The 50,510-nt window shown below is 41.9% G+C and overlaps 6 protein-coding genes across 7 annotated transcripts; 2 read left to right on the plus strand and 4 right to left on the minus strand.

Annotated features, from left to right (window-relative positions):
* The first annotated feature begins 769 nt into the window (after positions 1-769).
* LOC111066546 lies at positions 770-1,187 on the plus strand. Its single transcript, XM_022355261.2, has 2 exons — positions 770-939; positions 1,007-1,187. The coding sequence occupies exons 1-2, from the start codon at positions 887-889 to the stop codon at positions 1,101-1,103; spliced, it is 150 nt and encodes a 49-aa protein (XP_022210953.1). The 5' UTR covers positions 770-886; the 3' UTR covers positions 1,104-1,187.
* Positions 1,188-1,654: 467 nt separating this feature from the next.
* LOC111066503 lies at positions 1,655-2,382 on the plus strand. Its single transcript, XM_022355192.2, has 2 exons — positions 1,655-1,884; positions 1,946-2,382. Exons 1-2 carry the CDS (start codon positions 1,770-1,772, stop codon positions 2,341-2,343), a joined length of 513 nt encoding a protein of 170 aa, XP_022210884.2. The 5' UTR covers positions 1,655-1,769; the 3' UTR covers positions 2,344-2,382.
* Positions 2,383-12,729: 10,347 nt separating this feature from the next.
* LOC111065742 (GPI ethanolamine phosphate transferase 1-like) lies at positions 12,730-15,668 on the minus strand. Its single transcript, XM_022354126.2, has 2 exons — positions 14,792-15,668; positions 12,730-14,730 (listed from the first exon to the last, which is right to left on the minus strand). Exons 1-2 carry the CDS (start codon positions 15,561-15,563, stop codon positions 12,794-12,796), a joined length of 2,709 nt encoding a protein of 902 aa, XP_022209818.2. The 5' UTR covers positions 15,564-15,668; the 3' UTR covers positions 12,730-12,793.
* Positions 15,669-16,298: 630 nt separating this feature from the next.
* Positions 16,299-20,327, minus strand: LOC111065602 (glucose dehydrogenase [FAD, quinone]). Its single transcript, XM_022353845.2, has 4 exons — positions 20,204-20,327; positions 17,250-18,468; positions 16,902-17,188; positions 16,299-16,837 (listed from the first exon to the last, which is right to left on the minus strand). The coding sequence occupies exons 2-4, from the start codon at positions 18,448-18,450 to the stop codon at positions 16,481-16,483; spliced, it is 1,845 nt and encodes a 614-aa protein (XP_022209537.2). The 5' UTR covers positions 18,451-18,468; positions 20,204-20,327; the 3' UTR covers positions 16,299-16,480.
* Positions 20,328-23,505: 3,178 nt separating this feature from the next.
* Positions 23,506-40,658, minus strand: LOC111066519 (uncharacterized protein DDB_G0271670). 2 transcript variants are annotated; one of them, XM_022355226.2, is made up of 4 exons: positions 40,103-40,658; positions 30,326-30,546; positions 24,771-25,402; positions 23,506-24,676 (listed from the first exon to the last, which is right to left on the minus strand). In XM_022355226.2, the coding sequence occupies exons 2-4, from the start codon at positions 30,525-30,527 to the stop codon at positions 24,650-24,652; spliced, it is 861 nt and encodes a 286-aa protein (XP_022210918.1). In that variant the 5' UTR covers positions 30,528-30,546; positions 40,103-40,658; the 3' UTR covers positions 23,506-24,649. The 2 variants fall into 2 exon arrangements, with proteins under 2 accessions (XP_022210918.1, XP_022210909.1); XM_022355217.2 differs by having other exon boundaries at positions 23,506-25,402.
* On the minus strand, positions 26,178-27,353 carry LOC111066513 (WEB family protein At4g27595, chloroplastic). The gene has a single exon (XM_022355204.2). It carries the CDS (start codon positions 27,251-27,253, stop codon positions 26,219-26,221), a length of 1,035 nt encoding a protein of 344 aa, XP_022210896.2. The 5' UTR covers positions 27,254-27,353; the 3' UTR covers positions 26,178-26,218.
* Positions 40,659-50,510: the final 9,852 nt, after the last annotated feature.

The raw sequence follows: 50,510 nt of genomic DNA on the forward strand, positions 1-50,510 counted from the left end.
GATATATGGATTAGCTGTGCTGAATAATATTGTTTGGCACATAAGGCAGGAGATTTATTCGCACTCGTACTCAGATATGAAGCCTCCAAGTAGGTGCTTGACGGAAGGAGTCACAAAGAACCATCGATTTTCTGTGTGTGGAACAGACATATGGGCATGCTGTGAAAATTTTAAAGCCTTTTCTGGCTAGCATGGATTACAACTTTCCTGGCCACCGAGACGTGCACCGGAAGATATGAAAATAGTTGTAGTACATGTACACATCTGCCGTCTCTACTGACGTCGAACCATTTTAATATTTAAAATATCAGTTAAAGGAGACGCGAACAAGCGTACAGGAGAGCAGTGTCTGTTGAATAATTTAGCAAGCCACGACAATAATACAAGGGATATATGTATGTAGGAGTATTCATGCCTGAGGTATCTTCTTAGCTTAACTGCCTTCATAGGATCCACTCATGTTCTAAGAGCAAGGGATATCGACATAAGACAGCAAACAAAAAACAGCTTAGGGCAACGCAATATACGAGTATACATATTTGAAAACACTTTCGTCAAACGAGAAACTTGAAGGACAACGAGTGCAGAGATGGGGGGAGAGACATGCATTTAATTTTCCCAGCGAATATTCAAAAAATAATCAACCAATGCATGTTTGGAAATGATTCTGGACTGAACATCCAATTAATTCTGCGTTATGGCTTTATCACCTTTTATCACCGATATCCATAGCAAACTGCGTCAGGTGTAAACTGTCTAAATTTAGTGAGAAAGTTTTGCAGCTGAAATCCAAATAAACTTTGAATTTTCATCACACATTCGTTGGGCAAAATCTAGCAACGAATTTAAAAAAAATTTAAATTTGGAATTAAACCATTTTCTGAAAATGGTGAAACCAATTAAATTAGTACGCAGCATTTACAAGAACCATTTTCTATGGTAAGTGCCAGAGGCCACAGGCAATCCGCGTCGCAAGACTTTACATAATCGGAATCTCTTTTGGCAGGAGTCTGATCAAAAGCTGCGCCCTCTTCTCTGTGGGTGTCTTCGTGGCCAAGGAGTTGAAAGGCCTAGAACTGATGCCAACCGTGGGACCAGCTTAGACCAGCATGCAAACACGAAACAAGTTAACTAGTTAATGTCAACGTTAATAAGTTCAATAAAAACGAGGGGAAAATGACAATGTATTTACACGAGTGTCGAGCTGTGATTTGGCTTCTGCTCACTGCGTTGATCTCGTGTGTGTTCTCCAGTCAGTAGTCCGTACATATGTGTAGCCAAGCAGACCCTCGCTAGGGCACCACGGTTAGCTTGTAGATGTCACTGGCTCCATCTCGCTGTTGTCCAGCCGAACACCGCACAATTGACAGAACTCTGGGAGCTGTCGCAGAAAATTTTTTGGTAGACTGAAGACAAGACATACATTCCATTTAGACAGGAAATACCGACCAAAATTTACATTTTGCTCACTGTGCTACGTGCAATCGTTGCTAATTGTAGTTTTCGTATTGATATTTGGAAAACAGGCCTGCCTTTTGTTGTTGTTTGGAGTCCCTCTCTAAGTGTGACCAGGTTTAGTCAGCAATTGTTTTTGTGGTGTTTAGCTTCCCCAAATTTCAGCGATGATTTCCTATCGATAGCTGCACTTCGAAGCATACCTGATTTGTGGGCTTAAAACGTCAAAAACAATTTGCTCGCTAATAATTACAAGTGATTTCGTTGTGCTGCAGTGAAAATTTCGTGCAAATTCGCAAACTTAAATTTTTCCCATGAAGAAAATGGATGTGCCCAACGATACAAAGGGCATTGAAAATCTACTGAAGTCGGAGGGCATCACGGACTATGATCCGGGACTAGTAAAAGTGCTGCTTAACAAGGGATACTGTGAGAAATGGCGCTAAGTGAATGGCAGAAACTAGGCAGATATTTAATCTTTGTGTTCCAGCTCTAATTAAGGAAGAATTGCTGCAACGCAAGAAGCGTGCAGATATAGCGAAGGCTGTCGGAAATATTGACCAGTCTTCGGCTTCAGCCAAGGCTACGGATGCCCATAGGGATAATGGTGGGCCGGGTACAAGCTCTTCGGCCATGACTTATGCACAGAACTGGAGCACACCAATGGACATCGAAGATAGCTATGGTCCCAGCTGTTCGGCCTGGAATTCTGCAGAGCCCATGGACATCGATGTTTACGTCGATAATTCGGATACTCCAGGTCCCAGCTGTTCGGACTTGAATTCTGACAAACCTTTGAACTCGCAGGAAATGGAGATCGAAGTGCCAACCTCTTCGGCCTTGAAAGGGTCAACAGGAACAATTCTTGACTCATCGGACTCCGATTGAAATACTTATTACATATATAATATACTAATCTAGTATTAATATACTTATCTAGTATTAATATACTAATCTAGTCCTTATGAGAACGTGTGTCTCTGTCTGGATGATCTGTGCGTGGGTTGTTGCTTGTTTGCACGAACAAAAGGAATGCAGAATGTTCGCCTCAATTGCTGCTCATTCCGAGCCTTTTTGGTGGCGTATGGGGGAGTACGCCATTCGCCCATACAGTTCCAGTTTCTGTCAAACCTCGATCACTGCCAATTAACTCTTCTTAAATACAATTGAAGGTTCTATCCATCCAGTTTGACATAAACCTTGTTTGCCAAGTGAAATTGAAGGTAATCAATAGATTGGTAAGAAATGAAACAGCTCCACAACCTGTTGGGGGCCCTTCCAATTTCCATCTGCTTAACATTATATCAATAAACTCGTATATAAATACATTTGCAAATACGAGTACATTCATATGAGAAATGCTCAAAAGATAAAGGCAAACAATCTCAAACTCATCAAAGCAATTCAATTTGTTATATGGCAGCCACGAAAGGTTTTTCTTATTCAATCTGACACCCATCAATGATGTCAATTTCCCACCTGAGCAGCGTCAACAAGGTGGAAACATGCAAATCCAATTGCTGTCAGGAAATAAACTCAAATATTCAGCATGAAAATCCTTTTTAAGACCTCAGAGGAAGAGAAAGACGCTGCTGCTGTTGCTGCTGCTTACCTTTCAATTGCCTTTGGGTTATTTTCTCTTAGTTTTTCATTTCAATTTCGAAATCGGTTTTTCTTTCTCCTTTGAGGGTAGAAAAACCTTTGTAAATCGTTTCACACTTTGAGACGTTTCCTATCAATTCTGAAATTGCTGGCTGTTAAAATGATAAACGGCTCCTTGGTGGTAGTCAGTCTATTATACCTTCAAAGCCCATTGTTCCTGTGGCAATGGGATTGAAAATGGGGAATGGCTTCTGTGGTTTTCCGATTTGTTTAGAGTTGGCAGCGACGCAATCTGCACAGAAGTTCCTAAGCTTGGTACTTAAATGACTGGACAATTAAATATGCAACCAAGGCAGAATAGGCGCTGACTGACCTGACTGACAGCATAGCGCCTATAATAGGAAATGTTGATTGAAAGGCAAGCAAAGTTCAGGAATACAATTACTATCCAGCACAGACACGTTTTCGAAAGTTAACGTAACCTGAAAAGCAGTTGGGAATTTTCCTAAAAGTTCGCACGTAATTAAATTTAAGATGCAAGATATATATAATATAAATATAAATAATAACAAGCAAGCTTTGCTGAAAAGGGGCTAGAATATGCAAGCGTCGCGCTGCCTGAACATAAAATATCCCCAAAAATAAAACGTTCACAGAGGTCCGGCCTTTTTGTAGATGTGTGTGTGTATGTGACTTTGTAAGAGCAATAGTATAGTTAATTTAAATAAACCCAAAATCTGCCCTTTTCTTTCGTTAATTTCCCGCCACTGCTTATTTTTATTTGTAATTGTTATTCAGCTTCCTTGTTGTTCTATCAAAAGCACGTGTAACGTTACGTCTTTCAGTACGTAGCTCAGGCACATGGAATTACGTGCTCCTCCGTTTCGTTGCGTTAAACGGAGAGAGCAATAATGGCCGTCAGCTGAGGCAGCAACTGAGGCAGAGGCGGCGCTGCTGACGGCGACGCAGGCGGTTGGAGTCGGCGCAGGAAAACATATGAAAAGGAAAACAAATTTAACACTCCAATGGTGCCTGGATACCATTCTGCTAAATAAAAAGAAATACATGAACCCATTTAAGAGTAAACATTTGGAACCAACTTTCAAATTCCTATACCTCCTTCTAATACCATTTTGTATGTAAAATTGCATATGCATTACTATGGATACGCATGCAAGCGACCCCTCGGCAAGCACCTGTCACCCTCTACGTATCCGTGACCACATGTCACCCCAACTCTGCAGTCCCTCAAACTTGCGACTGACATGTGTCAGGTGGTGATGCGACCACAGACCAAACGAACACTGAAAGCGTCAAGTGAATGGTGACAGGAACACAAACAACTGTCGCTGTCATTAGCATTAACGACAAGGTTTCACTTCATTTCACTGGTGGTATTTGGCCCGAGGCCCCTCAACACCTTAGTTGGAAGTTAAATGGAAGTTGCAAAGTTCCAAAAGGAAAGCGTCTGTTCCCATGATGATGAAGTTGCTGCTGCTTATGAATGTCCGTGCTTCTTAGCCCAACACTATGACACATTTCATTTACAAAAGTTGCCAATTGTCTGCTGGTTTCTGTGTCTGTCATTTTTAAGGTTCTGGCCTGATATTTATGTTTTGCTTGCCAAATTTCTGCTTTCCTGTACTGTACTAGAAGTTAAACAAGTTGAATTCATGTGTAAAATGTGGGCCATGCATCTGTTTGGATTTATCTGGGAAATATGGGCAATAAAAACTACTTTTGATTACATTGTGGAACTTAATCAAGTTCCTGCTCGTTCTTTGTTTGGTTTTTAATTTGTTTTTATTGTGTTTTTTTTTTTGTTTTCTGCTATTTTTAAATTTTACTATTTACATGTGCTCCGCAATGTTTCAAGAACAACTACATACTAATAAAATAAATACTGTGTAGTTAAATAATGTCTTGTAGAATATCATTAAATTAAATTTAACTGACTAATAATTTGTAGCTTGGAGCATCTGTGGCCTATGTGTATTTTAATTGAGGGCTTCATGGAGCTGCCAATTAAAAGCATAGAAGACCCAAATTTCCCACTGCACCTGCTCCACTTTCATCGCCTTTGGGTGCTTAAAATAGTAGTAAATACACGCTTGAATTTATCATTTTAACAGCCACAATTTTGTGGATTGATGTCGACTGCCAGAAAGCAAGTCTGCAAGTTATTTCGCTTCAACAAGCAGACATGGGAAATTCGTATATCCAATTCATTTCCGTTTTGTGGGGTGTCGGTGTAGGAGTTGCCTCTCAGGTGATAAATCGGCATCATTGATCAGTGTCTGATTGAAGATGAAAACCTTTATGGGCTGCCACATAACTAATTGTGTTCCTCCCATGCTCCACCTACAGTGAATGAACTTAGACTGTAAGGTTGCAGATTACATTACATTACTGAGGATTTGTTGCCTTGCCAGATTATATACAATTAAAAGGCTCAGCTTAATATTTGAATAAATGTACATAAGGGTGGATTGCTTCATTAAATTGCCATCGCCAAGCAATGTACAAGCAGAGGGGACAGTGCAAAGGAATGGACTGTCCTCCTCCTTTGTGTCTTTCTCTTGTGTCATCAATGTGGGGGCTAATGCTGTCCTAACGAGCACGTTCGTGGCTCCTTGAGGTCAAGCACCCAAATCTGCTTTGTGATTTTTGGCATTCTCAAATTTATTTATCTTACGAGCAGACTAACAATGTGACAATTTATTTATCTTATTTTCAAGTTTTTTTTGTTTGAAAACTCTCTTGCCTAAAATTAGCGAATTAATTTATATTTTTTGTTGAGTACATAAATTCAATGAATTATTCATTTATGTTATTTAAATTGTATCTCTCTTCTGAAAGGGAAAATCAGGAGAGAATAATTAAATTTCTGCTCAAATTCTGTAGCATTTTAAGCTGATTATTTTCCAGTTCAATCGCTTTATTTTGAATATCTAATGCCGCTTAAGAACCGCTCCTTTTGGGTTTCATGAAGTCGAGCTTCACTGCCTCAAAATCCTTCTAAAGCTTTACCATTTTTTATGTTTGGGGCTTAAGCTCAGAGAAGGGTTTCCATCGTCTCCTTATTTATTCAGATGCTCTGTCCTATTCTATTTCCGAATGGTAAACGATATATAAAATATTAAAATAGTTCGACGTGATGGCTTTAAACTAAGCAAAACTATTTGCATTCGTCCAGCTGGCTCGAATCCATTTCTCATTTTCCATCCATCTATTTCCAACACAATTGCAGACGAATTGTGGTCTTTGCTGTGCCAGATGCTGCCACAATCATGACTCGTAGTCAAATTTCAATCCAGACTGTGTTTGGGACCATCCTTGGCATAATGAGACATCACAACGGTTTTTGTTTTTTGGGAGGAGAGGTCTTTATTGACTGCTAACAAGACAATTGCTGGAGGTTATTTTTTGATGCTTCATTTGTATTCCAGGCAGCAGGAAGATTGACAATTGTGCATCTATCTGATTTAAATTTTTTTCTGAGTGGAAACGTTGACCTGCTGAAAAATATCAGAAAGAAAAGTCCATAAGCAATTGTGGCTTGATTTATATATAAATAAAAAAAGAACATTTTACTAGTCCAAAATACTTTCCTTCTATTAGTTCCTATGTCATATGCTGCACAATTGGAATAATCCGATCGTTTTGCTGAACTTATTTAATGAACCTGTAATGAAAATACCATAAGCAACAAAAAATTCTCTGGTGGCTTGCTGTGTGGTTTTCTGAGTCCTTTTTCCCTGGCGTCTGGCATATGGCGTGGCCAAGGCCGCCACAAAAAAAAAAAGGAAAATTCGCTTCAAGGCTGCCACCATCCGACAGATATCCTTACGTTATTTTTTGTTCTTTTTCTTTCGCTGCGGCAACCTGTAAATCCGATTCTTAAAATAATAATGAAAAATTATTGGCGCACTGCGGACTGGGAGTCTCTAGATATCCACCACCTCCTGTATACCTCAGTAACGTTTACATACATATATTAAGAGATTTGTCTTATTATTACTTTTGAAAAGAAATTTTGGCAGCAGAAAATGAAGCAAACATCGACCATAGAATATTTCATGTAGCAACCTATAAGACTTTTGATTATCTTATCAGTCGTACAAAGTATTTGTCGAAGGACATCAATCTCATATCAACACTTTTTATATTACCTCTGCCAGGCAATGTGTAAAAAATTTTCACAATGAAAATGTAGTCTCGGGGAAATAGTCAGCCCAAAGTCTGTCGTCGTACCCTTGCATCCCCCCAGCAGACACAAGACTAACTTTCTTTGAGCAACCACAATACGCCACACAAAACAGCCGCATAAAGTTTCGGTGTCGGCCCTTTCCGCTGGGGACTTAAACACCTTCTTAAGTGCTTAGACATAATTCAGGAAAATTCGTTGAAAATTTAATTTCCTGACGCACATCGTGTTTTATGGCAGAAACCTTTGAAGCAGGCGCATTAATTAGCTTAAGGTTTTCTCGCTGCCATTTGAAAATCCCCAGGAAATCCACATGTGGGGAGCATATAAAACTAATTGCTTTTTATGTTGGTTGTTACAAAATATCCTTCTCCCTCTTTAAGGTTTTCTCTTTAAGCATTTTGCTTTTAATATCACACCTGTGTACAGGGTAAATTAGTAATAATTTTAATTGGGTGTTACAAGAATTGGGTCATTCAGCGTGTCCTCAAAATGAATCCTCAGATTGTCTCAGTTTCCCAAGCTCAAGCCATTGTGGATTATTAGATGTGGATAATCTTTGCATATAATACTCGTGTGTCGTATCTCGATATCTCTGCTGCTCTTGTGCGCTGTCCAAATAAGGCGAATGACATGAACAAACAGACCCTCATTATCTAATACAAACACTGATAGAGCTGGCGCTGCTCTCCCCAAACCTAGTGCTTGTTGCCGGAGGCAATACAAAATTGTCAGACAAACAAGACGAGGAGTAGCACTGGAAGCCTAATTAATTGGCTGAGGTGATAATTAATTTGCTGATGACATCCAAGTAAACATTTTTTCAGATATGCAACAATTGAGAAGAGTAAAATCATAATTTCAAGTCAGCTGAAATCATTTAAAAGCAACTGATTATATAATGGTAATCAATGGCCAGCGCCTACACCCAATCCTATGGAAAAAGCCGATGGCATGCCAAGAAGTCAGTGTGAAAGATATGAAGCGATAAGCATGAATTAAAATTGGGCAAATGGCGTGCAAAAGTTTTTTCACGTAACGTAATGACGCGCCTGCAAGAAAATATAATTTTGCGAGCACTACTGTTGCATGTGCGAGTACGGCTCGAAGGATTAGATATTGGATTACATTCAGTACAGCTGGTGAATGCTTTCGCGTGACTAAATTGAGTGCATTGCGCCAACAGGGGTCTAAGCAATATCGTTGGACAGTCACCAAAATTCGTAGCACGTTCCTGCAAAGCACTCAACTGAGCGATTCCTGTTAGCCATTTCCAAAGCGAAAATGGCCAAGCATACTACTGTCTGTCTATCGGTCCATTTACCCGCTTTTCTGTTTTGTCGGTTTCCCTCTATTGCAATTTCCTCATCCACATCCGCTGTGTCTGTGTGCCCGTTGAGTTGATGCGCCTTTTACCCGCGTAATTGTGCGTACCAGCACAACAAACACAGCTGAAACCCAAAACAGGCACTGAACGCAGTCAATGGAAGCCCTTCCTTTACGCACATCGTGAAATTGATTGTTTCCTTTGCAAAGAGTTTGACGGAGAAATCGTCATGCAAATTGTAATTGGCTTTTGTTCAACTGGTTCTTTGCTGGCATTTGTGCATTCAATTCCCCTTTGTAATTGTATCTTTTTGGAACATTTGGAACGATGCACACGTGACTCCACAGTCAACTACTGGAATTCACAAGAAAATCTCCCGCTTATTATCATTAAATAATTAATAATCAACAGAAAATTCAGAGTCGCATTACTCGTATTTATTTGAGTTTATAAATTCAGCCGCTAAAGGCTTCGAATGATTTAAGTACTTTGAATTATTATTTGAATTATTATTTTTATTAAGGCCTCCATTTATGTATTTAGCAGAGAAGAATGTTATCCTCATGGGAATCGCCAGCTTAGCTCCGTTCAACAATAATACAAGTATATTCCTGGGATTTGCATATTTCTGCACTTTGATTTATGGGTTAAGCTTCGTTTCCGCCATTAGCAGACCCTTTTTGTATTTTGGGCCAAAGAGATAAAAATTTGTATCATAAAAGCCCTGAGGGCTGGGGACAATGCGTACCAGAAGGATTTATTTATCTTTCATAAATTCTTTGCTCTGCTTTCATTTTCAAATAATAATTAGCTAATTGCGACGACTATGTGTTGTACCTCAGGTAAATTGACGGAACTGGAGGGTGATTAGGAACTGTTAAGAGAATACCGGATAAAATATAATTTAATTTGTATCTGTCTTATGGAAGTGGTATTGGAATTTCCCAAAATAAAACGAGTATGCCTTATTATCTGCATCTGCAACCGAACTCGAGCCAATGGCCATTCAATTTGAATGACTCTAGATAAGAAGCAAGTGCCAGAGAAGGAATTCGAGCACCCTTATCTTGTTTGAATCCTGCTGAAGAAATTTCTCCCGCTACTTGCAGAAGCTTAGCTGCATTCAAAGGGAAAGCCTCCTTCTTTTTGTGCGCTGTGTCGCTAATTGGTTGTTGGAAATATTCAATGACAGTTGCTCTCTTCTCAATGCTTAATGGTCAGGAAAAAAAGGACTGGAATCGGACTGCATTTTTTTTCATGCATATTGCTTTGTTGGCTGTGTTCTGCTACTGGAATTTTTTTTTAAGTTGAACTGAGTGTTTTTTTTGCTAGACAGCTGCACATACTGAAAAAAAAAGTGAGGCTCTGCCCTGGACTTTAAAAAATTAAAATTTGGTATGCCACAAAAACGGACAAAAGACCCAGTCTGACCAGCAAGGCAATACATTTCGTGTATGTACCCACCACAGGGGGCCTTCCACCGCAGGGACTACGAAATACCTACGTGTTAAGTTGAGTTAATTAATGCGTCTCTCTCAACGGAACACGTTTTTATTTACGCTTTGGGGCTTGGTTATTTTATTTTGTGGTCCGAAAGTTAAAGCATTAAATATTCTTCTAGGTTTTTCATTAAAAGCAAAAAGTTAAAATTATAAAATGATGCCATAGAAAAATGATTTAGAAAGAATTAAATCAAATTTATCTAAAAAGTTATCAACAAATTAACAAACAACATTAATGATGAGCAAATACAGATGACACTCGGAAAATAAAGCCGAATGCCAGAAAAATTATTGAAGCAGAAGCCAATGATGCAAGATGCATCTGGCAGGATCTATGAAAGAAGAAAGCGTTATAATTTATGACACATTTGTCTATATTTGTTAAATTCAACAAGCACAATATTGTGAGTCTAAGGCAAAAGCCGCTGCAGTGCAGAGAGCTTGCGGTTGCTGCAACTTTGACCGAGATTGTGAGAGCCACAAAAAAATGCGTCGACGAGATTTTCAATTCTCTCTTCATCCGCTTAACCATTTGCTAAGTACAAAAGTACATTTCTCTTACTTTTTGCCACAATTTGTCTCCATTTGCCTAGTGCCCTTTTTTTAATCTTCACTAGACACGCCGCAAGGCTTACAAAAGAATTTTCTTAGTTTTTTATATTATGTGAAAACTTTGCGGAATGCCGTAAAGTGTAGTATGCAACGGACCAGAGTGGCAATTTAATTTAGAAATGCATTCGCTTTAAAATTTAAAGAAAAGAGCATGCAGCTGGTTACATTTTTAACACTTAAATTATAAAATTTATATTCCAGAAAAATTCGTGAAACCGCTCCTTAAATTTACTTTGTAAACGAAAATCATAAGAAAGTTTGCTTAGAACACACTGCCACCAGTTATAATTTTCTTAAATTATATTTACCTAGGCGTTCTTCGTGCCCTCCTAAAAAATCCTCCAAAATAAAAGCAAACAAAAACCAAAAACAATTTTCTGTGGCAATGCAGTCTTGAATTTATATGGAAATGAAATAAGAAAATGAATGTATTTTCTATGATGTAAGGATATAAGCTAAAGTAAACAGCACACAGGAGAAAGATTCTGTGTTTATTCTAGTAATCTTGTGTTATTCCTATGTGAACGAAGTATTTTCCTTTTGGTACTTTTAATTTTTTTGGTACAAGATTCTCACTTTTTACACTCTCTCCATTTATTTTACTGTTTGTATTTCGCTTTTAATTGGGTCTAAAGCAAACAATCTGATGAAAAGTCAAGAACGCATTGAAATGGAATTAAATAAAACAATGGAAAAAAAAAATAAAATTTGCATAATTAAAACTCGATGGACAGAGATTTCAGTAAAAGGTGGAACCATTGGGCAACGGTAATCATGCTATGGTTTACATGTACAATACATAAATACCGTAATACAATGGTGGAATGGCTGTTTACTTAATTAATGAAGTTCATTTAAGTTCTCAATGCTCATGTCATCCAGTTAAATCGCTTTGTATCCACTTGGGGACCAAAGTTCGTGTCAAACGAGTTCATAGCTGAGTTTTCCCACTTTTCTGTTTGTTTGTCGCAGCGAGTGTAAGATCGGAAATAGAACAGACACGGCTCCAATTATGTTTCAATTACAAGCACTCTGAATGGGCTTAATGCCTTCGCCCCTATGGCCAGAACGTGCGTGGAATTGGCAAGAGCAACACTAAGATGTTGAACTAAAATGTGAAGTATAAGGCAACAACTTGAACAGACTCGAGCTGCATTATAATTGAAGCTTCCAGAGAAACGCACTGACCATTCAGAGAATACAGTAAAATACTAATAAAGGCGCTGAAATGGCGTAAAAAAAAGAGAATTAGGAGGAGACTGTGAAAAAACATACAAAAAGCGAAATGGCATGTGAAAAAAAAGAGTAACAAACTTGTGTACTAAGGAGTGAGGGAATGGTGGAATGGCTGAGCCAAGTTTACGAAACTATTTTATAAACAAAAGCTAATCCCAAAAGGAAAATGTGTTGGCTCCCCTGTGTCATGGGCTTAACAAAAAAAGAATAAAAAAAACACCAGAGCACACAGCAAACACCAACACACTACGTACAACAAGCAACAGCTGGCAAACGGGAAACAATCCAGTTGGTAGAGACAATGTGGAGATTTCCTGGAAAATTGCTTGCTTGGTTGGCCCTTTTAATGAGAGATTTTTTAACTACATTCTCGTATTCATCTCTCTCCCAGCCATATAATTTTTCATTTTGCTCTTAGTCACATCAATGAGCTGGTTAGACCAAAGCGAACTGAGCTTTTATGTGGTAGAGAGCGAAGTGAACTCGTTTTGGCTTTGGGCTACACCGCTACTCTGTGTACCATGTGGACTGAAATGTGGCTGACACCCCGGACCCCCTCTCTCAATTTTTCTCCTGCAGAGTAACTCAGCAGTAAAGGATGAGTTTTCATATCTGGAACATACAGCTGGATTTCAAGTACATGCAGACTGTTATTAAATTCTTCCTCGCATAGAATCTTGGTCATGGTAAAATAATACTTAGTAAAATAAAAAAAATATATTTGGTAGCCCGTTACATATCGGAATTATTTATTAATTAGAAAGAAGAAAACCCAGCAACAGCTTAGCAATAGAACATATAATTTATTTGAACAGCATTACAGCTTTGATGCATTATCCGAAAGAAAATCGTCTAGGCCTTACTCTCTGCAGCAGACTGTGCGGAAGTGTCTCCTGCCGCTACTTCCGCACTGACTTCTGGCCCAGCGCCCTTAATTGGCATAAGGAAGGTCTGGGTTAAACACGAACAGGCCAGCAATAACATCACAATAAGATTTGTCAACAAGACGTGATCGATGGATCTGCGAATTTGGCGCCAGTGGCCTGTGTTTTGAAAATAGAAACAGAAAAACAAACACATGGCATCGCTTATCAGGAACATGCAGGTGAAAATGGCACGTGTATGCTTATGGGCATAGGGCGAGAGGGTGTATAGGCCAGCGATGATAATAATGGATGGAATCAATATCTTGGTCAGCAGCAGACCGGTTATGATAAATGGCGAGTAGCTGGATAGCAGCAGTCGCACAGCTGTTGGTTTGAAGGCAAAGCTTAATATCCAGTTGCCAGATCCAAAGAACGATATGTAGAAGTAGAACAGAATCATGGCCGCATAGCGATAGTTACGCTTCAAGCGATCGAGTGGACCATCCTTATCGTTATCGTTATCAGACTTTCCCCTAACCTTGTCGTGAATTTGCTGGCCCAGCAGAAATTCGGTGATCATCAGTTGCAGGAAGAGCGAACCCGTTGAAATGCAGAGCAGGGCATGCACGGCTACCAGGTTGAAGGAAATCAAATTAAATCGCTGTCTAGGGTTCTCCGCTTTGCTGTAAGGCAACGATACGAAGGCATAGCCGAGGAAAGTCCAAAAGGCAGTCCGCAAAAAGAGGTTAATTTCCTGGTCACTCTCGTAGAGATAAGTGCCATAGACTCCCATCAGCAAGATCCCAGAATTGATCATCCAAACGTGCTTCTCGAATTTATGTCCCAATATCCATGGCCGGAGCACTGCCAGAAACATGCTGAACGCCAGCAAATAGTTCTTCATATTGAGATCAATTGCGTCCAATATACTTTTCAACTTGAAGTTTAGCATGGCAACTAGAAATGCACTTGGCAACAGCATGGCTGTCAGCCAGATAAAGAATTTCCTCGACGGCCGAAGGAAGCCGCGTCGATTGTAGGCACACACGACGCCAGCGTAGAGCAGACCGGCATGGGTGCTCATAAGCGATGTCGCTATAACCAATCCAGCGGGTAACACTGTCCAGCCTAAAAGTGTAAACGGGTACGGAATGGATTTACCATGCAGCGGTCGTTCGGCCAGTGCCATCGTCCAAATGCATATGGGCAGCATCAGATAAAAGGCCGTGTACCAGGGCACCCACTGCAGGAACAAGACAGCTCCGAGCAGCAGTCCCAGCATGGCCATCAGAAAAGTCATCCATGTCATCAGTCCCTTCTTCGGCTGCTTGGGCTCTGTGCATTCGCGTGTCAGCATGACAGCCAGGCAGTAGAACAAACCAAAATACGAAGCAGTTATGGCCACTAGCATTGGAATGTGATAGTAGTTCTGGTAAAAATCCAAGCATTCGCGGGCCTGCCAGGACGCCTGCCCGAGCAGCTTTACGGCCTTACTGTCGTAGCCAGCCGCCACCAGGCGCTCAACTTCAGCGGGCAGGAGGGCGATTCGCCTCGAGTCCAGGTGCTCATATTTCGGCAGCCATTTGTGGAAGAAACTGAGCTCATGGCGACGTATCATTACCTGGGCCTGGGCCAGCAACTGCAGCACATTCAAGACCAATGCCTGCCGTTCGTACTCCTCGCTCACATTGAGGTAGCCCAGGGGCAATGGAGCCCTGTTGTTAATGGGCGGCGGCAGGCCCAACAAAGCCGACATCAACGGCGCCAGCTGAATCTGCTCCAGCTCTTGTTGCGGTAGCTGGAGTCCTTGTGCATTGGCAGTGAAGTTTAGCTTGGTGTCAGGTGGTCCCAGTCGCTTGACGCCGGCTCCCCAGATGAAGAAGGGCATTTCTACTTCCATATTCGATCCGCCGCCATGGTGACCTGAAACGAATACACGGTAGCAGTCTTAGCAAGGCGATGGCATCAAGGGTGCTGTACATACCCCCATCCAACATGCCGTGATCCGATGTCAACAGATAGGCCGTTCGACTGTTGTTGAATGCGCTCTCAAAGAGTTCGTAAGTCTCCCGAATTCTCTTCTGTGTCACATAGAGCCGCTTCCGGAACTCACGGTCAAGTGGCGTGAACACATGGCCCGCCTTATCAAGATCGTACAGATATACAAAAAATATCACCGATGTTTCGTTTTGCAGCTCTTTGATGTTCTCCTTGTTGGTAAGAAAGTCACGGACCTGACCAAACACATAGCTATCAGCCTTAAACATTTTGAAATCCGATATCCTGAACGTTTCGAGTTGCAGAGGCTCGACAATGGAACGCGCAAAGTAATTGTACACCGTTTCATCTGCCCAGCCTATGGCATGGTGGCTCCTATTGAATATGGAGTCAAAGCGTGTCGGATTCAATTGGAAATTGGTGATGGCCACTTGGGGATCTTCGTAGAAGCCAGCGAAGATTGCAATGTGCCCGGGTCGGCTCATTGTCGGCACGCAGCTTCGCGATATTCCTACCACGCCTTGCTTCAAGAACAGCTCCCGGAGTTGCGGCACGCCGCTGCAATTTTCAGCAAAGAACGACTCTGCCCGTAGGCCATCGGTTAGGAATACCACCAATCGATCCGCCGGCGGTCGAAGTCCCAGCTCAGGCAGCGTCTTCTGTGGCTCAAGATCCACCACAATGGTCGATTGAAAATAGATGTTTATAATGAAACCGATCAGTAAAATGTGCACCACCAGCACCTGAAGAATCCACATTTTCAAAGGGAGTTTATCGTTTATGGGAAAAGGTACGTAATTGTTTGGAAAAAATTTAATATATTAGTAGTATTTCATTTGACAGTTTCTGAGATTAGAACGCTGTCAATTTTCCACCCCAACCACTGGGTAGTACTGGAACGAAAAGAAGGCCTGGAGCCTCAAATAAACCTCGTTTAATATAAATTTAATATATTTTTGCCAGCTACGCGACATTTTTCTGATCTAAGTAGTCGGTGAAAATTATCCTTGTCGAGCTGAAAGCGAACAAGCAACCCTTTCGACCCTGTGGCAGGCACAATTTTAAAGATACGATTAAACTGAAAACGCAGTATCGTAGAGATAGACCATATCTACCAGATTGCCGAATCTGAATCAGATCGGATTATAATTATAGCCAGAATGAAGAAGGGTTGAAAAAATATACATACATACATACATATTTAAGGCTTTTGTTTTGACGATGTTAAACAAATCCACTAACAGACAAACTTTTTAAACTATCTGTAAAGTCAACAGCCGAAAAGCTTTGATAACAGAACCAAAAAGCTACTTTTTCTTTTGGCCGCCAGAGACCGCTTTGATTAGCAGCGCATTTTGTCTGCTAACAGAAGCTGGCTGATATGTATCAATTAGCTGCTGACACTAGGCAGGCAAAAATAAAAATTGGGCGCGTAAATCTTGGAATTCCTTGGAATCCATGCATCTTGAATTCTTGGATAAAGAAAGTCTTTTATTTAATTTAAGTGTATATATTTGTATTCAAATTGTGCGAAATTCTCGTAGACCAATTTGGAAAGCTAAAGAACAAGTTTTACGAGCTAAAAGATGACTTAATTATCACATGCAAAGCTTAGTCATATCACGATATATCTAGACAATAAATTAAAAAGTTAGGGCACACCCCTTGGGTCGATTTATGTGGCCCTCATGCGCCACGTGTTCTTGATCATGTCCGCCGCCTTCTCTGCAATCATGATAACAATTGCATTCGTGTGTCCAGCCGGCACATTCGGCATTACAGAGGCATCCACCACACGCAATTTTTGAATGCCATGCACCCTGAGCGTGGCATCCACCACAGCTGAGGGATCTGTGGCGGGTCCCATCTTGCAGGTGCCCGACTGATGCTGCAGACTGGAACCGTAGCGACGCAGACAGCAGCGCCAGTACTCCTCGCTGGCGAAGGTCAGGTGCTCACAGCCCGGAAAGGGACGATCGTGGAAGTGAGTGCCCAACTTGGCCAGGGGCTTGGAGCGAGCCAGCTGCAGGATCTGCACAGGACGGGAATATTTAGGTGATACATCTTCGGGTACGATCTCAAACGGGGTACGTTACCATTTCAATGCCCTCGATCATGGCTCGTATGTCGTCCGGATGCTCCATAAAGTTGGGCTCCATTCGGGGCCAGTGGAATGGATTGCGACTGCGCAATGAGATGCGTCCACGGCTCTTGGGTCGCAGCAGCACTGGCACCAGTCCAAAGGTCTCTCTGCTCTGCAAGTCACCGAACATTGTCTCATAGAACTCGTCCGTTATGCCCAGAAGATTGCGCATGGTGCCAAAGCGATCGCCACTCAGGGAGCCAGCACCCAAGACCAGCTCCATGTCCGGATAGTCCTTGGCTGCAGGAACAATTCGAAATGGTGTTACAACATCTATTTATGCCGAACAGATTATAATTACCATGACTAGAGCTGGGAGTGCGCACAAAAGCAAAAGCCTCGGCTCCGCCTGGGATGGTGTACGGTCCCTGGCCCGCAAACAGATAGCGGAATATGTCCGTTGGGTTCAGCAGGCGGGCATCATTCACCGTCGAATCGTTGACCACGAACACCAGGCCGTTGAGTGTGATGTGATCCTGGAGATTGTAGCCCACCCGCAGATCCTGCAGCACAGTGATGTTGTGCTGCCGTAAATGATCCGCGGGCCCAACACCGGAGAGCATCAGCAGCTGCGGACTGGCTATGGTGCCGGCGGAGAGAATGACCTCCTTTCGGGCTCGCACCACAAAACGCTGGCGCTGCTTCACGAACTCCACGCCAACGGCCGCCTTGGTAAGGGGATCGATGAGCAGTTTGGTCACCCAACTCTTCATGGAAATGTGCAGATTCTTGCGCTGCACCACCGGCTGGATGAACGCCTTGCTGGCACTGCAGCGCCGCCCATTGCGGATTGTGGCCTGCGATCTGCCAAAGCCCATTAGATGCTCGCCATTCGGATCGGTGATGTCGTAGCCCATCTCCTGGCCGGACTTGAGGAATGCCTTCAGCAGCTGCGACTTGTAGTCCGTGCACTGGACATCCAGTGGACCATTGCGGCCATGATACGGCGACTTGTACAGCTCGGGTATGCCAATGCGCTCGGACTTCTTGAAGTAGGGCAGAATCTCGTCGTAGGACCAGCCCGAATTGTTGGCCGCCGCCCAATCGTCGTAGTCCCTGCGATGGCCACGCGTGTACAGCATAAAGTTGATCAGGCTGGTGCCGCCAATGCCGCGCCCCTTGGGCCAGTTGCAGACGCCCTCCTTCAGGCCCTGGCAGGCATGGGCAGTCGGCTCCGCCTTATAGCCCCAATTGTAGCGCGTCATTTGGGTGAGAGCCGCCGTCAGCGGCACATCACTGATGAAGGTCTCCTGATCGCCCGCCTCCAACAGCAGAACGCTCGCTGTGCTAATCTCACTGAGACGATTTGCCAGGACACAGCCAGCGGTGCCAGCGCCGACTATGATGAAGTCATACTCCGGCAGGAAGCGCGTGGTATCTGGGATCCTTGTGTTCAGCAGCGACGTCTCAAAGTCCCGCAGCAAATCCACCAAAAGCTGGCCGCTGGAGGATTGCAGGGAGCACAGACAAAGCAGCAGGGCGCCCAGCCAAAGTCTCCTCATCGTGCTCAGAACTCAGAACTGTGTGTGGGGGGATAATGAAGTGAAGCGGACATGTTAATGAGTAAATGCTCCGATTAAGTCTAGAATTCTTGATTAGCAGCTGCATGTAAATTTTTTTTTGCAGCGTTGCGACCTTCGAAATGATTTCACTTTCCACTACGCTGCAGTGGGAAAAGTACTTTAACTTCTCACAGTTGCCTGGAAATTAATTAATTCGTAAGTTAGCCTGCTAGAGTATCGGCAGCTTCGTTCAACTACTTGCATTCTGGTGCCACTTCTGTTGTGTTCTAACCAGCTCAATTCACGCTCCATCGATCGACGGGGGGCTGGGACTGGGGCTGCACTCCATCCCGATCGCGTTTTGAGCTCAAGTTCAACGGGTTGGGTATTACAAGACAGCGTTCAAGAGCGCTCAAAGGTGCCAATAAAAATAATGACTGTGCAAAAGGAGCGAAGTAAAGCTCAGCCAACCGGTTCGTGATCAAAACAAACCCAAAATGAAGAAGAAACCAAATTAAGGCAACAAAAATCAGCTGAATAAAAATCAAAATAAATCGATCGCTGAGACGCGCGCAAATATTTAAGCGTTGACCCATAAACCCCATGCGGATGTACAGCAAAACAGCAACAACAAAAATCGTCAGAGTGGAGAGAAAAAATACAACAAAAAAAAGAAACAACGCCAAAAAAAACAAAAATCGAAATTAAATTACTTAAATTGTGGGCGCCAAATGTTTTTATATGCAAATTTTTCAATTTGGGTTTTTTTTTAGCTTTTGGGATTTTAGCAAAAATTGCACAAATCCTAATAAATCATTTCAATTAACCTCAATAGAGGCTCCATTTAGTTGAGTACTCGGGCAGTAAATTAACGGAGTAGCCAAAGAGTCGAACTGGTTTATTGATCCGCCCCAAGCTACAGTTCCTCTGCGTTCTACGTGTTGCCTTGGACTTGTGTTGGACACACTCGATTGGCGGTGGGCTCTTACAGAACTGACCTACGTCATGCTGGTTTCACTTTTATGCCAACGCCCTGCCGAAGGGCACACTGCATTCATTTAAGTTCTGGCTATCGTGTCTCTGGCCATCAATGCGGGTCATTAAACCGCAGCTAATTGGCTGAGAAGACGTGCTGTGCTCTGCTGTGCTGCCCAAAAGATTTCGATAACTATAACATGAAATGTATGAAACCGATATGGTCCAGCGGCATATAAGCAAAAGCTTAACTGATTTTGAGAGGCAGCTTAAGATATCTTGGAAATAAATCATAAATTATGAAATTAAAAAAAAAAAACTTTATCACTTATGGGCACACTTAAAGGTTGCATTTAATTTGTAAGAAATTAAGAGTAAAAAGCAAACAAAGCTATAGTTTGATTTGATTAAGAAGTGTATATAAATTTTAGATTTATTGCAATTAAAGCTGAATCAAAAGTATTCAACTTGTCAGCACAGCAAAACAAAAGTTGTTAAATCTGGGAAAAACTGCATTTTTTAGTCCAAATAATGTTTTGGTCATGCACAGTTCTTAAAACTAGTGCGCCACTTATTGCACTGCATCTTACGTCAACTAACCAGATCCGGATTTACGAAACACACACACATACACACTCATACACACACTCAGCATTCCTTCACTTGGCTCGTTATTCTCTTGTGAAATTCTGAACACGTTTGTCAATGCAAATCAACAGCATTTAGCAGCAAAATATATAGAATAAAGAATGAACTGTTATCAAAGGAATGCACTTACAAAATGGGCGTGGCGTGTTTGCCAAAAACTAATGCTCAAAATCACTTTTGGGAGACACTTTAGATCGATTGCCCCGATTTATCTGTCGTGTGCGCATGCGCGCCCGCTGATGTACGCCGCTTAAATGAATCGTCGCTGGTCGAGCTTGCAACGTTGAAGCCTATATTTGAGATAAAAACCCCCAGTAACAACAGCCACAGAAAGAGTTAACAACACAGGTAGCTGCCGGGCAAGTCGGTCAACGGGCTACGTTTGAGCGATCACGCAAAAAAAAAATTAAAAAAAAATACAGGCCAAACAAAGATACATTTGTGTGTCGTCTCCCTCTCAGTGGAGCGGACCCGTCTTTTTTTTCAAGTTCATCGCCTGAACTTGCCAATTTTGGCTATGATCTTTTTAGCATTTTATGGGCATTTTTGTGGGGATGGGGACTTTGATGCGTGTGGCCGTTGATTTTTGCATATGGATTAGCGCAGACCTCGGATCCATGTAATCATATCGGACCGAAGCCGATGATCAGCAATTTGTCGGCGACTAATTAGCACTGCGATGCGAACGAATCACACGTCCGATCATATAGTGCTTCCGGTATTTGCTCTTGTCTGAGAAGGTACGAGTAATACTATAAATAGTTTTATGGATCAAGTCATTGGACTTCTGTTTGAAGTTCAATGTCAAGCATCGGTACATCGTATCGGTGGCTGCCTTTCCGTATGCCCAATCGGTTTATTTTTTTTATGGGCTTGGGTTACACGAGCACCGCTCTAGCGGATGGTCAGATGGTTGGTGGTGGATCATTATGATGGCATTCAAAAGATTACAAATGGCCTGGGTTTCTTACCACAGCATGAACTCTGGGCTCATTTGCATACGAACAACATTCAAAGCGTTTCATTAATGGCCAACTGAAAAATATGTCGGTTTTAGCTCGCCCGATTTCGCAGATACTTTCACAATCAATTTTCGGTGATTCGCTGTAGCCCAACCTTGAGTACAAGACATGCTTTTGCCTCTATTTCTTTTTATAGATACAATCCAAACAAATCGCTTTGAATGCATTTTGCACTGTCTCCTGAGACGATTTATTTGTGGGTCCATAGTTGATATTTGTCCAGCATTTATGCATATTCATTTTGCATGACTTGGCAACAGTTGAGCTGACAAACAGACAAGCAGGCTTGCTCACTTTCCGACTCACTGACTCTATGACATGACTCTCTGTCTGTCTGCTGATTTATGCGCGTATTTCTATCGAGTGCAAACACTGTACATTAAGTGCACACCACTCACTCGAGACCTGATAATTGATTAAAGATCAAAGGCTGAAAACAATGCGCTCTGCTAATTAAATTTTAACTGCCTAACAAAAGGCGAACATGGCTAATCGTGCGGGTGGCTTGGTTTGGCTTACTGATAGCTGGCCTAAAGCAAACAATGAGACAACAAATTTTTGGAGACCAATACCAGAAGTTACATAGATCAAGAAATTGATCTAAACAATAACTGAATCAACAGCAATGTTTCAGGGGTTTTCCAGATTATTCAAGAGTTTTATTTATTTGCGTAAATTACAAGAAGTTACCTCAGCTATGGTAGCCTTGTAGCTGTAACCCTTTAACAAGTGTCTATGATATGATTTATGTTAAATATCTGATAAATGCATGGTAAACATACCTCGAACCCTAACTCACGCACCTGTTGCCATAAATGTTGTTAATATTCAACAAAACGTCCTGCGATTAGAACCTCAGAACCTGCCTCTCCATTAGCCATGTTTGTAACATATAAACCTTTGTTTGCTAGTTTGCTTAATGTATTGTAGTGTATTGCTAATTTGCAAATCAGGTGCTTCCAATTGCTGGCATTGCCTGGTGTGAAAATACGCCAAAGCAAACACCTAATGTGAGTGCATCTCACACAGTGCCCTTGGGCACTTTGCAACATACTACTCGTACTGGTGCTCGTCCTCGTACACCGATCATTTCATTGCAAATTTAATTTATTACAACTGACTAAGATCTACAAATACATATTTAAATCCGCAAAGTAGCAGATAAATGCCATTGCCCAGCTAGTCATTAACGACACACCAAATGCGAATGCATCTCTCATTGCCCTGGGATACTTTGCATACTCGTACATGCAGGCGCTCATTTTATGGCAAATTGTATTTTTTGCCACCTAAATATAAAAATATAAGTCCACAAAGTAGCTGATAAACGGCCTTGCCGCACTAATCACTACAGAGATCTAATTTCTCACCTGCAAGTTAGCAATTTAACACTTGGCAGCCAACAAAAAAAAACAAAAAACAAAAAACAAACACACACACAAAATACAGTAATACAAATTACCAAATACAAATACAAATCACGGCTTCAACATAAACACAAATCAAGTTCAGGCCAACAGTTGGCGGGCAGGTGGGCCAGCAGTTTTCTTTTTTTTTTACCGTTTGCCGGGCGAGCAATAAAATCTCCTGAGTGTCAAGTGGGTCGGGTCCCCAAGTCTTTGACTTGAGACTATGTATACTCGTATAAATGTCCATAACTCGTACTGCTGTTCATAAATCACGTGCCGCAAACAGATGCAGACGTGAGACGAGTCCGTAAAAAAATCCAATAAACACACACAAAATAATGCCCGTAAAACTAATAACAATAACAGCCACAACGATAACAGCCAGACTCAGGCACGGCACCCACAATTGACCAACGTCAAAAAGGTAATTCGACAAATTTAAGATTCCCCTCTGAGAGCTGTCATGTATTTGGCCAAAAATAGGCAGAGCTAGATATATTTACTGACGTGCAGACAAGAAGGTAGTACTTCCAGTACAACCATCATAATCATAATCAAAGCCTCAAAGACTCAAAGCCATTGAACGGCACTCAAAAGGTCTAAGCTCGTCTGAATTGAATTGAACTTGAAACAATTCCGATGTAATTTCATCGCCATTCAATGGAGATGCAAGCAATTGCTGGGGTGGGGTGTTCCACAATCTGCTCCAAACAAATTAAATATCAAAAAAATTATGATGTTCATCAGCTTGTAGCAGGCTCAAAATCTCCATTTTGTTTCACTGTTTGCCTATGGCAAATGTTTTCCGGAATGACCCATTGTCGTATTCGTGACTAATTCGTTGACAGACTCCATGTCAAATCTGTGCGACTCGGCGACGGTCTCTGAGCACTTTGATTTGGGTGCTATAGACACGACAACAGTACTCACTTAGCCATGACTTGTTGGCTTTGATTGGGCAAGAAACCAGCAGGGAAATAAGTACAAATATAATCGGTATTTATATTTATATGTTTTTATTTTGTCACTAATTTTATGGATGATATTGTTATGATTTGATATCTCTGCCAATTATTGTATGTAGAAAATGTTAATGAAAAACTTTTCTAACTACGATCTAGAGTAGAGAAAAAAGATGCACATAATTGTTGTTGTTTAGTTTAGTTTAGAATTGTAACTATTTTGCTTGTCTTTAGCATACATTTTGGTTTTGGTTTTGTTTTTGTTTTGCTTTGATTTGCATTGCATTTCTGATAACTTTCATAGAGGTAGTACTATCATTTATCGGAGTTCTATATCGCTCGTGTGCGACCTCCGATTACGTATAGCGGCCTTACTTTGTTTCGTCTTAAAACCAATTGCTGGTCATCTCGATTGAGTTGCACTAGAACTATTCTATTTATTGTATAAAGCCGAAAGCGTCTTGGGTTTTCAATGATTATGCCTGGTAAACACTAATTATAGTAATTACATTTATTATAAATTAGTTTCTTGAATGTAAAAATATATGTTAAACATAAAAGAATACCTAACATCTACACATAAAGATAGAATTGTTGTTTGTTTGTTAGACTTTTCATGCATTTTTATAAATATTATTTTTTCTGTTTTGTTAGCCGTAATTTCGTTTTGTTGATTCTTTTTTTTTTGTTTAATTGTATGCTCAAAATGTTAGACTTTGATGTGTGGTTTTTTATAAAGTTAATCAGTACGAATTGCTCAAAAACTAAGCCCCCCCCCACCTCTGGGCAAATTTAGTCGCTGTAACAACTATGATAACCAGCTAATTGCAATTCCATGGCGTAAGTGCAACAGATGCAGCAGTGTGTGGCAGTAGCGTTGAGAATATTGTTTAAATATAAATTAAGAAAAAGTTGGCTTAAACTGAAGCAGCCCAAAAGTATGCAATGATTTATTTCAATGAACACTAGCAACATGCTGCCAAGCATGGGGCATCAATAAAAACTGAAACTACCGAGCAAAATTAAATAATAAAAATATTCTGAAATACGACACTATAAATACAATAAATCGCTATATTAGAGATGCGATTTTAGATTAAGATTATTGAAGTTTTATGTCTTGGAAGAATAAATAGATAAATGTGTATTTCCTATGGAATTGCAATTGGCGTCCAGCGTGTTCTCAACCAAAAACGGGGCAATATGGGCTCTAAAAAAACAGACCAAATAAAAGAAACAAAAATAATAGTTAGGCATTGGTTGGCATTGGCCCCTGTCTAGTGGCGCAGCAGCATGTTGCTGACCTTGGCTTCCGTCTTGGTGGTGATCTTCTCGCGGTACTGCCGATTCTCTGGATTGGCCAGCACCGAGGCAATGAACTCCGATGTCTCCAGCTGCAGCTGGGCCAGACGCTTCTGCAGCAGCTTGTTACGCTGCACCAGCTTGATCGTCTTGATGGCAATGGAGAGCAGACCGTCGCTGTTCTGATGCTGGTAGTTGTTGTTGTTGTGCTGCTGCTCCTTGCTGGGCTCCTGCGAGTACTCGTAGCCACTGTCGCCATCGTCGTCCATCATCGCCTCAGCCAGTGCATTGTCACAATGTTTGGCTGTTGCTGTTGCTGTTGCTCCTCCTCCTCCTCTATGGCTGCTGTGGCTGCAGCTGTTGCTGCTGTTGCCCATGGTAGGCTGTAATACTGTTTTGATATTCTCGCCGCTGGAATGTTGCTGCAGCTGCAGCTGAAGTTGCACTTCTGCTGACTCGCTTTGGCTTCGCGCTGATTGCATCTCTGCCCGTGTGGACGACGCTCTCCTGCTGGCCTCCGCCTGTGTGCCACGCCGTGGGGACGACGGTACGGCGGCACTGCCTGAGATCATTGGCAGTCTTCGGTGGTGGTGGTGGTGGTGCAGGCGTCGACGACGCACTGAGTTCATTGAACCTAAAAAAAAGAAGATGGAAAGTTTTAGACACAAGAAACTTAAGAAGACTACCAAGACTGCGTGGATATGGTGGGTTCAAGTAATTAAAGCAACGCGCACTCGTTTTGCTGATAAAAAACTTTGTTGCCAGCTCAGTTCAGTGGCTAATCAATCAACCGTTTCATTGCCGCCTCTATGACTCTATCTATGGACTGTCCCTGATCGCGTGTGTCTGCTGGAAACGTGACCAGCAGCAGTTTCAATTTACAGTCCCAGCAGTCGCAACACTCCATTCGCTTTCCATCCGCCAACAGCTGTTCGAACTTTTGGGAGTCATCATGACACTGGCAGCAGGAAATAGCAACACTCCCACATGACCTACACAAATCATTTCTACCCCCTCCCCACCCATTACCATTGCCGTGACTGTGTCTATGGTCAGGGTCATGACGGCCTGCTGCCTTCATATTTTTACTTGAACGTGGCACATGGCAATGCCAATGCCAGTGCACACAATCGCGCCGACTGCGGCCCTGCACCTGTTTGCGCTGTGTAAATAAAGCGCTTTCCGTTTTGATACGCTGCAACCCAGCATGAGAGCCGCACCAGCCCCCCCATGAGAGCCCCAGTGCCCTGAAACGTGAGTGTGCGACACGCGCGTGATGGCAGAGTCGACTACATGGCGCCAGACCGAAGGCAGTGGCTGCCATTTGACAAACATAATGCAATGAGAAATATTTCGAATTTCCAAGAGTTGATTTTCTGCTGGAATATCTAACCGGAATTATCTTAAGACTGCCAAGCAATCAGCTTAAGTTCTGAAATCTTGTATCGTTTTATTTAGCTTTGAGTTTTTTGATCGTGACGGGTTTGCCCTTGATAACCGCCGACAGTGCCGAGACAATTTCCACCAGAGGTTCATTGAGATCGCCATCTGTATCGGTCTGAATCTTGTCCAAGGTCATCTGCTCGATCTTATCAAAATGCTGCTCCATTTCGACGCTCAAATCGTTTATAAAATTGCACAGGTCATCGATTTCCCCGCGAAAGTCGCGCAAATTTTGCGGCAAACGACTTTTCATGAGAAAAAGTTTGTTGCGGCTAAAGAAGCGGAAAATGTGCACCTTGGCTGTTTTTTGCGCCTCCATTTTGGATATCTTGTGATGCAGCAAATGCTGGTAGCGCTCCAGGCAGACGTGCAGTTCGCCGGCCACCTGTTGGGTCCACTCGTTGAACTCCTGGGCCCGGGCGGACATCTGGCGCAGCTGTTTGTTGATCGAGCACAGCCGCTGGCGAAATTCTCGCAGGATGCTGCGCAGCTTCTGATAGCGGCAGATCATCTCAGAGATTTCGCACTGCAGGCGGTGGTGGGCGTGCTGAAGGTTACGTACCTCCACCTGCTCCTGGCAGCTCAGCGCCAGAGGCTTTGGCTCTGTTGCCGCCTTTAGCTCCTGGACTTTCACCTGGACATCCAGCTCCTTGCGTTTGCGCTCAATCTCCTGGCATATCTGTTGGATTCTAGTCAGATATTCCTCCTCTGGCTGCTCTTCTTCGGCGGATTCGGATTCGGATTTGTCTGGATTTTGACGCTGCCTAATGGCCAGCTGCATCAGCTCAATGCGCCGTATAAGACAATCGATCTCGGCCACCGCACGCATAGCACGATCCTCCTCATCCTCTGTGGCGTCCTCAGTGTCCGGTGTGGGCTCCATGGCCAACTCCTCCTCTTCGCCCGTAAAGCTGACAGCATCATCGTATTCAAAAATCTCGATGGTTCTGCACTTCAAGCTGCGCCGTATGAGATCCATGCGATCCAGTGGCAACTTGGCGCAGTCCATGCCCTCCAATTCCTCCTTGGTGGCGGTGTCCATTTTGCATGAATATGTGTGTTTGTTACTGGAATTTCCCCTTTTGTTTGTGTGTGTTTGCGTGTGTGTATTTTTATTTTTGTGTATCTATTTTTAAACTAGAGAAAAGTATGTTTTGATTTGTCTCCCACAGGCACACTCATCCACATCAAGTATACGCCCCGCCCCGCGCAGCCCCGCCGCCGTTCTATTTGAGTGCGCCACCAACTGCCAGCCCAGCCCACCCCTGCCATCGGCTCTCTCTCTGTGGAAATCAAGCAGACGCGTGTTCTTGGCATGTGCACAACAGAGACACAATCCCCAGCACGATGCGGAAGTATTCGCAGTGCGATCCCCACCCTCTTTTTCGTGAGAATTGACTTACTTCCTGAATTGGCCAAATGCCTTTTGCTGCAAAGATACCCCCTATAAGCGTAGTGCTGTAGGGTATATAGTATTTGTGTAAATGTTGCCATCAAGAGGCACTCAAGCAAGGAGCTTCCTGAAGTTAGTTCCCCTATAACCAAATAAATTCAAAATATAAATACAAATTTCCTGTAAAGGGTATCTTAAAGTCGTTCATTCCGCATTCGAGGTTTCTTTGTACTTTCAGTTTTCCTTGCACTTCTCTATCAGCTGCCACATGCACTTGTCTGCGTTTGTCATTGCGCTGCATTTAAGTGGGGCTATGACTGGTGGCTCTGCTTCTGTTTTGCTGCTTTGCTGTTTTGCTATTTGCCGTTTGTTGTGCTCATTCCACTGGCTGCGACCTCGTCATCAATGACTGTGTGTGTGTGTCTGTGTGTGTGTTTTTGGTGGGGGGATGCACGTGCCTCGTTCTGTTCTCAGCTGATTAGTCAAGGGTAATGCTTTATTAAAGTAAAAATACAATTTAAAAAATGCACAAAACGACGAGCGAGGGCGAGTGCGAGGGCAATGCCCAAAGGCAGCCGTCATCTGCTGCCACCCAACAGGAACCACGCCCACTTAGCCAGGAAGGTGGTGGTGGGGGTAGCCCGGAAGAGGTCTCGCACGTGGCCCCATCACACCCATTTTTCGTAGACCTGTTTGTGTGTTTATTTCTCGGTTTTATTTTTATGTGTTGCTGGAAATTAGCAGGCAGCACAAAAAAAAAACAAAAACCACAGAAACAGCAAAAACGCTTTCAATGAATTCGCATTGAATATGGCACCAATAAAGCCAGCAGCAGCAGCAGCAAATAAAACGCCAAGTTGGCTAAAAGCAGGCGAAGCAAATGTGCAAAACATGTAAATAAAGAGAACCGCACCCCCTCCCAGGAGCACCCACCAGGCAAATGTGGCACAGCAGCAACAAAAACGTGCAAAGGTTATGACACACACTCATTTGCGACGACTCTCCGCACCCCACTCCACCACACCCCTCACTCTTTGCTCGTATGGGTGTGATATTTCTGGCTAAAAAATATCACTGGCCTGAATATATTCATTGTGAAATTGTTGGAAAAATTTAACTAGAAGTTATGGATGCAAAAAAGGTTTTCCTTTCTGCTTTAGCCTGTTGATTCGCCTAGAAAAAAAAGCACTGAGAATTCAATGGATTTAAAACTGTATACCTATAGATTTGCACCGAGAATACAAATTGTAAATTCAATTATAATTTAGCATTAATTTAAATTAAATATTTGTTTAATTATATTTAATATATTTACCACATACTAATTACAATTTATATTTATTTTAAATTGTTTTATATTCAGATAAAATATAGGCCGCATTTAATAAAATAAAATAAAATCAAAATAAATTATATTTAATTTCACAATTATTTTAAATTTATAAAGGAAATATTGAATTAAAATATGAGAGTGATTGCACCACCAACAATCAATTCTACAATTAATAAATTGTAAGTAAATGTATTCCTTTCAAGAAATCCCCTAGAGCCCACTCCCTAGTTATTACTGGCCCGCCCAGCAGTCAATATCCATTTCATTGTCAGTCATGAGGCATTAGAGAGATCGCTTATATAAATCTGTCGGGCCGTTTTCACATACGAGCATCGTCTTACCCAACAGGCGACAGCCAGACGTAGGTGGCATGTGGGCCAATTGCTGACGCAAATTGTTGTAGCATAACCCCAAAGTCGCGTGCCAGCCATGCAACCAGCAACAGCCTCAATAAAGACCAACCAAACACCAACAGCAGCAGCAGCAGCAGCAGCAGCAGCAGCAGCAGCAACATGGTATCCAACACGTGGAGCGCCCAACGACCCATCAGGGCATGAGGCACGTGCGTCCTCCAGCTCAGCTAGAAACGGAGCAGAGAAGAGCAGAGCAGAGCTGAGAGAGAGAGCGGAAGAACCCTTCCCAATGAGGCAAGTGGAAGTGGCAAAGGCGAAAGCAGAGATAGCTGCGTCTGGGGATGGGACTGGGACTGAGACTGGGACTGAAGCGGTGCGGTCAAGTTTACATAAATTAATTAAACATGACCGAATAACGTGAGCGCAAGACAACTAGCAACGGCACACAGCAGGGAATCAGGGAAATAAAGAGCAGCTATAAAAAGAGACAAAGCGTAGATTGGAATAAATATATAAGGCAATGTTACGTATGCGCCGCGTGCGCCCACCGCAGACACGACACGACACGACTGCTGTCTGCACTGAGCGAAAATAAAGTGATGGTATTGACAGTGCAGGGGACTTAATTTATACAGAAGAGATGGGAAGATATGCTGGTAAAATGATTATCAATTTTGAAAAGGGTTTGACAGCTCCTTAATGAAACTGAAATATTTCCAAGTGTTCTAATTGATATTGTGGAAGGTTTTTTTATAGGTCACAAGTTACCAAAACAACCTTCCAGTCTGCTAAAAATAGAGACATAATTAACCTTAATTGAATGATTACGCCCACATGTGATTAATTCTTTGGTCAGGGCTCTCCCCAAAATGAACCTTCCGGCTGCCCCAATGTAATTATAAGATCCCTATATGCCAGAATGGTTTCCGTTTTCTCACAGTGTGACCGATATTATCTGCCTCCTATGCCCAGATTGGCTGTATTGTGTGTGTGTGTGTGTAGGGGCGGGGAAGGGTACTTGCTACTGATACTCACCAAAGCTAAGCACTGAGCTGACTTGTGTGGCAGCAGCTGCTGACGAGGATGACGACGATGACGAAGCCGATGCCGACGACATTGACGATGATGATGATGATGATGTGTTGGTGGTGGCTGATGAAATGGCTGCCGTGGCCACGACACGATGTCGCCGCGAATCTCGCATCTGTTTTTTGTCCGAACATATGGTGGGTGCCATTTCTTTTGGTGGACTAACACTGCAATCAGAAAGGAAACAAAACCCACAATTAATTAGCCGTCAAATTGATTAATTGCTTGCACGGTCTCTCAGTGCATAAATACTATAATCCTCCACCGCCGCTGGACAGGGCCGGCTGCACGCGCAGTCAAATAAGAATACAAATAAATTCTCAACTCAATTAAATGAAATTAATTTTGGGGGGGGGGGGTTCATTAAACTCGAAACACAGTCCACAGTGATTGCAGTCCCCACCGAAATGCTGTGCAGAATATTTATATCTTTTGTGGACATTAAATCAGAGCAGTAGCGGGACGTAGAGGGGGTCCCCCATTAATCGGTGGCGATAAGCAGAGCAAGCGGATATACTTAGGATTTATGTGCGCTACACAAAAGCGCACTAGAGTTTGGTAAATCTTATACATAAATTGCTGGAATTACCCTTTAACTTCCCTTCCCCACAGTTGGAGCGCAGCTTCCCGCCCTGGTTCATTTCAACCAATCCGCTTTGCCATTATAACAACATAAATCACTCGAATCAAACAATCAAACGACTGCCCCAGCAAAGACCAAAGTTCAGGGAACCAAATCCAGGGTCCCGAGTTGACATTTTGGTAGAAACACTTTGGAATTGAAATTCAAGACGACGCAACGCACACAGCCACCACAACAGGCTCATTAAGCGTGCCTCAAATCCTGCCTGGCTAACGACCATCGGGCGCAAAGGTAAATAAACTTAAAGTGTGTGTTTCGCTGGAGACGGGAATATTGATGGTGAACGCATTTGGGTTTCGGGGCCTCTCAAGTGCTTTGTCCGTAGGATGGGGCACAGCACGCCTGGAGGCAGTCAAATTCAAATTGAAAAACGCCCAGAAAAGCAGCAACACAGCAACAACAACAACAAATGAGCTGTTGTTGACGGCACGTGTATCGCTTGAGTGTAATTACATTTGGTAAAAGCGCCCACGACGCTGATGAAATGTTTGTGGCCCTTGACGGCATTCTGCTACCAACACTGGTAGCACCCCAGTTGCCTGCCTGCCTGCCACTAAATCCAAAAGTACTTTAAATGCTTGTGGGGCAGGCGAGACTAAGAAGATTTCCTCCCGCCACTCCCGCCGACTGCCAGTTTGATGTCAATGCGCCAATATGCGTTGAAATTACATTTCATTATTTATGCCTTATCCGTCATCCGATAGTTAAAGCCGGAGCCAGGCTGAGCCGTAGTGCCTAGTCATCATTCCGGTCGGTCGGGCAGGACGGGGCAGCAGCTCCTGCCTGTGTGGCAGTGAAATGTCTGTTGTCTGTAACAAAAGACGGAAATGTGCGTAACAAATTCTAAGCCTCCACGAATCGCCCCCCCAATGGCAAATTTAATGCGGCGCGTGGCAGGCCTTATGGTGCGTGGCATCCAACCCAAAAAGATGGGAGGTAGCGAGAACCAGCACTGTGTGGAAGACAGGCAAAAAGATGTTGCCTAGATTAAGGTAAGATGGGTAGAATATTTAAGGCGCAGCATTTAGTAAACTATTGTTGGAGTTCAAGCACCATGCTAATTCTATTTATATATAATCCATGGCACAATTAGTGACACGTTTTGTTCGCCGCATACACAGACACCTGTTGTTGTTGTGGCTCTGCGCCCAGCTACCTTTCGCTCTGCGGCACTGGGGTCAAGTCAATCAAGCAAACTTTGATGAGATTTCCCGCTGCGTGCGTACAAATTAGCCAATAATTGTTCAACATGACACGCCACACGAAAACAAACGAAAGACACGAAACAGCCAACAGCCAACTGTCAGCTGTCATGGCAAAAATGTAAAACCAAATAGCGCGACGCGGAGCAAAAACAAAAGAATCGGCGCTTATGCCAATGACTTTTCACACGCCAACAGCACAGCATAGAACAGAACGGAACGGAAAAGGAAATTTGATTTCCTTTCTGTCTGGTTTTCCTTTCCTTGTTCTTTATGTTTTTATTTTGGAAATTGCTGCTGAGGCGTCTTAAGGCAAGGCAAGGCAAGGCAAGGCAATTGTGACCGGCGGCAAAGACACAAAGAGACCTCACAAAATGCGAGTTGGAGTTCAAGGAACTCGACTTGCTTTCTCCTGTGGCTGTGGCTGCGACTGTGGCTGTGCGTGTCTGCGTCTGGCAAGGCGTTGCCATTTTTGAAATTTATTTGTCATGTGTAATGTGAAACGCTGCGGGCACTGCATACAGTGCCTCCCGCATCAAGTGAGCTCTCGCAGACATACAGCTGTGTTCGTGCCAATAGTGCTCTGCCAGAGGTTCAATTTCTACCCAGAACTTTACTTCCAGTTTACAGATGTTAAAAGCAAATGGCATACCCAGCTCTAAATCTCTCTGAACTTCGACTCCAGTCAACCCGTCTGGCTGTTCGTTTTCGTGGGTTCTTTTTGAGCACACGCAGCGCACATGAAGGGAAACGTTTTAGATTGCACTTGGGTCTCGTTTCGCTAAATGTGTCTGCCGGCAATTGCCATAAAGATGCCTTAAATATGCCCTGAAATATTCATAAATAGAATTAGCAATCACGTGGATGGGAGAAAGTGAAAGCAAAAGGGTGAACTTTAATTTAGAAGATAACCAAAGGGAGCGTATACTTAATGTCTGAACACTTTCCTTTTGCCATTGCATCACCTATGTATGTATGTATGTATGTATGTATGTATGTATGTACATTCTTTGCTCAACCTGGACTGGCTTGCTATGCCTTTGCCTTGTCTAATGTCTAATCTGTAATAGGGCATTCCATTTATTTCTGACCTTATCTAACAACTTTTACACGCGCCGCACATTTAAAGACACGCCGCCAAAGCGTACAGAAATCCCATTTTTTTGTATTTGTTTGCTTATAAAACTTTCCATGCATGTGTATTTTATTATTATTATTTCTAACATTTACTATTTATCCCGGCCAGGCCAATGTTTGCTTGAGATTTGTACTGTTGTTTAGGCCAAAATACACACACTGCCCTTTGGCTGGCGGGGGTATAATAACTATGATATAATAACTATTAGAAATCAATAAAATATTATTCAAAATAATTTTTTATTTAGGTTTCCCCTTTTTAAAGTCTTAGCATAAAGCAGCAGAAATAATTACAGTTCTCTGGGAGCATGATGGAAGCGTGCCATTATTCCGTTTAAAAGCATTACACCTTAAATAATTAAATTGCATGGCATTGCTTGTTAGGACTTAGCTGGAACTGCTCATGTTTCCCCGCCAATGGACTGGAAAATTCACTGGGACAGAAACAACATGGGCCAGAGACACAAACTCAACCTCAACGTCAAAGTGTTAATTTTCCTTCTTATCTGGACACATGCGCCGGCAAGTCAGACAGCAAACCTAAGGTACGACAAAAAAAAAATGCATAGCAGAGCATTGCATTTCCACTAGCCGAAGCACATTTAACCCTGCCCGAAAATGGTTACCAGAAACGTCTCGTTTTTAAGCTGGAAATTATAACACCCTCTGAAAGAGTATAATGAAATGAGCAGGCAATCGACATGCGTCATAATTGTATTTAGATACGGTTATGGGCTGGCAAAAACGTGCCAGCAAATTGTGGCTTGTGCAGCCTCAGAGGGGAAAAATGAGAGCAGAGCAGAGCAGAGCCATACTCGTGTATCAGCCTTCAAGCGACACATGGTACGAGTCTAGACAACGATTAGCATGGGATACCATCGTAGAATTTCCGCTGATGCTTTTGCTGCTTCTGTTTATAATCAATTTTCGGTTAGCCATTGGAAAGGCGATAAACATTTATGATGGCAAACGACGAAAGCAAATAATAAAAAAACCCAAAAACATCAAATGAGACACACGTGTGCCAAATAATGACTACACCACCCGATAAGAGGAATTCGGTAACAGAAACAAGCCGGAACCATAGCCGCCGCGTGACAGACGATTCCCACACAGACAGACAGACAGACAAACATTGACTGTGTCTGTGTCTGGGTCCAAAGTGCAATCGAGCATAGCCAATCTCTGACTAATCTCTGCTCATTTTTTATAATAATTGAGTTCCAGCAGACACTTTTATTAAGGTAAATAATCTTTATTTCTTTTTTTTTTTTCGGGGAATGAATTTAATTTTTTACATGTTGAAAGCTCTAAAGAAAATATGTAGAAATATCTGATAATTCTTTATCTTCGCCAGCAGCATTAAAAAAAGTTGTTATTTCTTTTTATTTCTTTCCGCTTTTGATCCACATAGAAATCAATCAACAATCAAATTAGCTAAACGCCTGCGTGCCCTAAGCAGCAATAAAACATTTATTGTTAAAATGTCAGACCGCAACCCGATCTCCGAAATATATAAAACACAAATGTGTCTATGTGATACAGAAAGGTGCGTTACTAATTGATGGATTTGTAGATATCAACCAAAGATAATTTGCATATCGCAGACAGATCCGCTGCTGCTGCTGCTGCCACCAAAGAGAATGTTTTAATTTTCCAGTTTTTTTTTTTATTTTATAGGCACTGTTTTTTTTGATTCGATTTTTGAGGGGCTAATTGGACCGAACAGAGCTTTTTCATTGTGTTGACTGCCAATTTGAATGAATTTAATGATTCGTGAACATAAATTTTCGAGTGCTATCGTGTGCTTGACATTTTGTCGGCAATAATTCTGGTTGACTCGTTTCATTGGCACATCATAAAAATTTTTGTTTGCTAACATTTACCATTGATTAATTAATTGTTATATTTTTTTCTGGTGCACGTGTGTCTGGGCTGGCTAATATTTGAAAATGCCAGAGTCTGAGCCACATACTCGTAAAAGTATGTGGTTAGAACATGTACCAATATTTTGAATGGTTCCCTTGGATATTTCACAAAAATTATAATATTTAATATTATTATATTTTGAAAATGGCACCGTGCAACCATTTATTGTACTCATTTCACATCTTTATTGTATTCCTGGTACTCCCTGATTCCATGAAACACTTAACAACACACCCAATCCATTAAGTAAATACAGACGATCTTCTGCTTTTAATGGCCAAAACATGTTTCGACTGAACAAACAGATGAATTCAAAAGCAAGCATTTACTTAAACCAGTTCAAATACCGCTTGATAAATTCTCTTCTAGGTCAAGGTCTTATTTTTTTATCAGCATTTAAATATTTTCGACGACATTTTCCTGGAAAATGTGGAACAAACACAGACAGACAGCAAAAGTTGTTGCGCTCGTGGGTTCATAAGTCAGGAAACAGTTTGTGCCATGAGTCAGACAGAAATGAGTGAATGACAGACTCTTTGTGCCCAGACCGCCACATTGGCCCCCTTAGTTTAGGTAAGGTAAAAACAGAGGAGTTCACTGACAAAAGCCCCCAGAGGGTAATCCCCCAGAAGCCGGCGCGTGTGTTGGCCATCAGTGTTTTTGTTTGTCCATTCCCGCCCTCCTCGTTTCATCAGCTGCGTACCCAGCCTTTGTTTAATTTATGTTTTGCCTAGTCGCTGTGTCTCTACGCCTTGAATGGCACTGAAATATAATTCGCTAATGTGCCCATAAAATGTGCAAAAAAAAAATAAAACAAAATGAAACAAAAGATGGGCAGAGAGATGCTAACACAATAATTGTCTACTGTTTGTCTTTGTCACACGTGTGCCACTTTTATAATGGAGCATGAGTAACAGAGAGAGGGAGAGAGAGAGACAGGATGGGACGTCAGTTTATATAGTCTCCCGCTTGCTTTTATGTCCATTAATCGTGCGGTACAAGGGGTAGATCTAGTAGGTTCCTGACTTCTCGCCAGCAACCCAATATGCAACCCATTGATTATGGAAAATAGGTTTCACTTTTGTGGTCATTGACAGCAAATTGAAGTGTTAATTAATTAGTTCATATAATTAAATTCCGTCCAAGTCACTAAGAGTCAACAACGCTCAAAGCAATGGTAGCCCACATTCGAGGCAGCCTTCTGCCTCTCTCTCTCTCTGAAACGCACACTTGGGCAAATACACGCGCGTGCATTAATTTACGGTTACATTTACTTAAGCGTCGTGTCTCTCGTTATTGGGTCAGCAATTAGCAATATCAATTCGAGTGCGGACGGGCATAACGGCTATGCATAGTGTTTGCCTTGTTGCCTGGCCAGCCAGCCAGTTAACCGAACGCAAATATCCGTTGTACGCAGGGTGGCGCCCATCCATTGCCATAGAAGGGCAGCGGCTGGTATGGGGAGTGTGAAATCTCATTAATCATTCCGGCTTATGGAAACCTGGGCTTGGGCCTGGGACGCAGACTGAATATAATTGCTTGTCTTTTTAATAACCGAGCAACTAGAAAACTAGAGGATTTATAACACTCGGCAACAGTAAGTAAATTATGGGAATTTCCGCTGTTAACCAAATCAAACAAACACAGACAGATATTGCTCATACGTCATGTGGTTGGCGATGGTCAGCTCCCAAAGCTGGAGTAGAACTGCTGGCAATACTCTGTGGAATAAATTTCTAGGGAATCGGTTTTGGTTGCTAATTTATTCCACTTCCCATTTGGCACATCCACAGCATCCTATTAAAATCAATTTGGTTTTTGGCTGGGTGGCGGAAATGGCTAATATATTTTCAAGGGATTTGAATAAATCTCCATGGATGATATCCCCACACACATAGTAATCTACCTAATATGCCATTAGGCAAATTAATTATACCCACAGAAAATTAGGCAAGTTTTTATTGTTATGGCTGTGTCTCGTGTTTCACATTTGGCATTCATGGGCGCTCGGTTCGGGCTTATACAGTAGCCGTTAACATTTTATATTTTGTTTTCATCGAAATGTTACAGTTTAAAATGACTGCCCCCACCACACACACACAAATACACACACACAGAGGCACACACAGTTATAGGGGACAGACAGAGACCGGCACAGATGCGTCGCACACGTGCGAGACAGACGTCAGAAGCGAACGACATGACCAAAAGCTAAAGCGAAAAAGAGAATTAATTTTGTAGTTGCCTGCATAAATTAAACAGCTCAAAAAACAAAACAAAAAAAACCACAGCACACACAAAGGCACACACACACAGACACACATTCTCGTAAGGGCAAAATGCAAAAACAAAGAAGACTTTGTCAGTCGAACCCAAGGCAAGAGCGAGCACCATAGACTTGTGCACTGTAAACAAATCAAAGTAAAAACTTAATAATTAGCTTTCTACTTGTCCCCAGCTTCGGTTCGGTTCTATTGCAAAGTTTTTCTCGCTGTGCCTAGAATCGAAAGCAGAGAGAGAGATAGAGAGAGAGAGATAAAAGCTTCTGCTCTCTCCCCCATAATCTGATAGAGAGAGAGGCTGAGCTAAAACAATGAAACACAGCACTGCTTCACACTGCTTCCCAAACTCTCTTCGTGGGCTACATAGCCTATGTAAGTGTGTGTGTGTGTGTGTGTGTAAGCTTCTCTTGCTCCTGTTTTTTTTTTTTGTTCTTATTGAATTAACGACGCACGTGTTGCGCCGCCCCAAGCTGCGCGCGCTCTCGTTTCCCCAACATTTTGCGACAGAGCAGAGCCCAGCGTTGCGGTCGCAGTCGCAGTCACTGTCAGTGTCAGCGGCGGCGTTGGCGTCTCTGCTTCTGATCATCGTATCAGCAACGCTTCGCTATTTTGTTGTTTTGTTGTTTTGCTTTTGTTTATATTTATATCGGATAAAGCTCGTTCTTATTTGTTGCTGTAATTCGGAACGCGCTCGCTCAGGCAAAAATGATAAATCTACGATTATGGTCGTCATGGGGTGTCAGGAATGGGGCGGCCACAAGGCACACGCGCAAGAGTTACCTATCATACATACATACATATGTACATATGTACGTGTAGATACAGATATGGTTATGCCTATGTGCACATGGCCAAGTATTTGGAACAACATCCTGTTGGGGTCGGCGTTGGTGTTGGGCTTGGTAGCAGTTAGTGGCATTGAACCATTTGTTAGACAGAATGTTAAGAAGTTTCCATCCAAAATTAAATATATCCAAAAAAAAAAGCCTTGACAGATTCCCGGTTTATTGTTTTATATGCATAAGACACCACTTGCAAAAGCTGCTCCTCCATTCCACTACATTGTTGTGCCAATGACTTGTCAGAGCCAAAGTCAAAGTTAAACAAATGCATTGATTCCACGCTGAGTAAACAAATAAACAAACAAACAGCTGTCCATTGACAGAGAGTCGCTGACTGATTCACTTTAGCTGAGACATCGCTTCTTCCACGTACGAGCATAAGCACGACCACAAAGAAAGAGCAGCTGCAAAAAAGTTGCCCTCAAAAAACAGTGGCCCAACGATTTCTCCATTGCCATTTTGTTATGTTATTTTCACTGTGTTTTATGGGCAGACAAAGGTTTATGTTTATTTTGACTTTTCTTAGAGAATATTTCACACGCTCAAGCTGCTGCTGCTGCTGCTGCTGCTGGTGCTGCTGCTGAAAGAAAAAACATCTGTTTTGTGGAGCGGAGGAAGAGTAGGAAGGAAGTTGTTTTTGTGTCGTTTCTTCGAATCGTAATAAATAAGGGCTGGCTGGTCATATCTAACACAACACATTAAGTAGAGCCAAAGTTTTTCTTTGTTCAGAAAAGCAAATAATTTGCCATTAAAACAAAAGCCATTTAAATGGAGTGTGCTGGCAACATTTTAGCCGCTATTCCCGAAAAAGAAAAAACCAATATATGTAGTTCTGATGTGATCCTCTCCTTGCAATGGAAAGAACAGATGCTTACCCTTTTCATTACCTGAACGGGGAAAATATGCAAAGAATATTTGGCCTAGACTCTAATCAAAAATCTTTCAGTAAGAGATGAATCATTTGTATTTTTAATGATTTTCCCTATCCCAATGATTCCAAAATGCATAAATTATTGAAGGGCATTTCCCAACCCCAAAAAAAGTACAATTTTAATTCAAAAAATATTTAAATAATATTTTAAATAGATCCCTGATCTTCCATTCCATTATCTACATATTTTAATTATTTCTTATTTTTGTCTTTTATTGCTTATTTCGTTCTCGCTCCTCTTCTGAAGGGTTTTCTTATTTCTTGTTGGTTCTGTTCATAATTGGTTTGCCTTGTGACATTTTGAGCTCTTATGCGCTGGAAGAAATCAATATTGCGCATACGCCAATGTGACCCGCTGTAATGCATTTTGTGGTGTTGCAACAGACAGCCCAGCAGAAGGCCAAAGGCCATGCCATGCGTCATTGCGACAGGGCTAATAGAGCGCCAAATCCTGACCTAAATTCGTCCTTGACAAGGTGAGGGTAAAAAAATTCGTGCACACACATAGAGATACATATACCCGAGGCCGTGAGAGGATGAGACTCGAGCCGAGCAGCATCTCTAGCGCGTTGAGAGCTTTCAGCAGCGGAAGTCGACTGTCAAATGCAATTTTTTTTATGATTATTCTGCGCGGCACGTGTGGCCCGTGGCCCACAAATGTTTTGCAAATGCTAATGCTAATGCTGGCAGATTTATGGCACAACCTTTTCTCTATGGCCTTGGGGGGAGCAGGGTGGTGGGTGGTGTAGGGGCTTACCGTCTCGTGTGAGCGTTCCAGGAAATGCGGCGGGAATGTTGCGTATCGTATGTTGATCTGTTGTTTTTCCGGTTGGCTAAACTCTTTTGGCGGGGCAGCGCACTCTCATCCACACATGCACACACGGAGAAGACACAGACACGGATCAGAATGGCAGCATAAACACGCTTCTTTCTAATTTATTGCACCCTCATTGAAAATAATGAGCATATTTCTAGCTCTCTCTCTCTCTCTGTTTCGTTGTTGTTTTCACACGCTTTTAATCTATTCTATGTGGGATGTGCACGGGCACGGGCACGGTCTGCGGCTGGTTAAAGGTGTGTGTGTGTGTGTGCAAATTCATAGACGTCGACGTCGACGCCAATGGCAACACGCGCGCCAAACAAAACTTTCGCTTTCGTTGCGCGTGGGGTCGCCAGCAACAACAACAAAAACAGCAGCAGGCAGCACACTCACACTCTCACAAACACGCGCGATGAAAGCTTGGCAGTGCTATATACATATATTCCGTTACTTGCGAACCCAACCGTACCGTGCGACCGTGCAAAGCAGAATGAACGCGAGCCATGGACCGAACGTCGTTTAAATGGCCCCAGTCGCACAGTGGAGCCATTTGAGTTTATTCTGCGCAAAATCTCAGCTTCATAGCTAATGAAAATATCATCAACATTTTAACATTTTTATTGGTAGATTGATTTATTTGGCGTAGAATTCTTTCAAATTTTTTTTAATTATGACATTTGAAATTTTCCATACAACTTATATCGATATTATTCACTGTGTTCAGAGTTTTGATTAATATATTGTATTGTATTGTCTTGTTTTATAATGAGTACCGTATCGCACTTTTCGTGTACATATTTACTGATTAAGTATTCCGCATTTTAGCTGATTAGTCATTAATTAACTAATTGACTTTTGTACGCAAATTAATCTGATCCATATACTATAAATCACTCTTATCTACATATACGAAACTATATTAATAAAATATAGCGCCCGTCAATAAATTTGATTGCACATGAGCACAAGCATTTATCAAAATAAAAACAAAAATAAAAACTATTTTTAGCCGCCAAAACCAAAACCGTTGACACACATTTATTTCATTTGAAAATGTCCAGCCCACGCATTTTGCTCGGCCGGAAGATGTTTCCGCAACAATGTTGCGGGCAACAATTTCTTACACAAAAGCCAGGTCAGCTCTACAGTGTAGACTTTACACTGTCCGAAAATACACGAGCCTTTTTTTTGGGTTAAGTTTTTTCGGTTCTGTTTTGGGGCCTGTCTGCCTTGACTGCTTGCCGATGGGTCCGTGCACACCCCACACCCACCCCATCCATGAACAGGCAATTTTGTCGCACGTGTCGGAAATTTTGTTACGGCCGATTGCTTTCGCTTCCTCTTTCCAACCGTTTCGCGTCCCCCTCCTTTCGTGTTTGTGTGCTGGTGTGTGTGCGCTTGAATGAGTTGTGTTTGTGTTGATGGTTGGATATACAAACATATATATATACGCATATATATTTTTGGGGGCCCCACATTTCTCGCTGTTGTCGTAATGAAAAGGCAATTCAATGGCCTTTGGCTTTTATCGGGAATGGGCTTTGGTTGGGGCACTAAGCAGCGCCACAGCCTCAGCCTCAGCCGCAGCTTGATCACTGCTTGCGAAACTAACGGTACTAACTGGAGGGTGACGTCTGATTTCCTGTTTCGCTTTAATCGTCTGGTTCTGAGTGTGACGTTGACTGTCGTCTGGCCAAGAGTCGAAGACGGCAGCAAAAGGCGAGCAGAAAGCAATAAAAGACGAATTAGCATAACACATCTCTTTCTCCCCTCCTATACACTCTCTCGCTTGCTTCCATCTCATTCATTCATTCTTTATGTGTGCTTTTAATGGGCTCGTGGGTGTCTGCAAAGGCCTGGGGGCAGCCCGGAGACAGGACGGGGCCGCACACTTTTCTATTTCAATTGCCGACACGTGTAAGCGCGTGAAACAAAAGAAACATGCCCATAAAAACGGGGCCATATGGCTGATGGTGCAGGGGTGCAGGGGCACAGGCGGACACAAGCATCAAAACATTTGCATGTGCCTGTAAACAAAAAAACCCCACTAAAAGCGCCACCCACGTTTACCGTCTCGGTGTCATTTAATTGCCATTAACCGGACGGGCGTGGTCGCGTTTTTGTGCAAGAGCATAACAAGTTATTGTGCATCCCCTGATCAACCCAGCCCAAGGGCCACCCACTATAATTGTCTATAAAATTTAAGTGCGTAATCAAGCTGCCGCCGAATCAAACACGCACTGTCCACACCAGCACGCAGCAAGGCAAATGATCGTTAGGCTTCGCCATCGCCAGCGCCGCCTAATTAAATGGGTGGTAAAATCCACAAAAAAAAACATAACAAAAGTTGGCGACATTTGAGCGGTTTATTTGGCGTAGTCAGCTGCTGCCCTAAATGAGTACTTGGAATGGTTTAGGTTTTGTTAATAATTATCAATCAAATCGGTATCGTATTTAACTCACCAACCATACGATAGTCAGCACTTTCCATGCCCAACATTTCGAGGCAGTGGCGTAGCTACGTACGTGCAAGACGAGGCGCAGACTCTGAGCAGAAAATCACCAAAAAACCTCTCACTCCACTCTCACTTCTGTTTCAAATTCAAGCATGAATTGGACTTGCATAATTATGCGTCGTTTAAAATATACTTCATAAAATGCTATGGAGAAACGGCTGGAGTAACGTTCCAAACAGTAAAATAAGATTTTCGAAGGGTTTGTCAACCAATTTTAGATTAGCCGTTTCTTCATTGAATTTAATGAACAATACTTCAAACGACGCCCAAATAATGCACCTATACACAAAAAAAACAATAAATTAAAAAAAGAGAAAGAACGTGTGAGTCGCTTCTTTGAACGCGACTCTACTTTTATACCAGTACTCAGTCATTATATAAATTTGTGAGCTTATGAATTTAAATTTTATCGAGTATAGTTATTTTGCGAAAAGTTTGGCAAGAAAAAGATTATTATTTTATTAAATGTACAATAAAGTTTTTTGAACACATACATTTTCAAATAAAGAATTCGATTTACCTCATGACCTAATACCAATATTATTAATCCATAAAGCTCACAAAAACCCTCTTAATGAAGTATCTGACTTTAGTTGGGGGCCCAATTTTTGTTTTTTTTTGTCCCGAGGCCCTCTCCTACCTTGCTACGCCACTGTTTCGAGGTGCTCTAAAATGTCTGCATACGCCGCATAAGTTTTATGGGTGCAATTGCTTAAACTAGCTAAAAATAAGAGTATTTATATTTTTCTCAGGAACACAATGACTCGGCAAAGTGGGGGGCGCCGGTGGTCGGGTGTCATTTTTGTTTGTGGTCGTGCAGCTATCAATTGATACGATACCCGACGGGGCGATGTTTTATTTTTAGGCAGAGACTCGTATCACGCCGCATGTGCGAATGCTGGTGTGTGAGTGTGAGTGCGCTGTGTAACAATAACAATGACATGCGCCAACTTTCGGTACTCGGCTTTTGTGCCGGTTTTTTCCCGACATGTGTCAGATTTTTGTTGTCTTTGCTCTACCCCCCACCACCCCTTTGTATAATTTATAATTATTTTTTCTTTTATTTCTTTTTTTTCTTGTTGTTGTCCCCTGCACATGCCCAATGTCAAGGCCTCTTCAGAAAATAACCACAGAAACTTGCCAAAAATACTTCGCCAAGACAAATTTACATATAGCGCATATTTGTTTTTGCACATAACTTTCTGTTAAACATACACACGCGTACATGCCTTTGGGAATGGCAAACAAAAAAACAAACAAAAACCATGCGCCGTTCTATAGGGAGCAAAATACTTATATGTATGAGCCGATGCAGATGAGCCGATAGCCCCCAGCAGATTCTACACACCTTCAAGAAAACACTTGACAACAAATCTGAACTTCAGGGCGATATCATGTACACACACGTGTGCGTACCTTAATGTAACCTTTAGTTTTATAATTAGTTTAAATTTATAAATACATTTAAATACTTTAATTCCAGTTCGCAACTTTGTTAAGCAGTGCTTTTAAAAAAAACATGTCAACCGCTCACGTTGTGAATAATTTTATTAGATCCCACGTCAGAGATTTGCTATAAATACACAATCTCAGCATCAACAAAAAAAGATCTTGCTGAAGTGCACTGATCGCCTCGAAGTTACCCTCCCAAGCTGTAAAAGACAACCAGAAAATATAATTTTTTTCACTAGAAACTGACTAAGATCTAGACATAGGATTATACGATTTCTCCCAAATGTATAACATATTTTATATGATAAGTGAGATACAAGATACACAGCAGCTTAAAATTCAAATTTAAACTTACGCGGGCCAAAGCAGTCCATATGCAAGCAGTATAAACAAGTTTCAGAAATGAGCTTTTAGCAGAAAGCTCTGTACTGCTTATATGGCTTGCAAGCAGTTCAAGGCGGGTACATTCAAATTTGAAACGACTTAACGTATAAATCCAAAAACACTGAAATGAAAGTAACTAATTAATAATATTGGTAACTTCATTTGATAATATTTGTGGGGTTCCCTTAAAAGTAAAAAAAAAACAGTATATATGTACAGGTAGAAAAAGGGTAGCCGGTTAACTAAATATCAAATCCCATACAATATTTATTTCATTTATTCCAAAATTTTTAATCTGTACTTTAATATAGATATTTAAATTAACTTTGCGAAACAACGTAATAAAAACCCCTCCCAAATGCTGTTCATTGTAATTTTTTTTCAAAAGAGAATCTCCCTTAGACGGCAGATTCTTTCCAGTCTCGCTAAATTCTAATTAGTAGATCAATAGGCCTATAAAATGGCCACAAGCCGACTTGCTATATAAAACTCAATTGGTAAATTAAAACATTTCAATAAGTAATGCTAACAACATGAAATCTGCGAACAGCTTGAGTCGTTTTCCCTCTCATCGCCTCACCACAAAAGCGAATACACCGATACTCCGACTGGGACTGAGACTGAGACACCCAACAAACAACAATTTGGCCCCGGGGCGAAGATCGTCAAGGATGGAGCAGAGTGGAGGAGGGTAGCGAGATTTCCGACAACAACAATATGAAAAACTAATCAAAGCAGAACTCATTAAGCATAGTAAAAAATTATGCTATTGTAATAAAATGGTTAAGGCGAAGCCGAAATCGCGCTGGCAATCGAATTAAACAGCCGATGGCCAAAAGGCAAACAAATTGCCGGGAAATCCCTGCCCAGACAAGCCAGAGACTATACACCAGAGCCGAGACCCCTGAGCCCAGAGCCCAGACCAAAGAGCGAGAGACTTCGCATCGGGTTGCAAGTTAGTTTTCATCGATAGCGAATTTATTATGCAAAGCAGAAGCGGTAAAAGATCAAAGCGCAGCGATAGCAGATAACACGCTTCGACTCCGCTTACCGGTCTGCCCAGCCTGACTACCAGCCACGGCTCGAGGATGAGGATGAGGATGCGGATGAACCAGTGGATGATCAGGGCACAGTCGCAGTCGCAGTCCCAGTCTCGGTCATAGTTGGAGTCTGCCTAGGCGGCCCTTTTTTGCCGCACAAATAGATTAGTTTCACATGGTCATGGAGCTGGGGTTTTAGGGCGCCATATTGCACACAGAGGGCCGCCAGCGTGCTGGCCGCTGCAGAAGTTATGAAAAATTAATAATAATGTCGAATCGATTGATTTCAGAGTGGGCAAAAGGCCCCGGCCCCGGCTCCGCCACCAGAGACCACAGCACCACCTAGACGGCCGGTCGTCATCGTTGGTTCAGGCTTTTGAGGATTGTCTTGGTCAAGTTTTAAACGACCCCGGGGCGTCTGCTTGGGTATCTCTTACTCTGTCCCTCTTTGGGTGTGCGTGGAACTGTAACTAAATAAGAAGAATGAGACTGCTGGAAATCATGGAGCAGCAGTAATACTCTACACTACTTTTGGATGGGATCACTTGATAGGAATTGTTTTAGGAATGAATATTGATAGATATAATATATAATTTATATTAGAAGGAGAGCTAAATGAGTAATTATAAGTAGTAAGTATAAAGAAGTAAGTACATATATTTGATTTTAATTTTAAATTAAACATTGATTTATTCCTAAACGATTTATAACATGATAAAAAAGCATTCCTTTTGAGGAGTAAATTATCTTTTTTGACGGAACTCAAGGCTGTAATAAATTATACCAAGTGTAAATAAATTAAAATCTAGAAAAATCCCCTTTTTTGTCTAAACATAAACTCCCCCAAAAAATGTCATATACCCCAATCGATACCGCATCACCATCAGAAGTGAAATATTTTTTGTAAGCTCACTTAGCGCCTCCAGCAAGAGTCGTACATTTTCATCACCCAGCCAGGAACAGGATCAGTCGCATAGCCATAGCCACAGTCCCTAGCCACAGTCCCTGGGCCAAGTTCAGACGTTGTCGCTGTCGTCGTCTGGCGGGAAACGTTTTATAGTCTGTTTGCCGGTCGAGTGATGCATTTTTCATGACCAGTTTGTACGATTTCCTTTCCGCAAACGCAAACCCAAACGCATCGAGCATTTTCATGTAATTCAATTCTGTATTTTCTCTACGTTCTGTTCTGTTCTGTTCTGTTTTTATTTTTATTTTTTTTGTGGGCGCATTGAACCGACGTGTTTACAATTCTATTGGCAATTGGCTGGGGAGGGGACGACGATTGAACCTGGTCCTGTGCATGAGGGCTATTGAGGCAGAGCCAGCCACCGCTGCGTTAACATGAGTTGAGTCTAATGAAATACGACATCTGACTCGTGCTGTGCTCTGTGGTCTTGGCCTGGGTCACTCCCTTGATTTTTATAGGCGTGGGATTGCTCTGGGCCAAAACAATAAGGAAAAAAACAGACCAGCCAAGACGCGAAAGGAATTTAACCAAAATGGAGCAGCGTGCAGCGGAGCAAGGGAGAGTTACCGATGCTTGGCACTTCCATTACACCCTCTACATATATGGCCAGATCATCAATTGTTCCCTACCGAAAATCGGTTAAATCAAAGGCTGAAGGAATCAGCGCGTGCCTCACAGAGCGACTGCCTGACTTCCGCTTCGTTGAGTGTCTGACCCAAAACTGTTCTGTGTCTTCGATGGGGGCCCCACCCTAGAACAGACCCTCTTGACTACCTTTCCACACTTGGTTAGTTAATATTCATGTTGTCTGCTGATAGTCTCGACGTGTTTGAGTCACCAGAGTGGCAGCGGGTGACTCGTTTCTTGGCCACGCGACGGGCACAGAGTTCAAAGAGCGAGCCGAAGAAGGCCTTAACCTTAACTACGACTTGATATACTGCCATATGGGTAAATGACTCATCATATAATTGGTATTTAAATATTTGTTCAAGCTTAAAATTTTTATAGCCATTTGAGTATTTCTTTTGGTTTTTTTTTTTTCATTCTTTCCATTAAAATGAATATCAATATTTTTTTGGGAACTATTTTCCAACATCGCCTAGAACTGGCACTGTTTCCGATTCGGCTACGCTGGCAATTAATTTATTAATTTGTATTCAATTCCTGGACTCTTGCTGCCTTACACCTCTTCAAATCGATCGATCGATCGATCGTTGGGATTCGCTGAACCCCTTTTTTTTGTTGCTAATTAAATATTCACTGCAGATAACGCACGACTTGTTTATGTTTAATGCTAATTTCCTGCCATGTCCCATAGCTGAAATTCTAAGCCAACAAAAAATAAGTTGCTAAAGACAAAAAGAAAGACACGAGTCCTGTCCTGCAGTCACTGACAGCAATTTGATGTTGGGTCTGGCTGCTACTGGATGAGAAAGTCGTGATTTATTGGACTATTTAGGGCAAGCCAATAAATTTCCTAAAAAATACTTCAACAAATGCAAATAAAATACAAAACAACTAAAAATACAAACAAATTGTTTCGTAATTCATTTGGCCAGTAATTTAAGGTGATTTATTAATCAGAGATATACTCAAATCGTGAAACAAATATTATTAATGTATTATCTATACGGACAATACATTTCACTTCACACTCTCTTAATATATTTATAATTATGTTAAGGAAGGACAATTAATTACAAATAATGTCATTTAAAAGAAAAAATATACGGGAAATTCCCCAACATTAAAGTTAAAATCATATTAAAAGGGCTAAATTTGTCTATAAATTTAATTATATTTTAACGTTTTTAGGTTGAGATTTCCTGCCAAGAATTAGAAAATATTTGAAAAGATAGTATTTAAATACTATTAACTTTGAATTACTTATGTAAAAAATACAGTGGTTATTGATCGTAATTTTAACAAGTGGATTTCTATAATGAATATTTATATGGTAATGAATGATAAATGATTACTAATGTTAAAGACTAGTATTTTGACATTTGTCTACCAACATATTAAAGGTACTAGGATTGCAAAAATATTTCTAAATGAAAATAAACTTAAACTATGTTTAAATCCACATACGCTGGACAGCTGTAGCCCTGGAGTTTGAGTAGCGATGATAAGTGAACATTTCCCCCAAAGCTTCTATTTTTAACTAATGTCTCGACTAATGTCTCAATTCCAGTCTGATCTACTTCTAATTTACATATATATACATGTGGCCACTCGTGATAGAGATGTTCCATATTTCCAGTAGAAAATCATTGCCCTTGCCACATCGAATCCACAAGCCACAATCCGCTGAGAATTAGCTAATTGAATCCAATTAAATGCTAAACAAATCAACAACAAAGTCAAAAGCGCAGACACACACATGCACAAAAAGATAGAATGAAATCTGATTGCCATTGGCTAGCACGGCCTCTTAGCCCACCTTTTGTGTTGACCACAAACTACGAAAACCAAAAATAAAGCAACACGAAAAGAGAAGAAAAAATTGTAAATAGGTTTTTAAACGTGGCCAACAGCAACCAATCAACGATCAGCTAAACCCACACAATTCCAGACAACTTCACACAGATACACTCGACTGAGAGTTGAGCAAATAAATGAATAGAGTTGCCAATACATCGCAATGATTGATCAAGCAAGAGCTGACTAAGGTCGCAAACAACGCTGGAAATTATGTAAAATATTCACTGATTATATCGGAATTTTACTTGAGTGAACACTGTTTGGTTTGTTTTATAACTGTATTTATCGACGGCTATTGATTTATGGCTGATTTGATTAGATTTACTGCTAAGCGGCTAGCCCGAGAGCCGGCTAAATGCCGTAACTGTGTGGGTTTAAGTCGGCATCTCGTACCTGAGTGTGTGTGTGTGTGTGTGTTTTTACCTGTCTTTTGTGTGTCGGTTGAAGTTTGTAGCTGTGTGACGTTTGTGTGTCGAAAGAGGCGGCTACAAAATGATCGCTTCACGGTTGGTATTGGTCGATGTGTCTGTATCTGTTGGCAGTTGCTGTGCTTGCAGCTGTGTGTTGGTGTATCTGTGAGTGCCTGAGATTGCTCAGGTAAGTACACTGAACGAAAAAGTCGAGAGTTTAATAGATTACTTTGAAAAAATAATACAAAAAAAAATAGTCGAATAATAATTATAATAAATGTGAACATCGAGTAAATATTCAAAATCAACTACATATAATATATACATACATATGTATATATTTACATAAATCGTTTTAGAATAGCAGCCTGGTGGCAATTTTTTGAGCACTCGAGCTCTAATTGATGAAAAACATTAAATCTTCCAGTATGCCAAATAAAGATCGATCCATACGAAACAGTTAAAAATTATTATCGTTGCTTTAAATTAAAACTTCCTTCAGCTGGTTTTCTGTGAGTGCACGTTCTACCACCGCATTGGGTGAGAGCCCGCCTTGGCGTCTTGGCCGTGTGCTGCAAACTGAACGAAAGCTACCTTACCTGTTTCGAAATCAAGTTTGTTGCTTCTGTGTCGCTCTGGTGATCCGCACAGAAAGGTGCACGCGCGCATTCAACACGGTTGTGGCCTCAACACACAGCGAGAGAAGTACCGGGTTCTTGAGTGTTTTTATTTCGACAATCCGAAACGGATTTGCCATTAGCCAGTAAGGCACCCCCCAATTGTCAAAACCATAAAGCCGTCGGTATATCGTCTTGTGTGGACCGGATCGCCAGTCCAAGTCGCAGTCGCAGTCGAGGTCGGTGTTCGGTGTTCGGTGTTCGGTCGGGGTCGCGAACTTTCGATATATCGCCACGGCGAGAGATGGTAACTAGTAAATGCCTAATGAGTGATGATGTTGTGCGTCATTTGGCCAATTTGATTTGCTAATTCCGTTCCGAAGTTCTGAGTTCTGAGTTTTGAGCTCTGAGTTTTCTCGCAAAGAAATCCCATAAATCTTGATCTAATCTAATGTGCTGAATATGCAATGATGCT

This window comes from Drosophila obscura, unplaced genomic scaffold, assembly GCF_018151105.1.
Source record: "Drosophila obscura isolate BZ-5 IFL unplaced genomic scaffold, ASM1815110v1 contig_4, whole genome shotgun sequence".
NCBI classification, from domain to species: domain Eukaryota; kingdom Metazoa; phylum Arthropoda; class Insecta; order Diptera; family Drosophilidae; genus Drosophila; species Drosophila obscura.

What these genes read in the sequence shown, in the direction of transcription:
- LOC111066546 (XM_022355261.2), top strand. Translation starts at nt 887, where the DNA reads ATGGTGAAACCAATTAAATTAGTACGCAGCATTTACAAGAACCATTTT. An exon ending in TACAAGAACCATTTTCTATG is followed by an intron (nt 940 to 1,006) that starts GTAAGTGCCAGA and finishes CTCTTTTGGCAG; the next exon opens with GAGTCTGATCAAAAGCTGCG.
- LOC111066503 (XM_022355192.2), top strand. Translation starts at nt 1,770, where the DNA reads ATGAAGAAAATGGATGTGCCCAACGATACAAAGGGCATTGAAAATCTA. An exon ending in GCTGCTTAACAAGGGATACT is followed by an intron (nt 1,885 to 1,945) that starts GTGAGAAATGGC and finishes TTTGTGTTCCAG; the next exon opens with CTCTAATTAAGGAAGAATTG.
- LOC111065742 (XM_022354126.2), bottom strand. Translation starts at nt 15,563, where the DNA reads ATGTGGATTCTTCAGGTGCTGGTGGTGCACATTTTACTGATCGGTTTC. An exon ending in TCACGGCATGTTGGATGGGG is followed by an intron (nt 14,731 to 14,791) that starts GTATGTACAGCA and finishes TATTCGTTTCAG; the next exon opens with GTCACCATGGCGGCGGATCG.
- LOC111065602 (XM_022353845.2), bottom strand. Translation starts at nt 18,450, where the DNA reads ATGAGGAGACTTTGGCTGGGCGCCCTGCTGCTTTGTCTGTGCTCCCTG. An exon ending in CACTCCCAGCTCTAGTCATG is followed by an intron (nt 17,189 to 17,249) that starts GTAATTATAATC and finishes TTGTTCCTGCAG; the next exon opens with CCAAGGACTATCCGGACATG. An exon ending in TGATCGAGGGCATTGAAATG is followed by an intron (nt 16,838 to 16,901) that starts GTAACGTACCCC and finishes CGTCCTGTGCAG; the next exon opens with ATCCTGCAGCTGGCTCGCTC.
- LOC111066513 (XM_022355204.2), bottom strand. Translation starts at nt 27,253, where the DNA reads ATGGACACCGCCACCAAGGAGGAATTGGAGGGCATGGACTGCGCCAAG.
- LOC111066519 (XM_022355226.2), bottom strand. Translation starts at nt 30,527, where the DNA reads ATGGCACCCACCATATGTTCGGACAAAAAACAGATGCGAGATTCGCGG. An exon ending in CAGCTCAGTGCTTAGCTTTG is followed by an intron (nt 25,403 to 30,325) that starts GTGAGTATCAGT and finishes TCTTTTTTTTAG; the next exon opens with GTTCAATGAACTCAGTGCGT. An exon ending in CCACCAAGACGGAAGCCAAG is followed by an intron (nt 24,677 to 24,770) that starts GTCAGCAACATG and finishes CTGTTTTTTTAG; the next exon opens with AGCCCATATTGCCCCGTTTT.